Genomic DNA, 71,433 nt, shown 5'->3' on the forward strand with positions numbered 1-71,433 from the left:
CCTAGAATCAGATGGGGGAGTCAAGATGAGGCATCTAGAGGGCATAGAGAGGACCTGAGGATGCCTCGTAGCCTCGGGCAGATCTCTTACCTGCCCACAGACCCAGAGGTCTGGCTTGGCCCTGTCTGGTTCTTTCCTAGGCACCAAGGGGGGGTTACTTGCCCTCTGTCCTCCTTTCTGTCTGACCCTGTCTAGTCTCTGCCTGTCTACAAGCTTCCAGAAGCTTCAGCACCTGTGAGTGTATTGGGAAGGCTGGCCTGAGAGCCAGGCCCAGGAGCAGCAGTCAATAGGACTATCAAAACCTTCTGAGAAAGCCACCATGACCCTCAGGAAGACGTCCACACAGACCCGGATCTGGGAGTCCCCGGTAGAGTCCCAGGGCAAGCAGTCCCCACCAGAACTGCCTCTAAGAGAGTCCCTGCCCAAGGACTCTGGCCTCCAGGCAGTTCCTAGCACACATACTCTTTATGTGGGCCACCTGAACCCCCAGTTCTCTGTGCCAGTGCTTGCCTGCTTGCTGCGAGACACCCTAGAGCGGCTGGAGCTGCCAGTGCCCCGTGAGCACATTGAGGTAGTGAGGAGGCCGCGGAATGCTTACGCACTGGTACAGGTGGCTGCCCCCAAGGAGTCCCTGGCCTCCCTCCCCTGGCGCCTGCAGATGGCCTTGGAGGAGCAGCTAATCCTCAAAGAGCTCACAGCCCGTGGCAAGGAGCTGGTGTTGAGTGAGGGCTTGGAGTCCCTAAACCATAGGGAGGTAAGTGGTTTGCCCAAGTGTGCCCTGAAGGCATGCTGAGGAGTGTGAATGGCATGAAGAACTGCACACCAGGGGATGTGTGACTCAAAGGACTGACTTGTCCTCTGCTGAGAGGAAGACTCTTAGGGACCCTTTAGCATTCCAGTCAGGTTTGGGAGGCCCGGAACATAACATGTCCTGATTTTCTCCACGGTCCACCTCATTTGTCCCATTGACAGACCAATACCTGTATTGTACCAGAGCAAGGCTGAGGCAGGCAACTTACGTCCTGTCCTTGTCAAGCCCTCCAAGAGCAGAATCAGCTCTGCCAGTCCCAAGGTTGATGTGGCCGTGTGAGAACAGGCAAGCCCTCATTGCCCGCTGGGGACAAATTTACAGGGGACGGGAAACCCAAGCTTGGGACTTATCGATCATGGAATGCATTCAGAGAAAAGATGTTCAGGTGACACAGGCTGATATCTGTGGGGCTGAGGCTGTGAAGGCTACACAGGCAGCTGAATAAGGAAGCTGGGCCAGAGGGTGGGCCCAGGTCACTACAGCTCTTGGCAAAGCAGGATCCAGGCCAGTTTGTTGGAGTTATACGACCAATGTCCTTGGTCTTCTGTTCACAGGGCAAACCCATAGGGCTTGAACCGTGGAACTAAGCAGCTCTGTTAATAACTTTTGATACATGTGCCTGTTACATTTCTGAAGCTAACTTCATCAGGGAGCTGCTGGACTACTGGGCCCTGTTCTTTATCTCCACACACTAGCCTAGCTGTCTGTCCAGCCCTGTAGAGGTTGAAGGCACCAGGGAGCTGGGATTGGCCATTGCACTGGCATTTAGACCTGCTAAGAGGATAGGAAGATGAGGCTGATGGGCTGTGGGGAGCCAACAGAAGTGACAGTGTAGAAACAAACTGCCCAGAGCTCTAGAAACAAAGCAAAAGCCACACAGGGACTCAGAAAGGGCATAAGAAAGCTAAGATTCAAGAAGACTTTTCATTAGCCAGGAAGTAGCTGCCAGACATTCCAGAGACAACAAAGAGGGTAGGGTCAGGTCCCTCAGTTCATGGGCCTGCATCTCTGCCCAGAGGCCTACAGGGTTACTAAAATGCCTCCTAGGAACATTTGGGCCTGGGGCCTATTACACACTCCAAGTGGGGGGAGACGTCCTTGGATGTGCTGGCTCCCAACTCCAAAGGGGCTATCTCCTTACCCACCTAGGCATCCTACAGCAGGCGCCAAGGAAGAGCCCAACCCGAGAGCTGACTTGAGCCCTTGAGCCAGCACTGACTTATGCACACATGCAGAATTGGACCCTCAGCCTGGGAGAGGATCACTAGTGTGTGATGGGAGTCTACCAGTCTCTTTAAGTTAGGGGCCCCTGCCTTCTGCCTTTGCCTATATGCCCACTCTTGACCCCATCCCAGCAGGACAGCGGACCAAGCCCAAACCCCAGCCCTGGCCCCAGCCCTGGCCCCAGCCCAGGATTCAGGCGACAGCAGCTACCCCAACTGGCAGACACTTCCCCTAACTGGTGCTGGGCTGGACGTCGGCAGATCTCTCAGAACCGACCGAGTGGTGTGCGCTCTGACAGTGCCATTGTACACCAGGAGATCCTGGGCCAGGAGCAGCTGTTCCAGGGTGCCTTCCTTGGCAGTGAGACACGGAACGTGGAGTTCAAGAGAGGCAGTGGTGAGTACTTGAGCCTGGCTTTCAAGCACCACGTGCGGCGCTACGTGTGTGCCTTTCTCAACAGTGAGGGTGGCAGCCTGTTGGTAGGCGTCGAGGACAGTGGCCTGGTGCAGGGCATCCACTGTAGCCACCGTGATGAGGACCGCACGCGCCTGCTGGTGGACTCCATCCTGCAGGGCTTCAAACCCCAGGTCTTTCCGGATGCCTACACCCTCACCTTCATCCCTGTCATAAGCACAGCCACAGCCAGCATGCCTCTCAAGGTGAGCTACCTGCATGACACTGCCCTGTGACATTGCTGAGCAGCACAGGGATAAGGAGCAGCAACAGGAGCTTAAGGGAGGACCCCGCCAGGTGGCCTCCAAGAGCTAAAGTGGGGGGCTACCCAAGTGGAACTGGGGCCGCCACCATCAGATGTGGCACCCTCTGAGCTTCCATTGCCTCTGCTAAGGTTCTCCGCCTGACCGTGCACACCCCCAAGGCCCAGGGTGAACCACAGCTGTATGAGACAGACCAGGGGGAGGTATTTCTAAGGCGTGACGGGAGCATCCAGGGCCCACTGTCAGTTGGCGCTATCCAGGACTGGTGCAGGCAGGTGAGGAGGATCTGGCCAAGGATGGGTGGGGTTAGATGAAAGGAACTCTGCCTCCTCCTCACTGTTCAGTGACCAGAAGTAAAGTCCCAGCAATCACTTTTAAATCTATACCCCATTTCACAGCACACAGCCCCATCCACCCTGCATTAGCACTTCAGTCATGTTGGAAGGGCCAGGGAATCAGGGAGATCAGACTACTGAGGCGCTATAAGGAAACTATGGGGGAGGGGGAGGTGCCTGGTGAGTGGCAGAGGAGTGTTGGAATGAGTCCCAAGGTGGTCACCAGATGGTAGAAAAGCAGAGGCCAAGGGAGATGACACTGGAGACATCATCAGGTCCCTTGCCAGCCCTTGGGATGCTACGAAGGGGGCCCCACTCCAGTGCCTGGTATATAAGCAACTTCAAGAGACAGCAGTGAGACCAGAGCCCCCAGGCTGTGGTCCATCCCAGGAGGACGGCCTGAGACAATAGCAGCCTGATTATTTACTGCCACTCTGTCCTCTCAGAAATGGACAATGGAGCTGGGCAAGTTGGAAGAGAAGGTGAAGGTGCTAACGGCGGAAAAGGAGCAACTTCAGCAACAGCTGAGGCAGCGCCGGTCCCTGTCCTGCAGCTGTTGTGTCCTGTGAGACTGAGGAAGATGTGGAATAAGGCCTGGAATAAAACATGCCTCGGACACCTCCTCTCCCTCAGCAGTGCATGGACAGGAGCCATATGGCTTCGCCTCAGAGCAGGCACAGTAACATAGCAAATAAGCAGCTCTTGGCACATCCCCGAGGGGCCTTGCTTTCAGAAAATACGGCTAGTCATTCTAAGAGTTGAGCTCTAAGGGACTGTAACTCTTAATTGCAATTAAATGCACCTTTTGCCCAAGCCAATTCAGTGGGCCAGGAAATTTGTCAGCCTGAAGAGGCCACTTGCAGCCAGAAAAACCTACTTGGTAACTAGTTATAGGGCGTGGGCTACCCTGCAGCAACCACCCAACTTAATAGAACTTGCGTGTCATTATTCCTTATACATTGGAATGCCTGGTTATTTCTAAGACACTTATTCAGCCAGCCGAAGGCTACTGTGTCACAAGTCTCTTGGCCAGCCACATCTGCTTAGGAGCCACAGCCTGGCAGCCACTGCAGCTCTGCCCTAAGACCTCTGCCTCAGTCTTGTCACCTGGGAAACAGTGACAGTGGGCAAATGGCATTTTGTCAACATGATATAGTACCTGGTATATGCTAGCTGTGGCAGGAAGGGGCCTAGCCAGATAAGATTAATGCCTAACTGGCACAAAAGCCAGGGCTGGATTCTAACTCACCTGCCCTGCCCACACACATTTCATCACAGGAAAGCCACCTGTACTAGCTCCTCTTGCTGCCCCTTACACCAGCCATGCATGCCACAGCAACCACCCCATCCCACCTCTGCATTGGGTGCCCCTCTGCCTAAAGCCCTCTTTCTTCAGAGCTGCAGGACTTAGCTTCCCCTCCAGGCTGGCCTTGAACTTGTGGCACTCCTAGTTTCAACAACCCCCTTCCCCTTGTACCACCAAGGTCCTGGGATTACTGGCAGGAGCAACTATGCCTGCCAGTTTATCCCATTAAAACACACACTGCAGTCAGGCATGGTTTGTGTTCAGAGCACATGCAGGCATGTGGTAGGTGCCTAATAATTCCCTAATGAGACAAGAATACTCCTCCTATATTTGGGCTCTGAGTTACCAGGTAATCAAGAGTATTGACAAAAAGCATTTTACAAAACAAGGGTCCCCATGAAAGTATTCAGCTATCAGCCTTGAGGTTGGCTACATTCAGAGTGAACAACAAAGAAAAAAGGATATTAAGTACTGGCAGGCGTTGGATCCTTTGACGTATGTGCACACACAAGCTAGTTTTGAAAATTCAGTTCCTATACCGCACTCACCAGATACTGCACACCCTCTGGACCACTCACTATTCAAGACCTGATTTTCTCATGGATCATGTTGGTTGCTGCCAGCACTCCTAACTTTCAGGAACCAAACATGATCATAAATGCTCATGACAGATCACCAAATTCCTTTACTCACACACTGGTGTCCCCAGGGCTACAAAAAGTATGCCCTCCTAAGGATGAGTTGTGGCTCAACGACAGAGCACTCCACTCACTAAAGTAGGGGTAGCCCCAAGGTAAAATAAGTGAATGAAAAAATAAAGTCATTAATTATAATGGGTATAAACATGTTTTTGTTTTTTATCCCATATATGGGATGTGAAACTGCTCAAGGGAGGGCATGTGATGTTTGTCTGCCAGAACGGGAACTGCTGCATGCAGGGGCATGGGCTTTGCCAGTTGAAAAACATCCTGTACGGACTATAGAAGCATATAAAAATAGATCCAAAACAAAGAGCTTGCTTTTGCATCACTTCGCATCTCTTGGCTGCTTCATCTCTTGACTTCTTAGCTTTGCACTGCTTTACTTCAAGGCACTCCTAGGGAAACACTCCAGAGAACACTTGGAGGCTCCTGCTGGGTAGCTGTTGAGCAGGTCTGCTGGAACCCTGACAATGGAGAGTGGAGTCGCTCACGGAACTGAGTCTGAGAAGGTCTACCTCTCCTGTCCCTATCCATCTTTCTCTCCTGCATAGGGTCAGTGGGTTGGAAGGGAGGTTGTATGCATTAAAGAACCCCTAATAAAGTAGGTTTTAAAAAGACCAAAGCCAACAATTACTCAAGAAACAAGAGGAGAATGTGCAAAGCGCCATGCTAGATTCTGGCCCAGGTAGCACCTTCCTCAGATGTTTCTTCTCTAGAAGCTGGTGTTTGTAAAAGCAGGTGGTCACCAGGGAGCATGGCTGCCCTTGTCCCCTAAGTCTGAGGTGAGAACCCTCTGAGCACTGGCAGTCACTGGACCACTGCCTTCCAGCACTGTCAAGCATCAGTCCTGGCAGCACACTTAGCATAGCAAACTCTGGAGAGCCATGTAGGATTCCCTTTTGCTAACAGATAGCTGGCATGTGGAAACTGGCGGAATAGTGAGGCCACCTTCATCAGGAGAAAACACCACGCCACACCCAGCCAGCCCTCACTATTGTGGCAACAGTGGTACATCCCTCTAGAACACTGCCTCAGTGTGGGAAATGATGGGACCATTGAGTAGAAAGAAAGAAGTAGAATCATCCACAAGCCAGCCATGAACTCACAGAACTCGAAGACATGCTTTTGATAAGGAATTAGAAGGGTGGAGCTCTGGGCCTCGAGGCGACTATGGCATTGGACCAGGGAGTAAGAGAGGAGTCTAAGGTAGGAGTTAGGCAAACTGGTGAAATATCTTTTCCTCCCTACGCTTCCATGTCTTAATTTGTAGCAAGTGAAGGATGCTATGATCTATACATAGCCAGGCCTATAGTCCAAGTAAGAAAATGGCAAAGTCACCAACACCCCACAACCGATTACGGAAAGAACCCTGCCCTATGACCTTGAACTTCTGAGCCTGAACTTTCGAGGTCAGCTGCCTGGTTCCATGTATGAAGTGTCTTGTGTGCAGTGGGCAAAGGACCCTGTCCAGCCAGCCATGGTTCCTTCTCTTTTCTCCTCCTGCTAAGTCACACACAGCACCAACTAGCTTTTAATCCCTTGGCACACAATATGTCATGACAACCAGACAAGCCTGGCAGAGGAACCCTACGTGCTACTAAGGCTCGCAACTTAGGTTGAAACTCAGACTGCTCACTAAGGTTGGCCCAAGAGAAGCCCTGGCATTGAAGCTCAGTGCCCATGAGAAGGCACCCAAGCCAGTGAAAAGAGAAGCACACCAATGGTTCCACATTATTTATTAAGTTAGGAGTATACATCGTGCCAGCCACCATATCATAGGCACATGGCCATGCCCATTGCTATGTCACATTAAGAAAATAACTTCGAATTGCATTTCAACTGCAATAATACCATTCTAGAAGGAAAAGCTACCCTCAAATCAATGCTACATAAACAAGAGAAGGCTTCAGAACCAATTACCCTAAGATTCCTTGTTGACCCCTTGATGCAAGGAGTGTACTCAGCCCCAGCAACAGAAAGTGCAGCCAGAGACCCAGGGTTTGTATGTGACACTTTATAGCCAGAGCTTGTCTGATGTACCAAAGAACCAAATGTCCCTCTAGATGGTGAAGGCCAACCACAGCTGGTACCAAGTCCCCTTACAACCCAGCAGCACTAAGATTCCAACAGCATCCACAGTCAGCAGCCCAGCACTGGAAGCCCTGGCACCCCAGGGAAATAAAAGCAACTCACTCAAATGACAATGACTCAAGTGGTTGGTGGCCTTTAACCAGCCACTGGCCACCATCAGGTCCCATACAGAGTCCTGCTTTCCATCTCAGAAAACACGCAAACTGCAAAGGAATTGTTGCACAAATACATATGTTGCAGGATCCAATATAAATGATGAGACGTGCAAGTGACAAAGTTTTCCAAATACCTTTCCCTCATAATAAAATAATCTTAATACAAACATAATTTAAAAGAAGTGTCAAAAGCAGAGTGTAAAATCATAGTCGTAAACTATCAAAAGTTGAAGGCTTTCTTGAAGAATCATCCTGTTTTTAAAAAAAAAAAAAGCTAGAATTACATGTTTTTTAGAGAAGTGTCAGAACTTAGCTGCCAGGCCACATAGGGAACAGGGCCTATTCCTGTGGGAGAACGACAGAAGCCTATTGTTTGCAATTCTACAGAACCACACACCTTCAAGGCCTTGCCGCAACCTCTGTGCCTCAGCCAGATACAAGCACTCAGTCCACAGCACTTGCCTAGTTCAAGATTGCTGATGGCAGGCCACCCGGAGGAGTATGGATGTATGCACCTGTGTGTGTGCTCTCTTGTGGAGGGCAGAGGTTGGCAGGCATCTATCCTCACATCTATTTCCAGCTTACTTCACCCCCCGCCCCCGAGACAGGGTCTCTCTGTGTAGCCTTGGCTGTCCTGGACTCACTTTGTAGACCAGGCCAGCCTCAAACTCAGGTTTACTCACAGCGATCCACCTGCCTCTGCCTCTCAAGTGCTGGAATTACAGGTGTGCACCACGACACCTGGCTCCAACTTACTTTTTAAGACAACTTCTCAAAGAAGCTGCAGCTCACTAGTTCAACTAGGTTGGCTGGCCTGTGAGCTCTAGGAAATCTGTTAACACGTTTTTTCTTTTTCTAAACCTTAAAAACGTCACTGACCTCATCAGTCCTGACTTATTGATGGAAACTTCAGTTCGGTGATTTCAGAGTCGGGGGAACTGCTCCCACTTCTGTCACTGTAAGTGTCCCTGTGGATTCAGAAGGTTTACTCACGCCCCATCCTTCACTCACTTTGCTTCCTCTTCCACACATGGCCACTATCTCTATCACATGCATTAGGCTGGGGGAGAATTTCCTTCCTCTAGTTCCAAGAGATACACCCCCTCCCCAGTATTTCAGCACTGACATGCTAACCAACCACTTAGAAAAACCAGTTTCAGATAGAATTAATAGGGCATAAGCCCACCTGGTTGTGACCTCCTTGCCATGAACAGGATCTGCTCAGCAGCAATAACAGAACCCAGAAACTACAAAGATGAGGCCTGGCCAGTAAAACAGGGGCAGCCTAACAAAATTCCAGGGGAAAAACGGCAACCTTCACAGTATGCTGAGCAGTGTATGGTCGCCTACACAAGGATGGGGCCCTGCCACCTATAGCTTTTTCTCATTGCCTCACTGTGATGAGTTAGTGTCCCCACCTGGGTGAGAGCCGGCAACCTTTCTGAAGGTAATGTGGGAGCCTCCCCACAGAGGCCAGAAGGAGGCCAAAGTAGGGTGGGGAGGGCTTGATAGGCCTGGACAGGAACTCAGGGTGATATTGCACCCCAACGAAGAACGGATGATCTGCAACACAAATTCAGGAGGAAAAATTAGTATTCTGTGCACCAAGTTAAAAGATGAGACGGATGGAAAAAAGAAAGAAAAGGAAAAAGTAAATATGAAAAAAACCCAGTGTCTAAAAATAACTCTTAACACCCAAATGTAGGTAAAGGGAACCCCAAAGCAACAGTGAGCCGACAGCATTCCTCAGCGCTGTGTGCCTCACAGCTCAGGCACCTGCTCTCTAGAGTCCCGTCTGATTATCCTGTGACTGGCATAGCTGAGCCACACTGTTCACACAAAACCTGGGGAAGGGTTCAAGGCTCCCGTGGAAGCCATGCCTTGGGATGTGCCTCCCTGTTCTGGAACCTTCTCAGAAGCTGCTGCCTTCAATACCAAGTCAGGTGCAAAATCAGCACACTTTTCTTTTTCTTGAGACAGGCATGGCTCTGAGGCCCTGGCTAACCTGGAACTCATGATCCTCCTCCCTCAGTTCCAAGTGCTGGGACTTGGTGTATGACATCACCACACAGGGAGATACATTTTTCTATTTTCCCACACACCAAGGAAACCTTGCTGCACTTTCTCCACTGAGTTATCACTACCTTCCAACTCCACAATCTCCATCCTCTCGCCTTCAACGTCTTGGCCAACGAACTTCAAGCCTTGCTCTTCCAAGCACGTTTTCAAGTCTGGATTCACCTGGTGGGTAGAAAAACTCATTGTTCTGGCCTCTCCAACACTTTCTTTACAGAGTAACAGAAGGAGCAGACTCCCATCTTCACCTCAAATCGGTGGCGGTGCCTCTCTTCCAAGTAGTCTGTGTCTCCATAGAGTTTCCCTGCAGAAAGCCAAGCAATTTGTATGACTTCTACCTGCACAAAGAGTCTGTGAAACTACTCACTATTCCCAATCCACTGTACCATGTAGGTGAACCATGCCACCAAAATTCTGCTGGCCACATTCACCTGCTCTTGATATAATTCAGAAAATAATTCCTAGGGCTTTGGGCTCCTCTGCCCAAACCAAGAACCATAGTAAGAACAAACTTGCACCACCTCCCTTGAACACACCACTGGTAAATGCAAAGCATTGTGCTGTCGGAAACCACCACAGGGACGACAGGCCCTCCCAGAAAGCCAGGTCCCTGAGAACAGTGTGGCGAAGGGAAATAAAAAGTTGGTTGGTGCCTAAGGACTATGGATGAACAGGCACAGTGTGTGAAAATGGGGTGCTTACTGACTCATCCTCAAACCCACAGAAGACCACAGCTGGAAGAACTTGAAAGTGGTACTCATGAATTAACTCAGTCAAAATAGTCTGGCTGGAACCCCCAGACAGACATAGGGCCCTTCTACCAATGGTTAAAAGAGCAGTGTTTCTATTAGGCAAGGCAATGTCTAGTAGGGTCATTTTCTTAAGATGCTTTTCCTCCTCCAACTCCCCTAAGTTTTTAACTGCAATCATTCTTTTCTTTTGGAATAAAATGTATTTAGATTAAACTATATGAAATTGTTTCCACAGTTCTATTTACTAGTATAAGAAAGTAACCACAGATTGCAATGGATTTACTCTAATGGCCTGCTTGTTGAGATAGCCACACCCAAGGTCCCAGGTACATTACCAGAGAACATCTGGCTTACACGGTACATCCGAAGTAAGCATGCAATAAGAAGGAAAGGAACAAAGCCAAGAAAAGGCTGGCCTGGCCCTTTGGATCTATCTATAGCGCCACCTAGCCCACATGTCCTGCACAGACCAGGACAAAAGCCAGACTCCTGTGAAACAACTTACTCATGACTGAGTTCTTGGTCTGGAACAGGGTTCTCCTCTTGCCCAGCCTCATGGTTCCACCCATCTGCCCAGGGTTATGTTCTGGCATGTCTATGACCTAGAGATGTTCAGAAAACAAGTCTGACCACCAAACTCCGCTTCTGTTAAAACCAGAGCTCCTTCCCCAAGTGGAGCCCTCCAGTACAGAAGCTCAGTGCTTCAGCCTGCCTAATGATGCTGTCCCCTGCTCCAATACTTGGGATGCCAAAGACTCTGTGTTATGTCATAGCAACATGGACACAAGACTAATGGGTCATGACACAGCTGTTCTTTGGGCCTGAGAAAAGGGTGCAAGACCAGCAGCCACTAGCAAGTCTGTGAACAGATAGACTGTGGCACCCAGAGGAGTCTGATACAGCTTACCCATTGGCCCACCATGCCTGGGCACCTTGGAATCCCCCTCCAGGCGTCCCTGGGCTCCACTCCCTCATCCCATCATTGTTCTTACATTAACAAAACTTCAACTTCAGAACAAATAGGCAGATGCTAAGTCACTGAGATCAAAGCCCTTGTCCACCTTGTCACAGTGTCCTCAGTGACTAACAGTCCCTCCTTCAAACACAACCAATGCTCATCAGCTACTGAACACTGAAAAGAGCAAACACCTAAGCATGACTGTCACTCATGGGCTAGGGATTCAAAAACAAAGACACTGTCCCTCCTCAGTGAGCCTTATCACTACCACAGGCTGACTAGGCCACATGCCCCTAGGTGATCCACAACAGAATTGCAGCCTGGAAAAGCTTTGCTTACCACTAAAGAAATCACTAGCCCTTAGCTCATGGACCCTAAGCCTGTCTACCTCCCAGGACTGGCCCTAGGAAGACCATAAACTGTTAAATGTGGAGCTCTGACCAGAGTGGCTACCATGTGCGCTCCACATATGCATGATTCCTCCCAGGAGCTGAGAGGATGGAAGAACTATTTTACTCGGGAACATCCTCTTGCTAGCAGGAATCACATCTGTCTTTTAAAGGCTTCCTATGGAAACTTGGAAAGGCTGGCGAGGAACTAGGTGAAAACTCACAAAGTCCTTGTCATGAGGTCTGAGGGGTCTTTAGGACACAATGGCCTCGCTGCCTGTCTGTCATCCCCTGCTTCACAGACATCCTTCCACCCTTATAAGCCCCAGAGAGGTTCAAATGCTTGACTCACCACAGGATGGCTAGTCTTAGGGTCAAACTCTGTAGAATTGGCATCTGAAAAGTTAAAATAATTGCGTTATGAAAATAGCTATAAAGGCCTTTAATCCCCGCACTAAGGAGGCAGAGGCAGGCAGATCTCTTGTGAGTCTGAGGCCAGCCTGGTCCACAGGGCGAGTTCCACAACAGCCAAGGCTATACAGAGAAACCCTGTCTTGAAAAACAAAAAACAGAAAGAAAAGAAAATAACTATAAACAAAACCTGTTAATGACTGGTTTCAGCTAAGCATCAAATTATGAGCTCTCTCAGGTTAAAGTAGATGATTATGGGCTGAGGAAAACAGCCAGGTAGTGAGAGCACTCACTGCTCTTACAGATGACCCAGGTTTGGTTCCAGGCAACCACATGGTGGTCACTGTATTCAAAGTGAGGATCTTGAACCAAGACAGGTCGGGGCAGTAGCCAAAGACCTGCGTGCTCAGGAGCTCCCTCAGACATGTAGCAATTCATGCACCACTATGAACAAAGTGCCCACTTCACTGAGCACTGAGAGGCACTGAGAAAGCAGGCATTATGCTCATAATGGCTGTCAGGGCCTCCAGGAATCAGTTACTAAAGTTACACATACCTTTCCATCCCAGCACATTCCTTGAAAACTCCACCACTGCTAGCTGCATTCCTAAGCACACACCTTCCAAGAGAAGGAAAAAGCATCAGTCTCCAATGAGAGGGCAACTCCCACATTTCCTCAGCCTGTCAGGTCTTTATGTCCTAAGTGGAAATCATACAAAGTCAGAAACACCCAAAAGCGTTTACCTGTAATGAATTAAAACTGGTACCTATGTACATATGAAGATTCAGGGGTTCTGCAAAGGTAGTCAGTTAAAGAAACAATATTTTACTAGGAACCTTAAAACCCAAGTTCCTTATCCTCTCTCATTAAGTTCTCATTTACCAACTGATCAAGTTGAAAACTGCGTAAATCTAAAAAAAGCATCCAAAATCACTTGCCCCAGTTACTGGCTGGTTTGCCAAGTGAGGAGGACACAGGCCCAGCCGTACATGCGCTGCTGCAAACAGTCTTTCCTGGCAGTCCACCTTATCAAACAGTCTTTCCTGACCATCCACCTTATAAAACAGTCTTTCCTGGCAGCCCACCTTATCAAACAGTCTTTCCTGGCAGCCCACCTTATCAAACAATCTTTCCTGGCAGCCTACCTATCAAACAGTCTTTCCTGACAGTCCGCCTTATCAAAACTCTCTGTCATCTATGTGCTTCTCATATACTTTGCGTATTACAAATCTAAAGGCCAACAAGATGGCTCAGCAGGTAAAGGTGCTTGCTAGCAAGCCTGACAGCCTAAGTTCAATTCCTGGGATATACACGGTAGGAGAGAACAGACCCTGGCAAATCATCCTCTGACCTCTATATGCATGCTGTGGCATGTGCCTGAACACATAGACATGAGTAAATGTAATTGAATTTCCCCCTAGAAAATTCCTTTCCTCTCTAAAAAAAAAAAAAAAAAAAAGTGTGCATGTCTTGAGTCACTGTCATTTTCTTCATTCTTTGTTCAAAGTAAAGAGGGCGCAGCAGAACTCCTTACCCAAAAAAGGCTTCTTCTGTTTCCGAGCCCAGGCAATTGCTTGAATTTTTCCTTCTGTTCCCCGAACACCAAATCCTCCTGGAACCAGCACTCCACTGGAGAAAGACCACAAAACAGCTTCCCTTTTCCACTAATCCAGCTCTCAGTCCATACCAAAAAAGTCACGGCCATGACACTGAGGCCATGAGCTTGCTGCCCCTCCAGCTCAGCCCCCAGAGACTGGGACTAAAGCTGAAAAACTGTTGAGTGTGTACTTTTTGTGCTTGTGAGCACAATGAACTTAATGCAAAGACACGGCCCATCTCAGGAACAGACAGCAGTCTACATGACGAAGCGGGCAGCCCTTGCCCCAAGGTCTATATTCACACTTCTCCTTGGAGGTGGGTCTTTCAGGATGGCCCAGGCTGGCTTCAAACTCACAATCCTCCTGCCTGAGCCTCCTAAGTACAAGACTCTGGATGTGTTCCATGTGTGATCAGTTCACTTTTCCTCCTGATTCCAACACTCTTCTCAGGCACACATGTAGAGGTCAGAGGGCTTTTACTCCTCAGCGGTGTGCCACACTGACCAAGCATCTCTGCAGGTGCTTGTTAAGTTTTTACTATTTTAAGAAAAACCAGTCTGGAGAGATGGCTCAGAGGTTAAGAGCTGGCTATTCTTCCAAAGGTCCTGTGTTCAATTTCTAACAACCACATGGTGGCTCACAGCCATCTCTAATGAGATCTGGTGCCCTCTTCTGGCGTGCTGGCACACATGCAGGCAGAACACTATATATGATAAATCTTGAAAAAAGAAAAAAAGAAAAACCTAGCTGGGGCAGCACTTGGGAGGCAGAGGGAGGTGGATCTCTGAGTTTAAGGCCAGCCTAGAATTATAGGACAGCCAGGGCTAAGCAGAGAAACCATGTCTCAAAAAAAAAAAAAAAAGAAAAAAAGGGGGGGGGGAAGACCTGAGGATATGGTTTAGCAGTAAAGCACATGGCTAGCACAGCCCTGAATTTGATCCTCGGCATCTTTAAATAGTAGCTGCTGCCAGAAACATTTGATGGCTGTTCATCAAATGATCTGGATGAAAAAAATCCTGAAGCCTCATGATGAGATGTATATAACAAGAATCAGTGAAATGAGAATGTGATTTCTTCAGAGCCAAACTATAATGGGGAGCTTTACTTTTAAATTTTTTTAAATACCATTTACTGTGCAATCTAACTATCAAGATACTTTCACAGGCAAATGACTTCCCTCAGTACTGAAAGCACAGGTCCACATTCACTGGCAAAAGCTCCATGGCAAAGGCTACTTACTGAGCACTGCAGAGCTTTTGCCATGCCTCATGGTAGCGCACGGGATCCTCCTGCATGGTGCTGGGCTCCAAGTCTGTGGAATCGATGTACTGGTGCACCAAGGCAGGCAGAGAAACAACAGCTTATGAATCCAACCACACTCAACTTTCAAATATTATCAATGTTCCATCTCTCTTAATTTCAGTTTTAAAGTGACAACATAATTAAAATCGATTTAATATTTAATAAAATTAAATATTTTAACTAAGGGTCCCCTTTACAATTATCTAAACCTCAAGTCCAGTTCTACCCACTCCACTCAGAGATCTTCTTACAAGGAAGCCACTGGAAAAGACTCTACTCTGTTCAAATGACACTCTCTACCTCTACGTAAGTTTTGGTTGGTTTGTTAGCTGGTCCCCGCCCCCATCTGAATCAAAGCAGGACTTAGAAACAATAAGACGCAAACATTTTAGGAGTATCTGTCCAATGTACCTTACACTGGCTAGTTTTATGTCAACTTGGCACAAGCTAGAGTCATCAGAGAGGAAGAAGCCTCAGTTGAGAAAATGCCTCAAAATCAGGCTGTAGGCAAGCCTATGGGCACTTCCATGATTATCAATGGATGGGGAAAGCCCAGCCCGATGTGGGCAGGGCCACCGTGGGCTAGCAGTCCTGAGTTCTATATAAAAAAGCAGATGAACAAGCCAGTACACAATACCCTTCCATGGCCTCCACCTCAATTCTTGCCTCCAGGTTCCTGCCCAGTTTGAGTTCCTGTTTTGACCTTCTTTGATAATAAACTGTGATGTGGTAGTGTGAGCTGGATAAACCCTCTCCAATCCCCGAGCTGCTTTCGTCATGGTGTCATCACAGCAATAGTGACCCTGACTAAGACATACCCCATGAAGTCAGAATGCACCCCAAAGCTAGAAGGCACCTCATGGAGATGTGTACCACCCAAAGACACAGTGCCCAGTGTCCAAAAAAAAAAAAAAAAAAAACCAACAACCCACGGTGGGGACAGCTGCTTCCTGCTTCTCAATTCTACACAACACAGGGCTGATTCTGCCACCACAGACTAGCCTTGCCTCCTCTAGAACTCCATGTAAATGAGCCACACATCTGTAGAGAGCCTAGTTTCTTTTGCTCAGGCTGTCTGACATCCATCTATGCTGCTGCTCTAAGAGACGTTTATTTCTTTGTATCACTGAATCAATTCCACTGCATAAATATATCACACTCTACCCACTGACATACATACATTTGGGTAGTTTCCAAACGAAGTGGTATACCTGTACCTATTTGCATAAAATCTTTTTGCGTGTGTGTGGTTTTTTGTTGTTGTTGTTGTTTTGTTTTTCATGGTTTTTCGAGACAGGGTTTCTCTATGTTATCTTGGCTGTCCTGGACTTGCTTTGTAGACCAGGCTGGCCTGGAATTCACAATGATCCACCTGCCTCTGCCTCCGAGTGCTGGGATTAAAGGCGTGCACCACCACGCCTGGCTGTTTGTTTTGTTTTTTTAAACAGGTCTCATATAGCCCAGGCTAGCCTCCACCTGTCTTATGTAGCTGAGAATAACCTTGAATTTCTGATCCTCCTATCTCTATGTCCCAAGTGCTGAGATTACAGGTATGCAGAGCCATGCCCAGTTTTGTGTGGAGCTTGGAACTGAACTCAGGGATCCACTGAATGCTTAGGTAAGCATTCTTACCAACTGAGCTACCTCCTCAGCCCAAATTCATTTCCATTTCTCTTGAGTAAATACTTCAGTGTGAAAGCATGAGGCCACGACACTCTACTTTGATATGAAACTATCAAAGTGCTTGTTAAAGCAGTGCACCTTTAACGTGCCTTCCTGGCAGCAAAGCACAAGGCCCCCTGTCCTCTCAGCCACCTTATGGGTATGTGCTGCCAGCCCACTGGGATTCGTTTGCAATTATTCCTGTGAAAACCAAATGCTGAGCATCCTGTCACAAGTATTTCACTTTACAAATTTCCTTCCTTCCTGGCCCCCTTCCTTTTTTGAGACAGGTCTCATATTCTAGGCTGGATTCAAATTCAAATCAAAGTATGACTTATAAACAAGATATGAACATTTCAGTAGTGTTAGATTCTAATGCAATGGACTTTAAAACTGCTCAAATTATACCTGGTTTACTCCTTGTAGAATCCTCTCTTCAAATCTTGGGCCTATTTTTAAAGTAAGGTTCTTCTGCTGCTGCTGCTAATCGTCCCTGTTTAATACCTTACAGTTACTTCCCCAAACTTCAAGGTAAAATCTATGATGACCCAGTTCATGGAAAAAACTAGCAACCTCCTCAGGGCCTTCCTTGAGAAGTCTACCCCTTAACCATGACACCTGAGAGGAGTGAGTGCTGACACACACCGGGAAAAGGGTCTCCAGGCAGTGCCGTCAGCTGTGCCTGTATCTATGTCTACCAGATCCTCACATTCCACAGGGATGGATACTGAGATCCCGGCACTGAGGCCCTTTCACTCTTTCTGGAAAATATTCTATTGTCTTCTTGAAGCAAAGAACCAATATAAATCTTCCTTATCCCTAAAAATGAATGCAGATATCCAAAAGCCATAAAGCAGGTAAGCATGGAGCAACTACAAGATCACAAGGCTTGAGCCTTTGAGATAATTCAGTGCGTAAAGGCATTTGTCAAGCCTGACAACTTAGTTTAATCTCTAGAACCCACACTGTGGAAGAAAAAACTAACTTCTACAAATTGCCTTCTCTACATGTGTGCCATAGCAACACACATGGACCCACATATACCTATACCCAATAAAAAATTTTAAGGTTTGAACCACATACACAAACTGTCTCCATTTACTCCCTGGTTGTACCTACAACCACCCTTCCTTACCTTGATCTCCAACTTGTGATTAATAGCCAATGCAGAATGCTCGAGAGCTTTAATGACAGAGGCATATGAGTCTGAAAATTTGGTGTATTTGCCCACAAGAGCGATAGAACAGGTCTCCAGCAAGCGATCATATCTAGCAAATAAGGGTCAAGACAGTTACTTTAATGTCCACATCATGAGATGAAAATCACTTCTGCAGGAGGAGGAAACATGCCTGGGAAGATGATAATCAGAATATCACCTCAACACTAAGCACAGAAAATAAACAGGACCCTCAGCTCAACAGCGCAGGCTTTGCAGAGAGGGTAGGACTGGGGTTAATGATGCTCAGTGGGTAAAACCACTTGCTGCACAGCCTGATGATCTGAGCTCTAGCCCCAGAACCCACAGGAGAAAGGAAAAACAGACCCCCACAATCCCACAAATTGTCCTCTGACTTCCACACACCCACTGTAGCATGTACACACTCAAGCACACAAACAGAACCAAAATAAATAAATGTCTTTAAAAACAAACAAACAAAAAAAATCAGGCCAAGCACGGTGGCACACGCCTTTAATACCAGCACTTGTGAGGCAGAGGCAGGTGGATCACTGTGAGTTCGAGGCCAGCCTGGTCTACAAAGTGAGTCCAGGACAGGCAAGGCTACACAGAAAAAACAAAAACAAAAAACAAAAAACAAAAAACAAACAAACAAAAAAACAAATCATAAAGGGCAAAAAAAACTAAACAAACAATTCATAAGAGCTAATGTGATAACTCAGATAAATTATGGTATAGTCACAGAGGAAATGTCTGTACTTGGTAAGATTTTCGTTTTTAAAAAAATTAATAACAGACTGACAATGTTTCGTGTTTTATAAAAACAACCATTAAAAACTACAGGCATGTTTATAGCTACATGCAAATGGACACAAAAGATATGCGCATAAATGGCCAAAAACCAAAAAGGAAAGTGTCAGAGTAAAAGCAGTTATCAAAGACAACAGAAGGCGTGCTCTGCTCCCTGTGTGTACTTACACTGCCACCACATGACTTTCAACTACAGCTGGGTCACCCTGCTCTACACCATGAGTAAGTATCTTAGAAATGAGACAACCTCAGAGCGTCAGGACCAGGTGGCAGCAGTCCACCCCTGATCAGCTCTTTCTAGCTGAGTGAATGAGATGTTCCCAAACACATCCCAGGTAGCAGTGACTCGACAGGAGCGCTGCAGCCACGGCCGGCCAGCATTGTGTGGGCTCTGGGCCACTGATGCTGTTAAACTAATAAGGTAGCATAGCAAGATGCTGTGATCTGAGCTCCCTGCCTGGAGGCCTGGGGAGGATGCTCAGCTTGGCCAGGCCTCCTCCTCTGTGCTGTGGCCGCTGCTGGCTATAAGCCCTGTTAGCCTTCTCAATGTCTCCTCCTGTAAGCACCTTTTCTACCAGTAGCACTAACAAATTATCACAACAAAAGACTAAGACATGCATGCACAGCTACTTATGAGGAGGCAAACCTGTCTGCCATCTCCTTCCATTTCATCAGCATCTTTCGTGACTGTCTCTCGACAGGAAGGTCAAGTCTCCGAAGGAAGTAGTCTACAACCCCTTGCTCTTCTAACAGCAAGGGTACACGGTAGATGGATGAAACATCATGAACACAGATCACCTGTTTAAAAAACGTGATTTAATAGGCGATGTAGCAAAAATAAATAACTGAGGTTACAGCTGTATGACCCTGAGGGTAAGCACTTAATTTGGAACAACAAATGCTTGTCTAGAAAAAGATAAACTCCCGTAACTGATTCAAGAATAGAAAATCAGTGGCTAGGCCACTATGAACATGGATGCAAAATTCATTAAAAAGAGCCAGATGTGGTGTGGCAGTACATGCCTGTAATTTCTGCACTCAGGAAGATAAGACAGAAAGCAGAAGTTGGAGGACAGCTTAAGCTATCACATAACACTTATCTCAAAACAACAACAAACATATGCCCACGAAGGACCTGTTCCTGAACCTACAAACAGTTATCAGTGGTTCTCAAACTCAGCTATACAGGACAATCTCTGAGGGAATTTAGTAATTCCTAAGTCTACGCTGTACCCACAAGCACTCAGGTCCGAGTCTCTGGAGGTGGATGTGCAGCCAAATTTGAAATCCACTTCACTGAGCCATTTTTTATGTACAATTTGGCAACTCTCCTATGAGGAATCTAGATTTAAAAACATATATAGCACATGGAAGTAGGAGGGGGTTCACACAGCAGGGAAAGGCTGAAGGCCAACAGGAAGTGAGAAACAAGGAAAGTTATGAAGAAGAGGAGAAGGAGGAGGAGGAGGAGGAGGAGGAGGAGGAAAGAAATAAATTCAATCCAGGTAGGTAGTGATGGCAGCACATGTCTTTAATCCCCACACTTGGGAGGCAGACCCAGGAGGATCTCTGTGAGTTCAAGACCAGCCTGATCTATAAAGTGAGTTCCAGGTCAGCCTGCACTACACAGTGAAACCTTGTCTCAAAAAACATTAATTATTTCAAAGTTCATGACATACACTTATGGAATGTTACTTAGAAAAAGAAACCTCTATCCTTCTGCACATTGAGTACGTGCAGATAAGAGTAACAATAGAAAACAGATGTGGTGCCACATGTCTGTAATCGTAGCACTAGGAGGGGCCGAGGCAGGCAGCTCTCTGAGGCCAGCCTGGTCTACAAAGCAAGTCCAGGACAGCCCAGGCTACACAGAGAAACCTTCTCTTGGAGAGAGGGTTAGTAACAGTGGAATATGAGCACATTAAAAAGAAAAATAAGATCATCTCTGTAGATACCAATGATAAAAATTCAGAACCTGTTCTTAATAAAAATTCTAGGTAAATTAAGATTAGGGAAACTCTGAAAATATAAACCACCTACAGCCTGATACTTAATATTCCTGCTTACTGTTAAAAGTTTAGGCAACTAAAAAAGAACAAGAAGATAGGCCCTGTCACTATTCAGGTGCTAGAGATGTCACCCATTACAGTCAGACAAAGAACACAGTAAGATTTGAAAAACGAAAAACAACTGGTAATAAATACAGGCATGCATCACTACTGCCTGTGTATGTCCATAAAAGACAAGAGAATTACAGATAACTGCACCTAACAGAATTTTAGTAGGATGCTAGAAATCACCAGGGTGCCTCACATTTGGACCATTTCTAACCATAACACAAAATTTAAAACTATCATTCACTACAGTAACAAAAATTATGAGGTCATACATAAATCTACATTTTAAGATAAATCTTATATGCAATGGAAAGAAAAATGATTGCCACAAGATAGCTCTTCCACCAAACAGGGCTACACACCGGGTACACACACAAAGGCTATTTTCATACCTTATCTGCCACTGTACACAAACACAATTCAAAGATGGGTCTGGTATGATTTAAAACTTTGAAGGAATCCGAATAAACTTTTCATGATAGTGATCAAGCAGAATTCTTAAATAGCCAGAAAGCAGCATAACCCACAAAAGAAAACACTTTATATTTAAAAGTTTTTGTGCTACTTAAGAGCATAAAAAGTGAGCTAGGCGTGGTGGTGCTCACCTTTGATCCCAGCATTTGGGAGGCAGAGGTGAGTTTGAGGCCAGCCTGGTCTACAAAGTGAGTCTAAGAGTACCAAGATAAAACAGAAAAACCCTGTCTCAAAGAACTAAAAGCATAAAAGGAAGCCAGGGGCTGAGAAAGCATCAAAAATGACATATCTGACAAGAAGACTACATTCAGACTAACCTCTTAGAACTTGAGAAACAATCCAATGTTTAGAACAAGCAGAAGATCTGAAACTCAAATCTGTTCTAAATGTGGGAATATTCCTCACATTAACAGTGAAGAGTTTTCACAGCTTTGGCGATTTATTTTCCACATTCTGTTTTTTTTGTTTTTGTTTTGTTTTAGCTGTTCTGGAACTAGCTATACATAGGCATGTGTAAATTTCCCTGCCAGTGACGTGATTAACAATCAAATTTAGACAGTTTTGATTCAAGGAAACTCCCTACATATACTGGGCTGACCTCAAACTTAAGAGATCCAATAGATTCTGCCTCCCAAATGCTGGGATTAAAGGTATGTGCCATCACATCCAGAGAATAATTGTTTTGTTTTTCAAAGCAGGGTTTCTCTGTGCGATTCTGGTTGTCCTGGAACTCACTCTGTAGACCAGGCTAACCTCAAATTCAGAGATCCACATGCCTCTGCCTCCTGAGTGCTAGGATTAAAGGTGTGGCCCCACTGCCCGGCTCGGGAATCACCCTAATGAAAGTCAATTCTGCTAAAGAAAGGACTCTCCCCATCTTCACTTGTGAAGACAGAAATATGTGGAATAAAATACATGATAGAGAGTCACTGTGAAAATAAAATTCATTCTGTGTTCCATGGGTTGAGCATGGAAGCAGAACCCACGAAGGAGCGCCCCTGGCTTAGGAGTCACACAAGGAACCTGACCCCAGCCTTTACCCCAAGGCCAGAGTCCTCATGGAGAAGTCTTCTGTAAAGGTCAAGGACATTTCCTCTGGCTCTATGCATGTCCGTGCCAGGCCAATGATCTGAACTGCCCTCTTTAACAAAGTCTCCTCCATGTTTCATTAACTGGACTACTCTCAATTTAAGGGCCCTGTCTTGCTGTTCCCACCAGGTTAGCTGGGCTCTCCTGCTTGGTCTCCTGACACTCAGTCATAGAGTAATAAAACAAACTCTATAATTCTCTCATCTGGAAACTCCTTGCCTGAACCTTTCTTCTGATCTCCTTTAGGCAATTCCTAGTGCTGTAGTTTCTACATAGTCTGGAGCCCCTCAAGCACCCATGTGGCTGGAGGGTTGGGCCTAAGCTAGCATAATTGAAGGTTCTAGGGAACTCTTAAGATCAGGCCTAGAAGGTCCTTAAGACATTTCGAATGCTACCTGTGGAAGGAATTAAGGCACTCTTCCTATAACTCTTGAGTTCCCACAAGGAACCACATGGCTCCATCTCTCAGCAGCCAAGCTGGAAATTTTATCTTTCCAACCCCCACATGCTACCAGCTGCCACCATGGGACCTTCCCAGAATCTGTGCTATGCTACTTAGACTTTCAGTCTCCAAACCATAATAAACATTCTTTCTTTATTAAATTAGTTGCCTCAGGTATTTTGCTGTAAGATAAAAAGCTGGGGCTAAAGAGATGGTTGAGCTTTTAAGAATGCTGGCTGCTCTTCCAGAGGACCTAGTTCAAGTCCCAGCACCCACAAGGTAGTTAACAGCTGTCTGCAACTCTAGTTCCAGCTTCAAAGCCATCTGGTTTCTGCAGGTACCAGGCATGCACACTGTGTACAGACATGTGCACAGACATACATGCAAACCAAATACTCATACACATAAATGTTTAAAAAAGAAACTCTAATACACTGACCAATGCCATAAGCTCTATTTATGTCCACTAGTGTTTCCATAAATAAGCCCCATACTTAGATATCACAGGATCTATTAAGACAGTAACAGACTAAAATGCTTGCAGGAGCCACAGCATCCTGGACCCTAAGTTTCAGAAACATAAAATGGATTATACATGCATGTGTACAATCAAGGAGCACAAGAGAGGCTCACAACCAGCACATCTGAGACATACAAGCAACCTAGAGAGGGAAGTAATTGGCCCTGAGGGATTAGGAGGATGTGGTAAAAGCTTTGCATAAGTCCTGAGGTAGGCAAGCATTCTTGGGACCCACATTTGGTTTGGGTTTATTTACAATCCCCCACGCCCAGAGCATGCTCCTTTAATGATGTACTTAGCAACCTTGCTCCTTCATTTGCACATATACATCTTCAAACAATGCACCTAGCAACCTCAGATTTCCTCAACCTCCAACCTGCACCAAGTCACTGTACTACCGCCTGAGCAATAGTGTAAATTTCCCTGCCAATGAAGTGAAAGCAGTTTGGATTCAAGGAAACTCCTAACATATCTATATATGAAAAATAGAAGGGTTAACCTGTCCTGAACTGGTTTGGGATGTACATGTGTATGTAAGGTAAAACTGTATTCTCTAGCAATCTTTTGGGGGAGAATCTCCTAATTTACCATCTTATGACTGTGTAATTGGATTTGAGTATGATTAAAATCAGATGCCTTGTGGGTAGAGACATGCACACTAGGGGAAAAAATATGATCTAATCTATCAATCCTTTAGTATCTAACTCCTCATCTTGAACACTAACCAGCCCTTGAGTATTCTCACTCATGTGACTCACAGTCAATCTTTCACCACTTTGCTCTGACGTTTGCTTGGTTCATTTACAAATCTGTGTGAACCCTTATTTTTAACTCTGTGAATAAGAGGCCAGAAACCTGAAAACACCTAGCCCAGACCCTGACCACTGGTAGTAACCCTGTGTCCTAGATAAACCCTTAATAATAAAAAACAGAAGATTTTGGGACAACAGAAACAGGGCATTATGGCTCCTGAACAGGAAGTACCAAGCACAAAAGCAAAGGAATAGCTAGGCTGGGGGCACACACCTGCAAGCCCAGCACTTGAAAGACTGAAGCAAGACAAACATAAAGTCAAAGCCAGAATGAATTACAAAGTAAGATTTCGCTTCCAAAAACAAAGAACAAAACACAAACAACAACAACAACAAAAATGGTCTTCTGCCTCTTAACTATGACATAGCAAGACTTGAGAAGTAAGCTGCGGTCCAGGCTTCAGACAATTAGAAGTAAAAGGCCATTTCCAGAGCTGAAATTTTACTTACTTGTTCAGGTTCCACATGGCAGAACATTGATATTTTCTCTTTCACAGATGTGTCAAGGGGATGTGAACACCTGCACACCACCTAACAATTAAGAAAACAAGGGACTTTGAACAGAAGGAAGGGTCAAAGCAGGGCTTTTCCACAGCTGGAATTAAAATAGAGATGGAAACGTCAGTTCTAACACAGTGCACATGACCCACAAACACACCACTATCTGTTCTTTCACCAAGACTCCTACATCCCAAGGAGAGCATATGAGACTATAGGAGCTAGCTGGTTTTCCTCCTCCTTAATATTCTTGTAAGGAATTTAGGATTGCAAGCAAGACACACGAAGTACAAGGCTCCACATGTACCAGCAGGAAAACCACAGCCTCCAGCCCCACTCAGAGCACTGCTTGCTGCTCATCAAACACATGCTGACAAACGTCCATCCTGCCATAGAGGCCAGACTTTAATCAGAGGTGGAAGATAACACCAAAGCAGGTACTAGGAAATCTTACCAAGTCTGGAGAAAGCCCCAGTCCTCTAAGCTCCCGAACACTGTTCTGGGTGGGTTTTGTCTTCTGTTCCCCTGTCGCACTTGGCTATTTTACCAAAGGGAAAAAAGAAGTGATTCATTTCTCTGTGAAAAATTCCAAGCCTGACTTTTCTATAACTCTCTGAATGGAGAATCTGGTTGTGCCATTCCGCCTTGATTTTTACTCAAGTTACACATGCACATATTTAAGAGTCTACTGGTTCTACGGGGTTTGGCCTAACAGTGTTCCATAGCCCTGTCCTCCCATTCACCAAACCTTACAAACAATGGCTTTCGTTATAGCTGTATTTTGGGGCACAACAGAAGCAGGGCTCAGCCCACACTAAGGACAAGAGTTGCCACTGAGCTGAGCCCAGTCTATGTGAAAAGTCTGCTGCTTTTCTCACTGCCACTTCTCAGCACTCATCTAAGACAAGCTCTGTTGAGCTCTCTCTCCTATGCCATGACACCATCCTACTCAGCAGTGCACACTTTTGAGGATTTAAAGACTTGTTCAGGTAAGCCATGTGCCATACTTTTGTCTAAGTAGTGTTCATTATTCTCCTCCCAAACTTAAGACAGATCTGCTCAGTTTAGAGTTCTCAGTTAGAAAGAGCCTTCCTTTAGAGCAGCAGTTCTCAACCTATGGGTTGCAACTTATTCGTAAGGATCACCTAAGACCATCAGAAGGGCTGGAGAGATGGCTCAGTGGTTAAGAGCGCCACTTGCTCTTCCAGAGGTCCTGAGTTCAATTCCCAGCAACCACATGGTGGCTCACAACCACCTATACTGTAATCTGATGCCCTCTTCTGCAGATAAAGCACTCATATGCAATAAATAATAAATAAATCTTTTTTTAAAAGACCATCAGAAAACACAGATATTCACATTATGATTCATAACAGTAACAAAATTAGTTATGAAATGGCAGTGAAAATAATGTTATGGTTGAGGGTCACCACAACAGGAGGAACCATATTAAAGGGCACAGTGTTAGGAAGGTAGAGAGCCACTGTGTCAGAATGTTTAATGCCGTGGCTTCACTTTCCTCTGACTCCTAGTTTTGCCATACTGACTTGATTTTTTTCCTGAGGTCTTCTGCGCCATTATTCTGCACTATCATAGCTATGAGCCTTCGTACTGGCCACTTTACATCGAATACAGTAAGCACTAAATGGGTTCTTTAATCTAGAAACTGTGTCTTGAAGTTTCCTTGTTTAGATCAGAGGCCAGAAATCAGCCTGGCGTCATGTCTCATGCATATTATCTGAAGAACACTTAGGAGGCTGAGGCAGAAGACTGCCAGAAGTTCAAGGCCAACAGCCTAGACTATCCAGTGAATCCAGGTAACTCTGAGCTACATTATGACACATTTCCTATCTCAAAACCCATTGCTATCGTTACTTCTGTTCTTATTTTAAACTTTGTGGACCATATGGTTTGCCCACATTATCTACTCAACTTTGCTGTTTCGGTGTAAAAGCAGCCACAGATGACATATTAACCAAGGAGTATAGCTCTGTTTCCATAAGACAAGCCTATTTTTAAAAATAGTCAATCAGCAACCCTTGGTCCCAGCCACAACCTGACAATCTGTGCTTCAGGCTACATGTTCCTCTTCATTTCTCTGTTCTGATTTTCAGGATATTCTGCTATATATAATACATCTGGACCAATTCTCTAACTTTTTACCTCTTCTTTCCTATTTTCTGTCTCTGCCCTACTTCCTGAGTATTTCTTCAGCTTCTCTCCTTATTTTCAACTGTTCATCCAATTCTTAATTTCAATTCTTGCCTGTCTTACATTATCCAGTTCCTGCTGAGCACATGAAGTTACTAGCTGCTGACTCCTATCTAAAAGCAAACTACAAGTTCCCTATGAGGGACAGGACTGGGGAGCCTCAGGGGCGGAGTCTTTTCCTAGGCTAGTCACACATAACAGAAGCCTTGGACTTCCCATGTGGAGGGGCCAAGCCTGGCTCTGAAAACTCTGGGCACCAATAGGTAGAAAACAACAACGTATCCCACCAACACAGCGTGTTTATGGTCTCAGTTAGAAAGACTCCATAGTATCTGCTTATCAAGAAACCCTCCCCAGGGCTATCTTATAACAAGAAAGAGATACAAATGCCTGACTGGGCACATGAGAAAACAGGCAAAGACTTCACCTCTCCTAAAGCAGCAGTTACAGTGAGCAGAAAAGCCTGAGAGCCTCCCACTGCACCCCCTGGGGCTCTGGAGAGTCCACAGGACAGAAAGCATGGCCTCTCAGCTTCTCCTGCTGTGGGAGCCCAGAACACCCACAGCTGCTCCTTCAGCTTCTACATGTCAATGTGCTTTGTGAGTTTGTTTTTATTACTACCAACTCTTCTCCATGCTACTTATCTTTTTTTAATTTGTCTTAGAAAATTGTTTCACTCTGATTTTGACAAATAGCAAAGACACGCATACATGTTCAACCTACCAGCTTCAATTACAACTGTCCTGATTCCTCTTGTAACTGTTTCCCATCTAATCTTTCATATCATGGACTGGCAAGGAGGCTTAGCAGGTATGGATATGTATGCTCTTCACACCCCTGGCACACACACCAAATAAATAAGTGTAAAGCATGTGATTGTAATGAACTCAGAGAAGTTCTTTATTTCCTATTTCCTGCACCTCTAGTGATGAAAGCTATTAGAACCAAACTGCATGCCTTACCTGAGGAACCAGACTGACGTGGATATTACAAAAGTTCTCCCTCTTGACCTTGAACTGGAACTGGCGGAAGGCCTCAATGAAGGGCATGCTTTCAATGTCTCCCACTGTACCACCAAGCTGAAATGACACACCACCTCAGAGGTTAACACTCAATCTCTAACCATATGCTATCCCTCAATTCAGTGCCCAGTTGGTGTGACTGCAAATTCCTAGCACCATAGAAGGTCAGTCTTCGGACACTACTTTGTACTCGAAAGTTGATGCTGTTAATAGTCTCCTGATGGCCCCAGGAATATTGCAGATATTTCCACAGCATTTTAGAAAAATGTTTGGGTTTAAAAGGTACAGGAGCCGGGCATGGTGGCTCACACCCTTAATCCCAGCACTCAGGAGGCAGAGGCAGGCAGATCTCTGTGAGTTCAAGGCCAGCCTGGTCTACAGAGCTAGTTTTAGAGTAACCAAGGATACACACAGAAACACTGTCTCAAAAAAAACCCACAAAAGAAAGGTACCAGGAACTAGACTATAATTCTTAGGTATCTTTAATTCACTTTAGAGCCACGATGGATGGATGGATGGATGGATGGATGGATGGATGGATGAATAGATGGATGGATAGATAAGACAGAGAGTGAAGCCTAGATGTGTCTCCTTAGTTAAGTATAACTAACTTCGCCTGATGTGATAGCATACACCTTTAAACCAAAAATAAATTAAAACATGGATAACTAACTTTTCCAGTAAAAAACTTTCAGTCATAACAAAAACTGCTGGGGCTTCTGAGCTCCACCCCTGGAATGAACACACTGTAGAATAGAAACAAAGCAAAGGACACTCGCAGAGTGAACTCTGCCAGAGGTAAGCAAAGGGCTGTCAACATTGAGAGAGGGAGAGAAATGTGTCCTGCCACTCTGAGTCAGTGTTAGATGGTCCAGCACACACTGAAGAAAGCATAACTGGGGAAAGTATTGCTTCCCTTGACAGGAATGGAAGGTGGGCATGGTCCTATTGGTGGCTAAGGAAAGAAATGACTGAACTAGTTCACACAGGGAAGAATCATACAAACCTCAATAACACACACTTGGGGTTCTAAGCCATCTTCATCTACAGGTATTAACGCCTGTCTCATCACCCACTCCTGGATTGCATCTGTGATGTGAGGGACAACTGAGAAAGAGAAAAGAAACCTGTAACTTACACTTGTCATTCGACACTTATGAAATACTTTTTTGTCTAGATAAATATACAACAGGGTATCCTTTGCCTAAACAAGTAACAGTATCATAAAAATACTTTTGAAGGAAGTGCCTTTAAGTGACTCAATAAATCTTTGGGCTCACACTTCCCTAGGCCTCCTTTCCAGATTTCTAGGTTGTTGATGGAAGCCAGTGAAAAGAATGAAGCCAAGAGTGGCTCCCTACGCACCTCAGAACACCTCCCTGTACAGTCTACTCTTCTAGCCACACATGGGCACAAGGCCATGCGAACACCCTACTATTCCCAGCTGAGGCTGGAGTGGGCACATCACACCTGAGTGCTTTTCTAGGAGCAAACTGACGACCAGAATCCTGTGCCATTTGTTTCTACTTTACCAAAGTATAGACAATCCACCACAAGAAACACTAACAACACAGCAGAGTGGTGAAAGGCACAGCAGCATCTGGGATCAAGTCTCAGTTCACCACTCACTCACTAGCTATGGCTCACTGATTTAATATAAAATATAAAAATTAAAACTTACCTCCTTATTGTTAAGCTTGGTGTCTCCATCTATCAAGTAGAAGCTACTCTACTTGTAAGGGTGTCTTATAAAATAGCTGTGCAAAGCTTGGTGGTGGTGGTGCATGCCTATAATCCCAGCACTTGGGAGGCAGAGACAGGTGAGTTTGAGGCCAGCCTAGACTACAGAGGGAGTTCCAGGACAGCCAGAGCTGTCTCGAAAAACCAAAGTATATAAATAAATAAAAAATAAAAATAGCTGTGCACCCAGGACTCAGTAATAACCAGCTACTGTGGGACACTTTAGAATAGGAGTTGTTGGACTCAAGACTGCAAGTCCCTAAAGTGCAAAGGTGACTGTTTGAAATAATCTGGGATTAAACAGCAGTGCTCTTGCTCTGATATCCATCATCTATGCCACACGGAGCAGCCACGTGATCTTCAAACACTAATTAGAACTCACTACTCATGTTTAGACTATTTAGTGCTCAGTGAAAGCCTCACACAAGATCCACTGGGTGACCACTCAGCTGCCCAGACTGTAGTGTGTCAGCCACAGCAGCCAACCCTCTAGACCCTGCCCACAGATCCCTGTGGCCTGAGGCCTGAGTACCTGTGCCCCCTCCTTCCTTTTTCTTGACTGGCTCCTAAGCTCAAGCTGTCTCCTGGAGCCCCAGCCACCTGTCTGGAGTGGCTTTCCGAGTCATGCTTTCTGGCCTTGCTCTTTATTTACTATAAGACATCTCATTTAATTTGTTTTCTGTCTGTCTATCCCATAGCCAACTTATATGAGAGCAGTGACCTCAATGATCTCTTCATCGCATACGCTGCACACCAGTGAGGGTATGACCACAGTTCAATAAACATTTCATGATGATGAACAGAGGAACAAGTGCACCAGAACAAACTGCACAAGCAACAGAACCCTAACTCACAACAGACGCCTCTGGGTCAGAAAGGTGGAGAAGAACCATACTGATGCAGACCTTTAACTCCTAACAGCTCAAGAAGCAGAAGCCTTTACCACCTCCACTTTATAGAAAAAGTGCTCACAGGGCTAGTAAGTAACAGAGCTAAGCCCCAAATTATGAAATGAATTAAGCCAAAATCTGGCCAGGGGAGGCCCATGCCAGAGCCAGTATCAGGCTGAACCTTAGGTCTCAGTGCAGCAAACGCAAAGGCAAGTACAAATCTCCTCTTGTAACTAAGAGAAAAGCAATAGCCCAAACCGGCATACTGTCACTCCACTAGACCAATGGTATCCCAGTGCCACCTTTTCAAAGCAGAACACTTTTCCCAGATGACTACTTACAGAAAATACCAAACAGTCAACAGATGTCAGCTGAGCTGGTGAAAGCTCAAGAGGGCCCAGGAGCCCACTTCCCAGACTCCCCCAGGCCACGTGGCACAGGCTAAAGGCCTAAACACCAACACATGCGACGTACGCTCATTTCCCCATCACTTACACAGCACCTGGCATAGTGCCCCAACCAAGCTGCCTTCACTGCTCAGCACGTAAAAGCAACAGCTCACTGGCCTCCAACCATGTCGCCGTGCTAGACTGACAACCCCAATGCTGTTACTAGAGCAACAGTAGCTTTCCCAAATTATTTTTTGAGTGAACAACCATATAATTCTGAATATACAAATGAAAGGATATTTTGATATTAATACCATGGCAAAATACTGAAATCACATAAAAATAGTTTTATACTGAAAAGAAATTGGTAAAGCCAGTCTTACCCTGGACAGTTTTCCCCAAGTAATCTCCTTTGCGCTCCTTGGTAATGACATATTGGTATATCTTCCCCGTGGTCAGATTATTGTCCTTGGTGAGACGGATATCAAGGAACCGCTCATAATTTCCCAAATCAAGGTCAACCTCTCCACCATCATCCAGCACAAAGACTTCTCCTGCAATGAAAAGAGAACACAAGAATGTTGAAGGAAATGAAAACGCATTTGCCACAGTGCAGTTTCAACCTTGAAACATAAACGTGCAGATGGAATGAAGTCTGCATTGCCTGATTATAAAACAAGAACATCATTTCTAGAAAATTAAATGTCACAAAAAGAAAAATTGCCTGAGTCCAGCCTGAACTCACTCTTTATCGGGAACAGTTAAATAGCATGGGATGGAGGGAAAGGCCAGCCATGAAGGCTGCGGGTGAAGAGACTTTAGAGTATCAGCATCTTGAGCAAAAGCAGAAAATTTTTTCAACCACAGAAGCAGGGTGTTTGGAAATCCCTATGACATACACGTAGCAAGGTGGAACTGAGTTTAAAAGGCAGCCTCTGAGCTACACTTTAATTCTGAGTAGTCATTCAACAGCCCAGGTTGCTCCATTCCTTTGTTTCACACTTACTCTTTGCAAAACACTTGTCATGACAGGACCAAAAGCTGCTCCCTTACAGCTTCAACTTACCCAGGCAACTCCTAAAAACTGGAGCCACAAAAGAGCATATTCCATCTTCTCAAGTAGTTTCCATTTTTCAAATGAAATAAATTTTCATTCAGCTGCCATCACCCTTACCTTACCCCCATTATTTCACATCTATTATAGAAACTCTTGGATTCTAAACAATAAGCTACTTATTAAGATAAGATAGCTGCCGCCTCTTAATCCAAGAGAAAAAGCATCATTCTGTTGCATTATGGATCATTCTAGAAGGCAGGAAATGGAAGTTATGTTAAGATGTATACCTAATCCCCAAAAGCTAACAAGTTCTCCCAGTTATAATTCCTTTTTAAACGAGAGAGGAAAAAAATGTAGTTTTCTTACCATGTTCATAAGGAGAGAATGTTCCTGCATCAATGTTAATATAGGGGTCAATTTTAATTGATGTCACATGTAAGCCACATGACTTGAGTATTGTGCCTACACTGCTGGCAATGACGCCTTTTCCGATTCCTGATATAACACCACCAGTAACTAGAATGTACTTCATTTTCCTTTTTAACCTAAAAGGGAAATTTACATATAAGTACACACACTTATATACATATATCTTACAAATAAAGCTCATTCATAGCTCATTCAAGACTGTGATTTTTTTTTCTCCCACATAGGGGAAATACTGAGATACCTGCCTGGTATCTGGGGGGGGAATCACAACCTTAAATGAGCAATCATTCCAAATTCCCTTGAGAGGAAGAATGGTTTGGGCTGAACTAAAGGGTACACTCAGAGAGAACAGGAAGGAACTGTTAAGCATTTTTAAAGTCATACAAAACCTCCAGTTCCTTCAATTACACGTAGTTCTCATCTGCACTTTAATAAGATGCGTCTTGGCAGCAGTCTCTTCCCAGGTATGCTCTAAAGAGATGACACAGACTGAAGAAAACAGGACTTGTGAAAATAACCCAGTCTGAAGCACACACTGAACAGGAGTCTCACAGAGATCACATTAAACCCACAGAGCACTAACTCTAGTGGAAAGGAATAAAAGAAACACTTGAAACAAGTAGGGTGGATTTGGACCAGCAGAGTCAAGAAAACAGCATCAGTAAGCAATGAGATAGTGACACAAAGAATGTCACCAGTCCTTGCCAAGTTTGACCAAAAAGAGAAAATGGAGTCACCAAGCAGCAGGAAATGCTTGCTTTAGTATAAAGAAAACACACTCCTCCTCTGTGTGAAACCAAATTAAAACAAAATAAGCTATGGAACAAGGAAAGAGTCCTGCTGGAAGCATTTCCCAGCCCCTCTCCTCCCAGGAACAAGAATGAACACACTTGGCAAGGAAATCATAATGCTTGAAATACCTTTCCCCTTAAACAGCAAGGAATGCTATCCTGCTTTTTCTACCCTCTGCTGCAGTTGTTTCAAAACTATTTCTCCAAAATGCAACTGAGTTTTTCAGAATGGGTTTGACTGGGTGTGGTGCCCCATGCCTGTAAAGGGGCACTTGGAATGAGGGAGGAGGGCTGGCCCATGTCCAAAGACAGACCTCCAGGAGTGTTCAGTATATTAATGCAGATTGTGAAACCCAAAAGGGTAGACAGTATGCAATGTCTTCACTCACACTAAGTGCCTATTACTTGGGAGAAATATTCCTCACCTCATAACTGAATTATTAACCCATGTATATCAAACTTGGCTGTATCTTAGGTATGTCCTAACCTGGCACACCTAATTAAGACTACAGCCTAGTCTGAGTCAATTTCTGATGTTCCTACAGATTCCTCAGCCACTCTGAATGAGTTCATAACGGGCTGTTACTGCAAGAATCACCTCATCTTGCCCCAGCTTTACTCAAAGGAGGAGGATCTCTCCCCCTCTCTCTAAAAAAGAGCCTGGCAGTCTCCCAGTGACTGGCAAAAAATATTCCAACAGCCACAAAGACCCAGTTGGAGAGGACCCACTCCCTAAAACATTTACAGACTACCTACCACGAGAGAGCTACTCATGTGCTGGGGGCACCACAAAAATAAGGCAGATTTGGGCCCATACTAGCAATCCAGTTAGAACATTTAAAAATCAACTGAGTAGCAGGGTTTGATGGAAGTAGAGAAAACATACCAAAGCTGTAATAGGGAAATAAGAAAGCCTACCTTTCAGTGCCAAGGTGGGCTCAGAGGACAGAGAGGGATGACCTAGAGTAAGGGAGGATCCAGGCCCTCTTGTTTTTCTTTTTTTTTGGGGGGGGGGTGTTTTGTTTTGTTTTTCTCTCTGTGTAGCCTTGGCTGTCCTGGCCTCACTTTGTAGACCAGGCTGGCCTCGAACTCACCAAGATCCGCCTGCCTCTGCCTCCCAAGTGCTGGGCTTAAAGGCGTGCGCCACCACGCTCTTTCTTGTTTTGAACACCTGTCTTGCAATGGGCCTGACTGACTGACTAAAATGATCTAAAGAAGCCAGGCGTGCTGGCGCACACCTTTAGTCCCAGCACTCGGGCTGTGAGTTCGAGGCCAGCCTGATCTACAAAGCGAGTCCAGGACAGCCAAGCCTAACATAGAGAGACCCTGTCTCGGTTTAAAAAAAAAAAAAAAAAAAGTAACAAAAAGGAAAAGAAAAGAAATGAGCTAAAGAACGACAAAGCATGAGCAAGCAGGTAAGCCCAGAGGATGCACCCAGAAAAGAGGATGGGGGCAGAGATGGCAAAGGAGCTAATTCATGGGCAAGGGTGGATGTCCACGGAGAACATTTTCCTGAAGACAAGATACAGGAGCAATATAGACCAAGACGCACCAGAGGAATCCAGGGATGAAAAACTTGAAAGCTTTGGGGGAAAAAAAAAATCGAAGTTGTGAAACCAAGCTGAAGAACCCACAGCCGATGCAACCCCACAGCAGATACGGCTGAGACCGAAATCCAGCCCCCGAGGCGGCTGACGCCCAGGTTCGCACTGTCGTTTAAAAAAAAAAAGAAAAAAGAAAAAAGAAAAAAAAGTGGGCCGAGAACCAAGCAGCCCCCGCGTCACCGGGCCGCTGAGGATTTAAATAATGAGTGCGGACGTAAGGGAGCCACGCTGACGTAGCCAACTCAACAACGCCAGCATCTTCCACCCCAGGGCTGGAGAAAGCTACAGCGGCTAGGGGCAGCCGTGAGGCCCAGCGAACCTCCAAGCCCCTTCCTCCCGCGGGGAAGGGCCCGGAGGATGCCTAGGCCGCCGGCCCGACCCCACCGCGGGCCGGGGCTCAGGAGGTCCCCTCCACGGCGGCCCTCGGCGCTCTCCCCCACACCGAGCCCGGCTGCCCGCGCCGCCCGCGTCGGCCCCTTCTCCTCAGCCCGGCCACGCGGCCCGAGCGCGGGAGCCGGCGTCTCGCGTTCCGGGGCTGCCCGCCCCCGCTCCCGTTAGAGATACAGCCCATTGGGCAGGACGCGAGGCCAACTCTGCCCTGATTGGTGAGAAGAGGCGCTTCTCACCCCGGCGGCGTGGCCCGTCCGCGCCGGGCTCTGTCGGAGCCACAGGCTCCTGCACCTGGGAGCCGTTCCTCCGGGATCCCCGAAGTCAGCCTACCTGAGGCCGGCTTCAGAGTCTCGCGTTCAGGCACGACAGGGCCGCCGCGCGCGCTGGGTGAGCCCCGGGCAAGCCAGTGCTCGGGCGGGCCGCACGCGCCTGCCGTCTTTCTGAGAGGCGGGCTCTTAGGCGGTGCGCACGCAGAGGGCGGGGAGGGGCGGGCCCGAGGGGGCGGGGATAGGGCGCGCGTGCGCGGGACGCTCCTCTCCTCTCCCACGCCCCGCCCACCCTACTCCCTCCCTTCCCCGACCCACCCCCACTCCTCCCCCGCAACTCGGCTATCTTTGTGGCCGCCGCGGATGGGACCCTGGGAGCGGTAGGTTCTACGGGACTTCTCGCCCGAGGTGTGGAGGGCGCTGCGTAACTCGCGTCTACCCGGAACACTGTAGGGCCTTCGCTTTCTCCCGCAATAGCCGGTGGGCGCTCTCGCCGCCCGCCTTCCCTCTGGCTACGGGCCAAACCGCCCCGAGCGCCCTCCCCTCCCCCCACCCCCCTGGCTTCCTCGTCTCCCATCTCAGGCGGAGCTGTTGGGCTTTTCAGCTCCTAGCCAGCCTGCTTTTCTTCACAGCGTACCCTGAAGGTGGCTGCTTTAGAACAGAGACCAGTTCCACCTGGCGCTAAGTGTAGAGAGACAACTTGGCCGGCTCATGACAATCGGAGTTTTCACCTATCTTGGGACTGGGATTGGGGCAGAAAGAGGGCTGAAGCAGAGAAGGACCGAGAAGGGAGGTGGGAATAGAAAATGAGGCCTGTGCCTGGCATAGTGGCGCACGCCTTTTATCCCAGCAGAGGCAAGAGGATCTCTGTGAGTTCGAGGCCAGCATGGTCTACAAAGTGAGTCCAGGACAGCCAAGAATACACAGAGAAACGCTGTCTAAAAAAATAGAAAGGAAAATGAGGCCTGGGTGCACACCCCGGGTGAGGCTCGGAAGAGCCTAACAGAGTGGACAGGGCAGGTGTTGGAGAGCTTGGAAGGACAGCCCCATGCAGAGCATTGTAGGCTAAAGGTTTTCCTTCCCCTGAGGCAAGTGGAAAGCCCTAGAAGCTTCTAAGGTGAGGGCTTTGTCTTTTGAATAGTGCATGAATCCATGTGAGTGACTTTTTTTGGGTTTTGGTTTTTTTGTGTGTTTGGTTTGGTTTTGGTTTTTTGAGACAGGGTCTCTCTGTGTAGCCTTGCCTGTCTTAGACTCACTTTGTAGACCAGGCTGGCCTGGAACTCACAGCGATCCACCTGCCTCTGCCTCCCAAGTGCTGGGATTAAAGGCGTGTGCTACCACGCCCGGTGTGAGTGAGTTTTTAATACCCTCCACCTACATGGGTTTCCATGAAAAGTCAGCCTTGTAGCCTGAACTCCACTAGGTCTGTTTTCCTCCTTAAAAGCAATTGCCCCCCCCCTTTTTTTCTGTCTTCCTTCAAAGAGTTAAAGAAAAGGTATTACCTCTCCCCCCCCCCCCCCCATGACCATACTGGTTTTTCAGGAAAATGACTCAAACAGATGAAATTCCAAGAAACCAGTTAGAGGACTTCTACAGGGGCTGGTCTCGGGATGTTTCTGGATTCTTCCAAATCTGAACCAACACTCTGCTCTGAATCTGCCAGCATACCCAAATTGCTCGGCTCCAAGAAACCTCTACAAGAGATATAAAAAGTGAACCCCTCACCCAGGCACTCTTCTGGGGGACCTCTCCCCGCCCCTCAAGTCTCTTTCCCATATGCTGCCCATTGAGGGTCTTGCTTCCCATCTCACCGAGAAAATGCAAGCCAACAAAAGAATGTCTAAACCTGCTTTCATGTGTGCAGCACTGTCTTTCCTCCTGGTATTTAGGACAAGAGGCTGCAATGGAGAGACCGGCCTGCCCCACTGCCTCAGGTGCCATATAAGCTTGTGAACTCACCAGTGTTTGCAATGTCTCCCCTCCCCCATCACCAGTTTTCTCTTTCCACTACCCCAGTGCAGAAATGTTAACCCAGGGGCCCTATTTGGGGGGGTCTGCATCCTTCTCTGGTTCACCTCCCATTTCTGTCACCTTTCAGGGAAACTCAGGGAAAAAATGTTAGCACTGGCTATCTCTGGGTTTTGTTTTTTTTCTTTGTAGGAGTTCTTGTCATCCACTGTTCGTGTTCTGTGGTTGTGAGCCATAGCCGTTAAAGCCAGAACTATCTCCAGCCCAGGTCCTGTTCTGAAATTACACCAAAAATGTTTTGGTCAAAAATCCAAGTTTATGAGCCGGATGTGGTGGTGCACACCTTTAATCTCAGCATTCAGGAGGCAGAGGCAGGCAGATAGCTGTGAGTTCGAGGCCAGCCTGGTCTACAAAACGAGTCCAGGACAGCCAAAACTAACACAGAGAGAGACCCTGTCTTGAAAAAAAAAAAATCAAGTTCATGTGCCAGGCCACGTGGTGGTGCACACCTTTAATCCCAGCACTCGGGAGGATCTGAGGATCTCTGAGTTCGAGGCCAGCCTGGTCTACAAAGTGAGTCCAGAACAGAGAGGGCTACACAGAGAGACCTTGTCAATCAGTCAAATCCCAAATCCTTTCTCTGAACATGAATGCAGATTCTAATCTCATATCTTCTTAGGCCCCAAAGGAAGACTGTGTACACAGTGTGTATGCACGCATGTGTGCATACATGCTGGAACTGCCTGTCTTCATAACCTTAGAGTTGGTCTTCCTGCAAGCTTCTGTGTGCAGCCATAGTGTGTCCCCAAACCCAGTCCCCTAAAGTCATATCTGTAGCATCTTATGCCTAGCTATTCATCCCCTGTCTGGTTTCCAGGACACAACATTGGTCATTTTTTTCTAATTGTGTAGGCCTCCCTTCAGGAGCTCTCTAGATTGTCTTCCTGCCCTGTAAATACTGTTCTGCCACAGCGCTCATTCTAGGAGTCTCCAGCTAAAATCATCTTCTAAATAATCATGTTCAAAATGACAATACTGGGGTTTATATTCCCAGCCTGGATTTGTTCCAAACTTTGTGAGTCATTCCCCTCCCAGTACAGTTTTGAGTCAGCTAGGTATCTTGCGCTCCGACTACACCTATCTCTCTGTGGTGCCTTTTGTGATTGGCAGCTCCTCAGAGAATGAGGTCAGCCGGGTGGCGGTGGTGCACGCCTTTAATCCCAGCACTCGGGAGGCAGAGGCAGGTGGATCGCTATGAGTTCAAGGCCAGCCTGGTCTACAAAGTGAGTCCAGGACAGCCAAGGCTAAACAGAAAAACCCTGGGGGTGGGGGGTGGGGCGGGGTAGGAGACAAAAACCAAACAAACGAAAAACTTTCCTTTACAGAAGTACAGAATTGGCATGAAGGCCAAAGTGTGCCAGTCCCTAAATGAAACATGCATATATCCTAGCTTCTTCCTTGCCCGGTGTTGGTCCCCTCACTCCTTCATGTGCTTTAGCCTAGAGCAGGAAGCATTTTCCACATATAACCCCCTTTTCACCCAAGAAGTAACCCTGGATATATAGGTATATGAATCAAATATTTGCTGATAATAAATCATAAATTTAAGATAATTCTTTGTTTTATATATATGTGTGTCTATATATGCACATATAACATTAAGGATGAAATTAATTTGCATACCGCTGAAATAGATGAACTTGTTTATTTTTACATAAAGAGTTAAGTCTCTGGGAGGATGGTTCAGTGAGCAGAGCACTACAAGCGTGCAGACCAACCTGAGTTTGAATCCCCAGCACTCACATGAAAAGATGGGCAAGGCAGCACACACCAGTAACCTCAGCACTGGGGCGCAGAATCAGGCAGCTCTCAAGGGCTTATTGGCCAAGCCAGCAAGTCTAACCAAAAACTCCAGACTCACTGAGAGACGCTGTCTCAAAAACTAAGCTGGAGAAACATTTGAGGAAGACATTCTAACATCAACCTCTGACCTCTTAGCCTCCACATGTGCCCAACAATACACGCATACGCGCGCGCGCGCGCGCGCGCACACACACACACACACACACACACACACACACACACACACACACTGCCCTGAATCTTGGATGAATACATAATACCACAGGACATAGGGTACCTTCAGGGTTTTCTAGAGTTGATGGATTTTATTCTATAATCATCAGTGATGAGAATTCCAAATGCATGTGTACTGCAAAATATCAGAACTATGCTTATAACTACTTCAAAAGTTGCTGGAAATTCTGTCCTAAACCCAAACCAAAATTCATCTAATGATTCTTTAAAAATTAAAATCAAGTCAAACGGCAATTCTTTTTTTTTTTTTTTAAGTATTTTTATTTAATTTTTAAATTTATGCGCATTGGTGTGAGGGTGTCAGATCTTGGAGTTACAGACAGTTGTGAGCTGCCATGTGGGTGCTAGGAATTGAACCCGGGACCTTTGGAAGAGCAGACGTTGCTCTTAACCACCGAGCCAACTCGCTCAAACGGCAATTCTTTAATCAAACATTATTCTCCTTTTTTTTTTAATACAAGGACATCCTTGAATTTCTGATCCTTCTACCTCCACTTCCAAAGTGTAAGAATTACACACCTGGACCACTAAGCTATTGGGGGGGGCTGGGGGGCTGGTATTGTGCACTGAACCCAGGGCTTCCACTATAACAGACAGGTACTATAACTCAGATGGGCTCTAACACAGTACAATCCAAACATACACAACTGTGACACTTACATGATATGGAATGATGGCAGGAAAATATTAAAAGTCTTTGTTCCCTGTCACTCAGCTACTACGCTTCTATAAGCACAGAAAACTCAAATGTATTTTCTGCATGAAGCAGCTTTAGAAGTCTCTCTTTTTAAGATTTATTTATTATTTGTACAGTGTTCTGCTCATATGTGTGCCTGCATGCCATAAGAGGGCACCAGATCTCATTGTAGATGGTTGTGGGTCACCATGTAGTTGCTAGGAATTGAACTCAGGACCTTTGGAAGAACAGACAGTACTTAAACTCTGAGCCATCTCTCCAGTCCCCTAACAGCAACAGCTTTAAATCTGAACAGATAGCCTGGAGCACTGGTGCATGCCTTCAATCCCAGCATTCTGGAGGGCAGAGGCAGACAGGTGTCTGTGAGTTTGAGGCCAACCTGGTCTACAAACTGAGTCCAGGACAGCCAAGGCTACCCAGAGAAACTCTGTCTCAAAAAAACAAACAAAAACCAAAACAAGGCCAAGCGTGGTGGCACACACCTTTAATCCCAGCACTTGGGAGGCAGAAGCAGGTGGATCACTGTGAGTTCGAGGCCAACCTGGTCTACAAAGCAAGTACAGGACAGCCAAGGCTAACACAGACGTTGTTTCGAAAAACCAAACCAAACCAAAGAAAACAGCCTGAACAGTGGTGTTTCAGGCAACAGGCGCTGGCTTTGCATGTATTATACAAAGTGAGTACACACATATGTCTAAAACCAAGGCTGTGGTAAAAATCACATGGTACAACGCAGGTGAGCACTGCCACAAGACATCTTAGATTCATCACACATTTGATTTTGAATTCTTTTTTTGTAAAGATTTATTTAGTATTTATACAATGTTCTACAATGTTCTGCCTGCTTGTACACCTGCACACCAGAAGTGGACACCAGATCTCACTATAGATGGTTATGAGCCACCATGTAGTTGCTCGGAATTGAACTCAGGACTTTTGGAAGAGCAGATGGTGCTCTTAACCTCTGAGTCACCTCTCCAGCCCTGATTTTGAATTCTTTTGGGTGATTGTGAATTCAAAACCTTTTGTTTTGTTTTTTTGTGTTTTGTTTTCTTTTTCTGAGACTGGGTTTCTCTGTGTAGCCTTGGCTGTCCTGGACTCACTTTGTAGACCACGCTGACCTCGTACTCACAGCAATCCATCTGCCTCTGCCTCCCGAGTGCTGGGATTAAAGGCGTGCGCCACCACTCCTGACCTCAGAAACTTTTTATACTGCGCTCACATTCAATTACATAACTCCATCTGAGGTTTTGAGTCATGGTTTAAAGAGCTGAGCCCTCCAGCTCTCTTCAGCATCCACTGACACACGAGCCCCACCTCAAGCCATGTTCCCAGGGGACTCCCAAAACAGCACCCCTCCCACACATCCTCAGCTTACTGGATGCTGCCTGAGGTGTTTTTTACAGGGTGCTAGCATTGCTTATTTACTTGTCTGTCTCTTCTACCCAAGATTGGAATCTCTTTGAGGTTACCTAACCTTTCTCTGCCTCCATTTCTTTATCAGGTATGATCCTGTTCACCTTTTAATAAACAGGATTAGCATCTTTCTCACTAGTACCGCCTAATGGAAACACCCCCACTCTCGCTATCTTATAGATCAGAAGTTCTCAACCCTTTGGATCAAACGACACTTTCACATAGGTCACCTAAACCCGTCAGAAATCACAGATGTTTACATTATGATTCACAGAGGTAGCAAAATTACAGTTATGGAGTAGAACGTAAACAGTTCTGTGGTTGGGGTCACCACAACATGAACAACCGTAGGAGAGGGTCACAGTGCTAGGAAGGTTGAGAACCAGCGCTAGAGATAAAGAAGAGCAGACTGCTGCGAACGCACATGGCCTCCCAAGGCAAGGATGGCGTTCCACTGAGCCATCCTCTGTGCTGCCTCCCTCATTCTGCCCAGCACAGAGCCTTTTCCTTGACTTTCACATCACCATGCTGTCACTCTGTCTGACAATCTCATATTACTTCCCTGAGAGATAGAGCAGGAGAGAGAGCCAGCAACTATTAAGTGTATTGTCAGTTTTCATAGATGGAGAATATTCTAAAATTATAGTTTAGGGTTTTTTTGGTTTGGGTTTTTGGGTTTTTTGGTTTTTCGAGACAGGGTTTCTTTGTGTAGCCTTGGTTGTCCTAGACTCCCTCTGTAGTCTAGGCTGGCCTCGAACTCAGTAATTCACCTGCCTCTGCCTCCTGAGTGAGTGCTGGGATTAAAGGCGGGTGCCACCACACCTGGCTTTATAATTTAGTTTGTTTTAATGCATATACATGACACAAAATTTAGGAGACAAAAAGGAAGGTGTATAAAAGGCACACCTGTGCCCTGGTTCTCAGTTTCTGCTCAAAGACCACTATTCCCAGTTCCTTGTTTGTCCATTAGAGGAATACCCTGTGCATGCAATACAGCCTTTCTTATTGGTTGCATGTTGTCATGGCTGTCAAATTAGGTCTCCTCACTTGAGTTCACTTTGTAATTAGATTCTATAGTGAATTCATGATTTATAATTTCTTTGATCACAAAGAGTTTAAAGTTCTCTCTCTCTCTCTCTTTCTCTCTCTCTCTCTCTCTCTCTCTCTCTCTCTCTCTCTCTCTCTGTGTGTGTGTGTGTGTGTGTGTGTGTCTTTGTATGTAAAATGTGAGAGAAAAATTAAGCAGAAGAGGTCCTACAAAGCCAAACAGTGAAATGTGTGACTTCACTAAGGATCAAACCATAGAACTCAAGGAGGCTTTGCAGTAGGCCATGACAAGATCCTGTACACCTAGTGTGGGGACCTGACCAGGGCTCTGGGACAGACCTCCACCAATGCCAACATGCTCAAGGTCCTAATGACCCCCAAGAGCAATGAGATGAGTAAGGACATTCTCGACTTGAGCACCTACTGCCCATGCTGCAGACTGTGACCAAGAGTAAGGGCTGGGAAACTATGAGGATTATGTTGTAACAGGCTTCCAGGTATTCGACAAGAACCCTGTCATCAATCCTGGATTCTATCACATCCTTGGCACACTCTGTATAAGATGAAAGGAGTCAATGGAGATTTTGGTGTCAAGAGTATAAGAACCAAAATGGATGTGTCCATATGACAAGCCTATCTGGATGGTGCTGAGCGGCTGGCTGATGTTGACAGTATTCAGCCTTGCTTAGTAGGAGAATACAATGTAGGCCAGAAATTTTCCAGGCTTCCTTGTCACAACACCTTTTCCATCTGGTCTCTTGGATGGAATTTGCCATCAACATTCACCAGGAAATCCCCCCAAAAGGTGATAAGAACACTTTGTGTGTCTGTGTGTGTGTGTGTGAGAGAGAGAGAGAGGGAGAGAGAGAGACAGACAGACAGACAGACAGATAGGCAGGCAGACGGACAGACAGAGACAGAGAGCACTCTGTCCTGGAACTTGCTGCATAGACCATCTTGGCCTCAAAATCACAGAGATCCACCTGTCTCTGCTTTTTCTTTCTTTCTTTTTTTTTTTTTTTTTTTTATAATTTATTAAACTTTTATATGCATCGGTGTCAGATCCCTTAGAACTGGAATTACAGATGGTTGTGAGCTGCCATGTGGGAGCTGGGAATTGAGCCCAGGTCTTTTGGAAGAGCAGATAGTGCTCTTAACCACTAAGCCATCTCTCCAGCCCCTGCCTTTACTTTTAAATGTCATTGCCTTCAGGATAAAATTAAACACACACACACACACACACACACACACACACAGACACACACACACACACACACACACATGGCTGAGGAGAAGATAGTTCAATTGGTAAAAATGCTTACCTTGCAAACATGAGGACCCAAGTTCAGTCCCCAGAACCCATGTAAAAAAAAATGCCCAATATGGTGGTGGTGTGCCTGTGGAACCCCAGCACTGTAGAGACAGAGACAAAAAGACCCTGAGCTCACTGGCCAGCCATTCTATGCTGATAGATGAAGTCTAAGCCAAAGAGAGACTGTGCTTTGAAGGACGTAAGCAGCATTTCTGAGGAAGACACCTGCTGTCCTCTGACCTCAGCATGTGCATGTACATGCACAAACATGTATGCACATACACATATACAATGGCTAAAAATCATGTACTAACTATGAGCATAACGTCTGCCTGAATTTCCTTGATGCTGAGGGAGAAGCTGAGAAGAACTAACAGAGCACAGGGGCCATTCCTGGAAACTGCACTAAGGAGCCTCGGCCCAGCTGAGTGTTAGCAGTGTTTACGGTCAGTGATACTTGGGCTGTCCAGATGTCCTGAGCACAGCCTGTGACCATCATCCTTTAACAATTAGCTTCTTTACCCACATCTCCCCTTGTTCGTTGGCGCTATGCTTATTTTATTTCTTTTGCTTTCTCAATGTCTCCCTGATCCCAGCACACAGTAAGCTTTTAGTAAATAGTTGTTCCACAAATGAAATTAGACCACAGACTTTTTCAGGGGTGAGTTACAAGCTTCTTAACTTTTCAGCTTTTTAAACTTTCTAGAAGCCAGAGTAAATAGAACCAGTGTGAATGTGTAGAAAACATAGAGTAATTGCTTAGGAGAAACATCACACCCTCAACCCTCATTGGCTCCCAGTCTCCCTTTCTTGCATCCTTAAGTCCTTCCAAGTAACAGTTATCAAAACTGTAATACCTGATGAAGTAATTGGTGAGTTGTGTGTTCGCTACTGCATTTGTGAATCTCTCCACAGCACCTCACAGTGTCTGTATGCAATACATGTAGATGTTTATTGAATAAGCAAAAGGCCATTACTCCTGCCACTGACCGCAGAAATTCATTTCCCCCTCTAGTCTTCATGGAAAGGACACACAGGAAAGAGTCACCAACCTAGTCCTCATAGTGACTAGGGATAAAAACTGATGGTGGGGCTGGAGAGATGGCTCAGTGGTTAAGAGCACTGCCTGCTTTTCCAAAGGTCCTGAGTTCAATTCCCAGCAACCACATGGTGGCTAGTTACCATCTGTAATGTGATATGGCGCCCTCTTCTGGTTTGCAGGAGTACATGCAAGCAGAGCACTGTATACATAATAATAAATAAATAAATCTTAAAAAAAAAAAAAACTGATGGCGATGTCACCAAGTGAAGATCTGACAGCCTCACAGAAAGCCTGTGATGCAGGCTTGCTTGGGATGGGCACAGGAATGTCTACATAAAACTATAAATGACAGACCTGGACAAGAACCTTCTACCACCCTCCCCAGCCTAACAGTGGTCCCCAACCAAATGGTACACCCTTTCCAACATGGCAGATCCTAGAAACAGCGTTCTTTTTGTTTTGTTTTGGGGTATTTTGTTTGTTTTAATGCTTTTTAGATTTATCTAATTTTATGTTGTGTGTTTTGCCTGCATGTATGTATGTATGTATGTGCACCACATGTGTACCTGGTGCCCAGAAGGAATGGTGGATTCCCTGGACTAGAGTTTCAGATGGCTGTGAGCCACCATGTGGGTGCTGGGAACTGAACCTGCATCCTCTGCAAGAGAGTACTCTTAACTGCTCAGCCATCTCTTCAACCCCATTGGTTTGGTTGGTTTTTGTTTGTTTGAGCTAGGGTTTCTTGTAGCCCAGGCTTGCTTCTAACTTCCTATGTAGCTAAAAAACGACCTTGAACTTCTGATCCTCCTGCCTCTATCTCCAAGTACTGAGATTATAAGAGTGAGGTGAAGCTCGCGAAGCCCAGGGTTTCCTGCGTGCTAGGCAAGTACTCTACCAACTGAGCTACCGTTCTGTCTACTATTCCCTGCGCAGAGCTGGGCACATACCAGCCCCTCAGTTACGGACTAAATTAAATTACCTCGTGACTGTAAACTTCTTCATGGTCTGGCTTTTATCCACCTATCTGAACAAGACAAGTAAGCAGGCTTGAAAGCAAACCAATTATTGTATTTCAGTTGGCTGTAAAACACCACAAAGCCCATCTTTACATCAGATCCAATCAATAATTTGAGGGTCTTGAGCTTTGCCAGGCAATGTTTCCCAAAGGTGGTTTGTGGCCTGGGGATTGTCACGGGTCAGTATGTGGATATGCTCTGGATACCCATTACACACCCTGCATTCTCCCAGCTGCCACTGTGCCTGGTGACCTTGCCTAATGACGTCAAGTGGAGAGACAATCAAGAGTCTGCATCTACCAAGCACTCACTGGAGCCATTATGTGTGTAAAACTCAATAGTTGTAATTTCAAATCCTGGGCTGGGCTCCAGACATCTGTATCCAAGATCTATCTAAGAGATGTATTCCGTCTCCATGGGCAACAGCTCACAGTCCTGTCATTAGCACAATGAAAGGCGTATTTGAAACCTGGTGGGGGAAAAAAAAATACAACCTTCCAACACCCCTCAAGTTTACATAATAAGCACTTGAATTCCTAGTGCATGTGAGAGTTTTAAATGATTCAACCTTTTAAAATAACTGCGTTCAACATGTATTTAACTGATCTGAGCTCAAAGAGACAGAGAAAAACTCCCATCTGTTTGTGAGTTTGAATTACTTTGAAGACTAAAGGCAAGCTGGAGGAAGAAGTTTAAAGCTGAGAGCTTTTTATAAATTCAATGTTATGAAGTTTAATATATCATATTTGTTGAAGCCAGCCTGGTCTACAAAGTAAGTCCAGGACAGCCAAGGCTACGCAGAGAAACCCTGTCTCAAAAAACCAGAAGAAAGTGCCAGTTGTGGTGGCTCACACCTTTAATCCCAGCACTCGGGAGTCAGAGGCAGGCAGATCACTGTGAGTTCAAGGCCAGCCTGGTCTACAAAGGGAGTCCAGGATAGCCAAGGCAAAACGGAGAAACCCTGTCTTAAAAAACAAAAACAAAACAAAACAAAAAAAATTAGAAAAAAACAAAAGAAAAAAAAAGCTTATTAAATTTGGAGGGCTGGTGAGATGGCTCAGCATGTAAAAGACATGTGTACCATGGCATATATACCATGGCCCACACACATGACCAGTAAATAAATATATGTTAAAAGATTAAAATTTATTATATGCTAAAGTATTACAGTTTTTTGTTTGGGGGGTGTTTTTTGTTGTTCTTTTGTTTTGTTTTTCTTTTTAGGTTTTTCAAGACAGAGTTTCTCTGTGTAGCCTTGGACTGGACTTTGTAGACCAGGCTAGCCTTGAACTCACATCAATCCTCCTGCCTCTGCTTCCAGAGTGCTGGGGTTAAAGGTGTGCACCACCACGCCTGGCCATCTGTAGTACAGTTTTTAAAACATTTGTTTTGAAGTTTGCTTGTTTGGTTGGTTGGTTTCTCGAGACAGGGTTTCTCTGTGTAGCCTTGGCCATCCTGGACTCACTTTGTAGACCAGGCTGGCCTCGAACTCACAGCGATCACCTGCCTCTGCCTCCCGAGTGCTGGGATTAAAGGCGTGCGCCACCACGCCCGGCTTGTTTTGAAGTTTTTAAGAAAGTATAAAAGTTGTAAGTACACAACTTGATAAATTCTCCAGATTTGTCCTACCTGTGTAACTATAACACTAGACCACAAAACAACACTAATAGAAGCCTAGAAGCTCCCTCGGTCCCCTTGAATTGTCTCCATTAGCATAACCACATCCTTGACCTCTAAAACCGCTGGTTTCTCAGTGTTCTCTTTTGTGTATTGGTGGGCAGGGTGTGAGCATGGGTGGTGGGTGGTTCCTGGCGGTTCAGGTGCACATTGTGAACGGTGCCCCTTGGGCTGCTCTTTTAAAGCTGAACTTAGAATAATGTTGTTACCAAAGATCTGAGGATGGTTTTCCAAGCATAGTAATATTCATATTTTATGATACCTGTTCCCTCACTTTCAGGCCCCCTTGCTCTTGCTGGCTCCCTCTCTTTCACTTACTATTCATTTGGTTAGGTTTTTGTTTTCTTCAGGCCAGCCTCTAACTTGCCTCAAGGGCCTGATTCTCCTGCCTCCGCCTCCCAAGTACTACTGAGATTATAAGAATGCACACCAGAGCCTGGCGGTGGTGGTGGCACATGCCTTTAATCCTAGCACTGGGGAGCTGTGCAGAGGCGGGTGGATCCCTGTGAGTTCGAGGCCAACCTGGCCTATAATGCGAGTCCAGGACAGCCAAGGCTAAGACAGAGAAACCCTGTCTCGAAAAAAAAAAAAAAAGAATGCACACTAGCGCAGCTTTCTCTTCCTCTTTTGGAAAACAAGTCATCTTTGATGGTCACTGCTCAAACAGTTCAAAGGAGTCAGTAGAATAGGTGTCTGTGAAACTTTTATTTTCCTGATGTAATTAACGTCTCAGAGGCTTACTGGCTTATCCTGGAAGCTTCTAGCCTCCATACAATCTAATCTAGGTTTAGAATGCTTTCAGCCTCTGAAACTTACTGCTGAATAAACTCACCCGTTCTAGTTCTTTCTGAACTCTGGCTGGCTGGGTGAAATCAACTGTTCTGGCTCAAACGCCTCTTCAAGCTGACCAATTCAGACTGGCTTCTCAGTTTCTCACTGAATTGCTCTGCTTGACCTCAAACTAACCCTAGCAATCTGTTATAATCTTCTGGCTCCTTCTCATTCTCTGGCTCGTTCTGTCTTCACCTGTGTTTAGCTTGTTCTCTGTTTTGTTTTTTGGAGACAAGGTTTCTCTGTGTAGCCCTGGCTGTCCTGGATTCACTTTGTAGACCAGGCTGGCCTCGAACTCACAGAGACCTGTCTTCCTCGGCCTCCCAAGTGCTGGGATTAAAGGCGTGTGGGCAGGTGCCACCACCACCCAGTGCTGTCTCTGTAAAACTTTCCCAGAAAAACTGCCTCCTCTTTTTTCCCCTCTCTGTGCTGTTCTCCGGCTTCAGCCGCCTCTGCTGACCTGCACTGAACTCACAATCGGACCCTTGTGGCTTCCTTCTACCAACTAACTTTACCTTCATTGTTTGGGATTAAAGGTGTGTGCTAAGGGCTTGTTTGTATTCCAGCCAGAGAGGTTAAAGGTGAGTGCTAAGGGTGTGTCTGTATTCCAGGCAGAGTTGCCTTGTTGCTGGATTAAAATCCCTCTATAGGTGTCTGTTTTATTCATCAACCTCGAATTTATTGCTGTCTTCCATATGCCTGGCACTTCCTAAGTCACCACACTTACAAGGACAGTTTGGAATCCAGAGGTCAGGGCACTGGTGGGAGAAGTGGAGAGATGCCTTGGAGTCCACATCACCTACCCACAGGGTCAAATACCTTCCCAGAGCAGAGTCTCTTAAGAGTGGGCAGAGGTCATCCCAGGCACTGAGTCCGGTGAGACCAGTGCAGCGGGGAGTCAAGAGTGTGATGGGAGGTGGCTGTGTGCCCTGGCTGAGAGGCAGGAAGCCCAGGGCATTTAGGGAACAGAACACTTGTTCCACATGAGCGAGGACAGTGTAGAGATTGCTGAGTCCACACAGGCAGGGAGAACAGGAGAGTCTGTAAGAGAAAAATTCAAGAAGCTACAAATCAGATGAAAACTGATTAACACAAAACCAAAAAAAGAAAAAGAAAAAGAAAAGCCAAGGGACTAATGAGAAAAGTGAACGAGATCTGTTTGTACAGGGTGATGTAGGAATTATGGCCCCCACAATGAAGGGAGAGCTGGGGAGGTGAAGAGAGGGCTGGCTGGCCACAGTCCTCCTGAGGAGCTGCCCAGAAGACAGGGGACCTGGTGGGGACCCTGACAGCTGAAGAGAGCCAGCCTCAGGGAAAGGCACTGGTGGGGAGGGCTGTGTGGCTGCAGCCTGTGTGAGGGCGGGCCTGGTTGGGACCTCTGCAGAGCCAGAACATAGGAAGAGGACTTCCTTGTGTGACAGAGAAAGGACAAGTTGCCGCCACCACACACCAGCAGCAACTCCCTCTCCGTCTTCACAGGCCTCTTCTTCCAGCCAGACATACCAGGCCCTCACTGCTCTTGCCTGAACAAGGGGTCAGAGAGAAAGACATACTACTTGGATTAAGCTACTGCACACCTTTAATCCCAATACTGGGCACGCAACTAGGTGCTCGCTCCTTTGGCTGATTGCAGACCCCTATTCCAGCTCAGCTTCAGGGACGACTAGGAAATGTAGTTCCTGGCTGGGCAGTCGAGCCCCAGAGAAACTGTTTCTACAGCTTGCAGAAGCTCACAGCAGCCTGGCTACCATTTCAGGCCTAGAAGTGAGTATTCCTCACTGTGTGCCCTTTCCACCTCACTTCCTTCCACACCTCAGGCTCCCGTAGGAACCGCCCAGAGGTTTTTCACTAATGACGTGAGAAAATAACATTAGCAAGTGTGGCAAATGCTGAGTTTCCAGTCCAGGCCCTTAGCACTCCAGGGCATATGACTCTGCCCACATCAGTATCTGAAACACTCATTGGTTTTTTTGTTTGTTTTGTTTTGTGGTGTGCACACACTGTGTGTGTGTGTGCGTGCACGTTGTTTAGAACAGTGTGCTCTGCCCAAGAGACCACAGGGCCAGAGACTAAGATTCCATTCCTTTCAGTTCCTCTCCACTGACACCATTGCTGCACGCCCCTTTCCCCCTCCCCTCCCACTCCCCTCCCCCTTCCTCCCCCCTCCCCGTGCAGACACTGCGCTAGACCATGAGGGAAAGCCTGAGCTCTGACTCTTCAGTTCACACTTTAGTTGAATTCCTCCTTTGGTTCTCACAGATGCCTTTTAGGTTGTTGGCTCCCTTCTCCCCATTTCACAGATGTGGAAACTGAGCTTTAGAAAGGAAAAGCAACTTGCCAGATCCGCAGCTTTAATCGACAGAGATGGGGGCCCAAGAGTGCTGTTCTTTTAGGAAGCTTTGAGAACTGGACAACTGAGGAAATAAGTACTGCTGCATGCTGGGTGTGATAGTGACCACTACCCAGAAGGCATTAGTTCTTCTGCCTCCCTGCTGGCAAGAAGCAGCTAAATCCAGGACCAGCTGTCAACAGAGAGGGGAGCACAAATCTGTACTTTAAGCCATCATTATTTTGACTTTTTTTTTTTTTTTTTTTTTTTTTTTTTTACAGAAGGACAAGTATTTTAAGTGGGTAACCCTCAGTGTTTCTCAGGGCAAGGGTGGGACTTGTGGAATGCGGAAGTATTTTATGACACATTAAAGAAACTCTGAAGTTGTCCAAGTCTGTAAAGGACTTTCCTGGTCACATTTTCTTTATAGTGCACATAAAAAGAAATAAAACACAAAGTATTTCTGAAGGCAGTAAATATGTAATTATGACACAATGTTCAAGTAATATATTTTCAGAGGTTTTTTTGATTTGTTTTGTTTTTAATGAGGAATCAGCTTTCTTCCCCAAATATGTTTTCTACATTAGATTTTATGGTTGAGATGGCCACAAAAAATCCTTGGGTATGCTTTTCTAATTATCCTTCCTTCAAATTCCTGGTCATCATGAGCATTGACAATAAACTGTGCATGTGGAGCTGCGCCATCCATCACGTCCTGCCATCGTTGGGCCCAGCTTTCTTGTTCCTAACAGAATGAGGGTCCTTCGGAGCAGAATGAGGGTCCTTCGGAGCGCTCCTTCCTGGTGCAATTGTTCTCTGATTTAACAGCTCTGTTTCTTCTCTCGTGACTGCATGCCATGCTGAATTGCCCGAAACAATACAAAAGGAGTCAGGACACAGTGGCTCTTAGCTCATTGTCCTCAAGTCATGCTGAAATTTTCTTCATATGCAGATGCAGCTCTCTGTAGCTGCAATAATTTTTCTTTAGGTTTCAGATAATTTCCTCTGATTCACAGATAAACATTTGTAATTTGATTTTTTGGGGGAGGGGACTGGGTTTCTCTGTAGCCTTGGCTGTCCTGGACTCGCTTTATAGACCAGCCTGGCCTTGAACTCACAGTGATCCACCTGCCTCTGCCTCCCAAGTGCTGGATTAAAGGCATGCACTACCATGCCTGGCTCTGTAATTTGATTCTTATAGAAACATCTTTTCTTTGAATCTGTAGCTGTTGCTAACACACATTAATATATTGTGTGTGTGTTGGGGGCTGAGTCCCAAGACATCTCTGGACCCAATGGTTGGCTGAGTCCCAAGATATCTCTGGACCCAATGGTTGGCTGAGTGGCACAGAATTCAGAGGAGCTCTGATACCTGAGGGTACAGTTATTTTAGAGAATGGACACAGGTTGAAGTCAGAAAAGGAGAAATGCCTGGATAAGTCTAGAGCAATGGTTCTCACCCTGGGGCTTATGGCCCCTTAAGGGTAGTCACAAATCAGACCCTGCCTATCAGATATTTACACTATGACTCCTAACAGTAGAAAAGTACAGTTATGAGGTAGCAATGAAAATAATGCTATGGTTGGGAGTCACCACACCATGAAGAGCTGGATTAAAGAGTCAAATTTCCATTGTTCTCCAATGGAACCACTGAGTCCTCCCAACAGGGACTTGAAACATGGGTGAAGTATTGCAAACCAGGGGAGCACCCCTTACTCGCTGCCAGGGAGTAGAATCAAGGGTTGTCACATGGAAATTTGAGTCATCGCCCAACTCAGCTCTCTACTCACAGTGACACAGAGCTGTCTAGAGCCTCAGAAGAGCCCACAGGCACAGCACTGTGTTCCAGTTTGTTTGGTCAAGGACTAGGCCATCTGGAAGAGGCAAAAATCCAAGCAGGACTCCTGACCCCAGTTCCCCTCTCACTCAGCACATGGGCTCACACAGTCCTTGGAGGGTTTGATCAGCAATTCAGATATGTCCTGAGTCAGATTTTGAAGCTTCAAAAACTGTGAAGTGAGAGTGATTCCTAATTTTCAACTTTCATTTTTTTTTTAAGCTTATAAAAATGTGACAAAACTGTTCTTTGAATAGTCGATGCAGTGAAGGGACCGACCCTCTGCTCGGTCTCTTCACTCTGCTGGTGCACAGGTAGGGACTTATTTAGTTTTGTTAAAGCAAAGCCTTTCTAACTTTTCAATATTTCAGCAAGGTACTTAGCAAAAGGCAGACAGGAGTACTAGTACAGACTACAAAGCAACAAACGCGATTTCTGCAATTAATTAAATTCTATGGCATTTCTAGAATAACCACAAAAATCAAATCAAGAAGAATGTTTTGTTTTGTTTTGTTTTTTTAAATCTGAAGGATTAAAGCCACTGCTAATACCTCTAAGAGCTAAACGTTTTATTGCTGTTGTTAGTTCTCTTGGTAGCCCTGGCTGACCTGGAACACCCTGCCTGAGCCACCATGCCCGGCTTGAAATGCCAGTGTCTTACACTGACTTACAGGCTGTTGCAGGTGACCAGATGACCAGCCAACCACCTGGAGTGTCTTCTGTACGACAGAAATGTAACCGTGTACTCATGATATGACAAAGGCTTTCCAGCAGCAGGCTTTGAGGAAAACCAAAACACTAAAATAATTCTTATCGGACTTCGGGGAGTTTCAAGAGGGAGCCATCCCATCTAAATACATTCTCAGCTGTGGCAGATCTCCAGTAGATGAGCAGGCCAGTGGGCCTCTAGGTCATCACTCACGGCCCACTCAGTGGAGAGCTGTGCCCTAATTAATGGAAATAGAAATTAGGGATTCCAGAACAAAGCATGCACTGTAGTCAAGCAACTGAGGAAACCATGCTAAGTCAAACTGCAGGTCCCATTCTGCAGGAGTGTCCTGTAAGAGAGGCGATGCCTGCTTTGTTTTAACCTCCACACATCAACAGGCAGAACCCAGAAACACACAGTTGACACAAAATGATACCCAACAAGCATTCAAAAGCTCAGGGAGCCAGGGTTAGAGACGAACACGTGTAACTCTAGGACTCTGGAGGCTGAAACAGGGGAGTCACAGGTTTGAAGCCAGCCCGGGCTGCATACTGGGTTCAAATTTAGCATCATATCTTTAATGTGTTTTGTTTTTGTTTTTGTTTTGTTTTTTTCCAAGTGAATAGAATGAATGCCCAACATGCACCCCCAAACCCAAAGCTCTGGGCTTGACCCCCAGCATCATATAAACCTGGCATGATGATGCATACTTCCCAAAATTGGAGAGAGAAGAGACAGGATGATTGGAAGTTTGAAGTTATCCTTGGTGCTACACAGTGAGTGTGAGGCCCTATACAAGATCCTGTTACAATAAAATAGGAATAAAATGAGATGCTCAGTGACAGTCATAACTAAATAACTGCACAAGAAAGCAAGATAGGCCCTTGTCACACAGAGGGTTGTCAAACTCGAGGCAGCCTTATAACATCCAGTGAGCAGGTCCTCATCTCAGGTGGCAGGCCTGTAGACCAACAGACACTCTTTGGAGGAAGCATACCCTATGCTCAATAACTTCATCAAACAGGAAGTTATTACTTTTATCCACAAAAGAAGTGGAGCTAAGTGTCCCAGGCTGGTGCTGCCACAGAAGCCTCAGGCCTTCTGTCTCTCTGCTTTGGCAGGCTTAACACATAGCTTCTATTTACACATTCACGTCCCCTGTCCCCTCCCCGCGCCCCCCCCCACCCCACCCCCCAGCTCCGTTACAAAATGGCTGCATTCCAGGCAAGAATGGAACAGCAAGGAGGAAGGTGCAATGCCTCTGTCAGACAAACGCGCGCTTTCTCAGAGGCCTCCAGCAGGCATGCCCTAAGCAGCCTGTAGGCAGCCTCTTTGGGCCCTGAGCTGTCTCAGAGACCTCTGACCTTCCCTCCTGTGGCGAGTCTCCCTTTGATTCCTCTGCAGATGTGTTAGCCAGGAGCCACCTCCCTTTCCCTCGATCTGGTCTGTGTGTCCCAGCTTCCTGTGCTTTTTCTGCCTACACCCAGTGTTGATGGCGCTTGTGGGAGCCATCATTCTCGTTAGCTGCAGCCCTGGAACCTACTCTGCCCACACACCCTGCCCAAAGGCTTTGAGTGCCTGGGGTGGCCCCTCACTAGAGGCAGATGTGTGTCTCCTAACCCTGCCGCGGGGCGGGACAAACCCAACCGGAACTTAAATTCCCAAGCTGCCCTGCAGGATCCCGCAGCGGGATTTTGCCTCAAGTCACACAACAATTTGCTTGCCTTCGCCAAAGCTCCCACTGCTGGTCCCTGGAGAGGCACTCTCTTTAGATTCCTCACAGATCTGGGAGATCTGGGCCCAGGTGTCCAGCGCAAACTATGGCACCAGCCAAGGACAATCCGTGCAGTAAACTTTAAACCCCTACCCAGACCTAGCCAGTTGAGTGGAGAGTGGGGTTTGACTTTCACATGAACTCTGGTGCCCCATTTTTGACCACGTCTCCTGCATGGAGAGGCCTGGAGGCACTCAGAGGAAGGATAGCAGGCTACCAAGAAGAGACTTGATACCCTATGAGCATATAGAGGGGGAGGAAGTCCCCCTCAGTCACAGCCATAGGGGAGGGGAGTAAGGGGAAAATGGGAGGGAGGGAGGAATGGGAGGATACAAGGGATGGGATAACAGTCGAGATGTAATATAAATAAATTATTGAGATATATTTCTTTTAAAAAAGAACTCTCACTTCGGTACTGGCCCCTCCATTCCCTTAGCCTTCCTGCTGCTCCTGAGTAGGTGAAGCTTGCGCGGGATCTTTGCGTTGGTTTCCCCAGATGCACATCTGAGTTCCATCTTTGTTCAAGTCTTCACACAACCATCACTTGACCAGCGAGGAGTCCCTTAACAGCACTGCCTGGGACAGGCTTCTATTGCCCGCCTGCACTTACCACAGCTCACCAGAATTTAATGTACTCTGTTTAATACCTCCTTGTCCACCAGAGCCTCAAACAGGTATATCTGTGCCGTGGGAGGCAGCAAACAGGACTGTCCCCAGCCAGCAAACAGCTAGTGATATTGACAGATGCACTTTGTCTCAGAAGCAGTGGAAAGCCACAGGTAGGGCCTAAGCTAAGGGAAGGACCAATGGAGCGTGGCCAAGGCTGGCTGGTAACGTAGGTGAGGTCAAGAGGGGAAAGTAGTGGAGTGAGAGGTCACTCCTCCACCTTACTAGTGCCAAGTGCTGAGCTGAGCTCTTGGCACCAGAGGGCGCTATCGCCTAGGACACGGGCATCTATCTCCTGGGCACTCAGACTTGCTGGTCACAAACACCAGAAACTTTTAGGGCTCCTTTATTACACCTCCCAGAATCTCTGAAGAAGCCAGGCAGGTTTTGGGGGCTCTCTCAGCTCTAAAAGGGAGCAAAGAGTCCTCCTGGAAACTCCGAAGGGGCCAGGAGAGGGAAAGGTAAGCACTGTACAGATTTGCACTGGAGCAGCTGAGTGCTTCCTTCCTTCCTTCCTCCCCGGCTCCTTCCAAACAGGGTTTTTCTGTGTAACTGCTCTGGCTGTCCTGGAACTCACTCTGTAGTCCAGGCTGGCCTCGAACTCACAGAGATCGGCCTGCCTCTGCCTCCCAAGTGCTGGGATTAAAGGTATGTACCACCACCACCTGGCCTGCCTGCTCTCTCCCTCTCTCTCTCTCTCTCTCTCTCTCTCTCTCTCTCTCTCTCTCTCTCTCTCTCTCTCTCTCTCTTCCAAGGCAGGGTTTCTCCATGTAGCTTTGGCTGTCCTGGACTTGCTTTGTAGACCAGGCTGACCTCAAACTCACAGAAATCCTCCTACCTCTGCCTCACAAGTGTTGGGATTATAGGCATGAGCCACCATGCCTGGAGAGTTTCTTTTCCTGTGTAACAATCACTGAGGCATGGAGTTCTTGGGGCCGGGGAGGTGGGTGCAATGGGAGACACAGGAAGCTGAAGGCTGCCAGTGGTTTTCACAGTGTGTTTCTGGAGCCAGCAGCATCAGGAATTCTTACGCATATGTGAGAACTGCACTCAGTGAGAAGTGCAGACCTAGTATCACCTACTGATCTGGGGAGGGGGGCTTAGGGTGATGCACATGCAGGAAAGATTGTGACTCTCTGGCCCCCCCCCCAAAAAATCACAGCACCACGTAGCAAGTGCGGCAACAGAGCCTTATAAGGCCTGTGGAGCAGAACAATGACCAGGAGAAGCTTCCTAGTGCCCTAGGAGCCAACAGAGAGGTAAGAGGTGGGCCGTCCATGCTTAGACGACTTTGTTCCAAGATGCAGAGAGAGAGAGAGATAGGATCCTGGCAAACACCAGCTCCAGGGACCCTAAAGGAAGTCTTAGCCCTCCTCCTGCCAGCTCCCGCTTTGAAAGCTGCCATCCAAACAAGCTCTCTATCCTTAATAATTCATTGACTTCCACTATTTATTAATCAATGCCTCGGAGCTCCAATCAGAGTTTTTGATTAGCATGGGCTATCCAGACTTCCTATTCTGAATTAATAATGATAGCAACTGCCAGCTGTTTCAGCCTGCCAGGCTAGCCTCCAAGCGTTCCGTGTGGACAAGCTGTTCTAGTGACCACCATAAATGGGGTGCTCTTATGGCCCTCACTTTACTGAAGAAACCTTCACCAAAAGAGGCTAAGTCCGTTTCCCAAAAAGCGCATCTCTAGACGATGTCTACCCCCAAGCTAGTCCTCCCTGCCAGCAAACTTGAGCCACATGCTTCCCTGTGTCCCACGTGTGATGGAATTCTGGCCCCAAAGACACCCAGCCTACCATCCCCAGAGCAAATGCATTCTAGAAATGCATTTTGAAATACTGAAATAGCTCCCGGTACAGAGTTCTATCTCGGGAGTTCCCTAGGGTTCTGGGAGTCCAGGTCAAGACCACTGAACTGGTGCAACCTTCCCTCTGTACCCTTCCCCCACCTGCTGTACACACAGCAGTGTGGAAACCCAAGGAAAGGTAGTATAGCAGAAACAGCCCCCCCAAAGTGCTCTGACACCATCATCACCATCTCCTCCCTTTCCTCTCCCTCCTCTGCCTTCTTGCTCAAGTATTCGCTGAGCCCCTGCTCTGTGCTGTGGACAGAAGAATGCGTGAGTTCCTCACACTGTGATTTCTGTCTCTTGTTATCTCCACCATTAAGCAAATCCCAGCAGGTGTCAGCAGAACGCTAACCAGGCTGGAATATGGGAACACGGAGTCTCATATTCCTTCCCACTTTCCTCTTAATCCTCTCTTCCTAAATGGGAAGACTCTGGCCCCTTGACACCTCTCTCCTTCAAGGAAATCATCCAACAAGGGGACTGGAGGGATGGCTTAGCGGTTAAGAACACTGGTTGTTCTTCCAGAGGACTGCGGTTCAGGTCCCACCACTCACACGGCCTCTCGCAGCTATCTATAATTCCAGTCTTGGGGGATCCAATGTCCTCCAATGTCTCCACAGGCACCAGGCACACACGTGGTACACAGATGACACACATACAAACCAAACACCCATACCTAAAAGCTGGGAGGTGAGCCAGGCTTGGTGGCACATGCCTTTAATCCCAGAACTCAGGAGGCAGAGGCCAGCCTGGTCTACAAAGAGAGTTCCAGGATAGCCAAGGCTACACAGAGAAACCCTGTCTTGGAAACAAACAAACAAACAAACAAGCTTGGAGGTGGTGGTGCACTAATTCCAGCACTTGGGAGGCATGGGCAGGAGGATCTCTGAGTTCCAGGCCAGTTAGGGCTGCACAGAGACGCCTACCTCAATAAATAAATAAAAAACAAATGCCCACAAACCATACACACAGGATAGATTAATTTAAAGAGAAAAGAGACCGTCTGGTAAACTAATGTGCCGAATCTGCCTTTTCTCCTCTTGCCTGCCTTCCACTAATTATCATTAGCCAGCTGTCTGTCTGTCTGTCTTCCTCAAAACAATTTCATAGCCAGGCCTCTCTATCAGCCTGGTGGCCAAGCTCAGTCTATGTTAGTGTTCATATTCTAGTTTTACAAGAGGCTCTGTGTGTGTGTGTGTGTGTGTGTGTGTGTGTGTGTGAGACCAAGTAGATATATATGTGTGTTTATGAATAAATATATGGAGAGTAAAAAGATAGTTTTCAACATACAAGTTTAAATATGATGAAATATTAAAATATAAACTGCGCTTCAAGTTATTACATGCTATCTTTAGCTATCTTTATTATAATACGCACATATTGCATGTTACTCAACTTGCTTGCTTTTCAATTTGGGACACTGAGTCATGGATTTTTCTCCGCACTGCATGTGTGTGGACAAACAGATGTCCGTTGTTCTTTCTGCCACTCCTATCACATGTACACACTGGAGTACAAACTGTTCAGTCTTTCTCAGACTCCCATGAGCCTTCAGTCTTTCCTTATTATCAACAAAGCTTCAGAGAATTCATCTGCATTTATCTTTGCTAACTTTTGCTAGAATTTTCATAAAAGAAACCTCCAGAGACGGCACTGATTTGATAAAGGGGACCTGTAAGCATTAACAATTCTTTCTCCAAAAATAATGCATCACTTTACACCCATGCTAAGACATCAGGCATTCCGATATTTGGTAGCTTTTCTTTTTAAATTTGATACTTGAAAAATATTTGCTGACTCTGTGTACACATGTGCAATCCCGGTGAAGTAGCTAGCCTGAGCAATTTAGTGAGATCCTCTCTCAAAATAAAAGGTAAGACGAGAGGGGCTGGAGAGATGGACCAGTGGCTGAGTATGTAGTGCTGTTACAGAGGACCTGGGTTCAGTTCCCAGCACCTATACCAGGAGACACACAACAATCTGTAACTCCAGCTACAGGGCATTTGGCATCCACTTCCGGTTTCTGCAGGAACCTGCACACATGTGGTACACATAACTTCATGCACACACACAAACACACATGGATAAAAAACAATTTGTTTTGAGATAGGGTCTCATTGAATAGTCCTGACTGTCCTGGAACTTGCCCTGTAGACCAGGCTGGCCTTGAACTCACAAAGATCCACCTGCCTCTGCCTCCCAAGAGCTGGAATTAAAGGTGTGCGCCACCATGCCTGACTGAACTAAATTTAAATGTAAACGATGGATGTGGATATAGTTCAGTAGTGGAGTGCTTGCTTAACAAGCTTGTATCCCTAGATTCAACCCCCAGTACTGAAGAAAAGAAGGAAGAAAAGGAACAGGAATAGGAGGAGAAAGGCAAAGGAGGGAGGGAGGGAGGGAGGGGAAAGGAAAGAATAAAGGAAGGGAAAAAAAAAGGAAAAACAGAGGAAGTGTTAATGTTATTTTTACAAAACTGTTGGTTTTTCAGTTTCTCTCGTAACCCAGCTATCACACAAATAATTAAGACTGTATTATATTTGTTTAATAATAAGCTTCACTGGCTGGAGAGATGGCTCAGAGGTTAAGAGCAGTGGCTGCTCTTCCAAAGGTCCTGAGCTCAATTCCCTGCAACCACATACATGGTGGCTCACAACCATCTATAATGTGATCTGGTGCCCTCTTCTGGAGTACATGCAGGCAGAATACTGTATAAGTAATAAATAAACAAATCTTAAAAACAAAACAAAACTTCACAGCACAAGAACTGAGCAGTTATAGTTCTAATCTTAACCCTCTAAGCTAATTTGACTTCCTCCTAGCACACTCCCAGCGATACTTATATTTTGTAGCTTTCCTGCTCCAGCTCCTCTCTCCTGAAGTTTCCTGGACTTTTCAGTGCCTAAATCCCCCACTTCCTCCTCCCCTGGCTGGCAGGAAGTACAGCCCTATTCTCTCCTCTGCTCAGCAATTGGCGGTAATGTAAGCTGCTTTATTGGACATCAGGAAACAATTGAGGAGCAGAGTTTATACAACATTGATAGAGAAAATTCTCAGAACAAGGCTTGCAACCAGTTATGGGGAGCACAGAAATCAGCATTTGAATTACACCATAACCTTACACAAACAAACAAGGAAGGAAGGAAGGAAGACTACATTCGATCTTTTTCATGCAGTTACTGCCATATGGGTGAAATGTATTTTCAGCTTCTGTAAAGTTTCCCATAAGTATTAGTTACCTTTTTCCTTGTTTTGACAAAATATATGTCAGAGATAACTTGAGGGAAGGTTTATTTTGCCTCATGGTGTGAGGGAGTTTAGTCTATCATGGCAAGAACGGCACAGCGGTGGGAACAGGAGGTGGCTGGTCACATGTCTACAGTCGGGAAGAGGAGAGAGGTAAATGCTGGTGGTCAGCTCCCTTCCTCTGTTTCTCCCTTTTATCTGCTTTTCCAAACCTTTCTTACTGGACTGTCTGGTGAGCAGCATAGCCTTCCCTGGGCTTTGCGAATGCCTTTGTGTCTCATCGTGCGTTGCAGGCATTTGAACCTGTGTGTGTTGTGTGCAGAGGCCCGAGGATGGCATAGCTCTCTCACTGCCTTATTCCTTGAGGCAGGGTCTCTCACTCAACCTGGAGCTAGACTGCCGCCCTGCCGGCCTCAGCGATCCTCTTGCCTGTGCCCCACCCCCACCCGCCAGTGCTAGGGTTCAGGAGCACACAGCCATCCTGTGCTTTTATTTTCCTCACGTGAGGACTGGGATCCTAACTCAAGGACCTCGTACTTGCACAGCGATTCCTGTCACCTGCTGGGCCATCACTCCAGCCCCCTGTGAACACCTTTAGAATGAGGTCAGAATGCCCCCTCAAGGTGAACTGCTCTCCTGGAATCCATGTTCAGACCCAGGAGGTTTTGGATTCCTCTGAGCTATGGCTTGGCTGAATCCAGGAGTAATAGAGCCAAAAGAAGATGAACTTAAAAACAAACAAACAAAACAACCTCTACTTCATCTCCAGTGGTGTTGGAGAGGCCCTTGTCTGATTCATCCTGTTCTCGCCAGATTAGAGAAATTCAAAGTAGAAAGAACGTCAGGAAGCAGAAAACCCAAGAAGGCTAACATCTAGAAATTCTCTGAACGCCAGCAGCCTGTGGCCAAACTTCTTCCGGTTCCATTCCACGCGCGCAGACTCAACAGGTAGGTGTGACGCCAGGAGTATCCCTTGCCCTCTCACTTGACCCTTAAAAGGTTCTCGCCAGGTTGTGTCATTCCTAGTGATTTATACGCAGTAGCCAAGATGCCGAGAGGAAACTGGTGGCCGAAGCCACTCTTTTAGAAGGGGCGGAGCTGGGGTTACGCCCAAGTCCCGGGACCCCCGTAGACCACCAGAGACCAGCTGGATGCAATTCACACAGGGTCTTTTATTGAGCAAGCCCCTGAGCGAGAACCGTCAATTCTCCAGAAACTGGAGGAAGGTGGTGGCTCTGTCTCCTTGGGGTCCAGGGTTTATAAAGGCAAACACCGCAAGCGGGACTTTCCAAGCCTTGAAATTAACATGATTGGGTAAGGGGGTTATAGGGAAGTTGGCCCTAAAGCTGCTTGAGGTAGGGGACTTGGGCTAAGCCGCAAGGGTAATCTTATCTAACTTTTAAATCTACTGTAACATTGTGGGTTTTTCACCTTATGAGTTGGCCCCCGGGTTCAAGAGAGATGTCACCAGGAGTACTTTTGTGGGCTTTCCGAGAACTTGGGAAAATGGGGGAAGGGTGGGAGTTCACTCTGGGGCAAGACAGAGGCTTGGTGCCAGATGGCATTTGTTTAGCTCTCACACTGGCATGCAGTAAGGCTCTTCAATCCGTCAGTCCTCCTGCTTCGCTTCAGGTGTTTGGGTGGGGGCTGCAGCCCTGCCGTGGCTGAGGGGGCCTTGCTGCATTCTGGGCACCTCTGAGCCACTATGAAGGCACACTAAGATGGTGGGTGTATTCTCTGCACAAGGAACACGCAGGTCGGCCTCTCAGAAGGAACAGAGACAACCCGACCCACATACGCAGTAGGTGTGGCTACGTCGGTAAGGTGGTATAGTACAGCAAACAAAGGGCTGAGTACGAAGCAACTGAAAAATATTTTTTCTACGGTACTATCCACCTTAGATGGGGAGGGTGTTCGGTTGGCATCTCCGGTTGCCCTCCCCTCCCCACGTGGTCCAGTAAATCCCACCCCTGCCTCCAATGCCTGGCATTCCTGAGGACTGCCCCAACCTCCTCACCTGGAGCCACCAGCTCTCCACACCCAGCAGGTGGCAGACACATCCTTTTGCTAGGTCATCTTCTTTCTCCTGTAATCCTTAAAAACCCTTCCCGCCATAGCTGAGGTGTAACTTCTTCTGGCTGCATTCCCCCTGAGGCTGCTGAACTTGCCCGGGAGCCTCAGTTCCCAAATAAACCTGTGCCCTTTTAAATCTGGCTTCAATTGGCTTGTTTTGTCAGCAGAGATAACCCAGCAGAGAGCTTTTTCTTTTCTTTTTTTTCTAGACAGGGTTTCTCTGTGTAGCCTTGGCCGTCCTACATACACTCTTGTAGACCAGGCTGGCCTGGAACTCACAAAGATCTGCATCCTCAGCACTGGGATTAAAGGCATGTGCCACAATGCCCGGCATTAACTTTCTTTCTTTTGACAGGTTTTATGTCGCCTTTGGTGGCCTCAAACTAGTGATTTAGCCAAAGATGACAATGAGCGCCCTAATCTTCCTGCTTCCAACTCCCAAGTTACAAGAGTGTAACATCACACCTAGCAGCCTTGGCTGTCCTGGACTCACTTTGTAGACCAGACTGGCCTCAAACTCACAGTGATCCACCAGCCTCTGCCTCCCAAGTGCTGGGATTAAAGGCGTGTGCCACCGTACCCAGCAAAACTAGGTAGGATTTCTCTATGTAGCCCTGGCTGTCTTGGAGCTAGCTCTGTAGACTAGGCTGGCCTCAAACTCAGAGATCCAACTGCCTCTGCCTCTTGAGTGCTGGGATTAAATGTGTGTGACACCACTGCCTGGCCAAAGAAAAAACTTCTTCTTTTTCTTTTCTTTTTGAGACAGAATTTTTCTTTGTAGCCTTGGCTGTCTGGGCCAGGCTGGCCTCAAACTCACAGACTTTGTTGTTGTTGTTGCTATATGGCTTTTAAAGTTTTTTCAGGTCCTGGAGAGATGGCTCAGAGGTTAAGAGCACTCTCTGCTCTTCCAAAGGTCCTGAGTTCAATTCCCAGCAACCACATGGTAGCTCATAACCATCTATAAGATGTGGTGCCCTCTTCTGGCCTGCAGGCAGAACATTGTAAACAAAATAAATAAATACTTCTTTTAAACAAAAGGTTTTTTCAAGGCCAGGCATGGTGGCACACACTTTTAATCCCAGCACTCCAGAGGCAGAAGCAGACAGATCTCTGCAAGTTCAAGGCCGGGACAGCCAGAGCTACACAAAGAAACCTGTCTCAAAAAAACAAAAGAAAGGAAGGAAGGAGGAGAGGGAAGAGAATATCACCAAGAGGAGCAACAACAACACTTGTGGAAAGCTTGTAAACAACACCTCAGTGGGAAACAGGCCCTGTGCTGGATGTACAAGCATGTGATCCCAGCACTACAGAAATGTTGCTGTCTAGGGATCTTGAGTCACATTCATTTTCTCTGAAGATTAAATGGTTAAAAGGCATAGGCTGGAGGGATGGCTTAGGTGTTGACACTTGCTGCTCTTACAAAGGTCCTGGGTTTGGTTCCCAGCACCTACATGGTGGCTCACAACCATCTGTAACTCCAATTCTAGGAGATCCAATGCCCTCTGCAGGCACCAGGCGCATACAGGATGCACAGGCATACAACCTGAATTAGAGCTAGACACATATATTTGGTGCTTTAAGCCACTAAAATAGTGAAGTTGTTGGTCCTGATACAAAAGAATGAAACAGAGCCGGGCGTGGTGGCGCACGCCTTTAATCCCAGCACTCGGGAGGCAGAGGCCAGCCTGGTCTACAAAGTGAGTCCAGGATGGCCAAGGCTACACAGAGAAACCCTGTCTCGAAAAACCAAAAAAAAAAAAAAAAAAAAAAAAAAAGAATGAAACATATCTTTAATGCAAACTGAATAGGCTGTGATGAGCTTACATGCTCAGCACAACAGACATTACTCAGATGTCCCAGTGCCTCAGATAAGTAGAAGGGGACACCAGGTGTGGTGGCATGGAGTCCAGGAGTCTTTGTTACACAGAGAAATCCTCTCTCAAAAATAAACAAAGAAAACCAAACAAAAAACCAGGAGGGGACTTGTTGGTAAAAACAAGGTGTTGAGTGGGAGTGAGAGGGGTTCAGAAAGATATTGGGGTTGAAAATTACCAACACATTATATACACATGTACATTTGTCAAAGAATCAAAAGGACATGACTTTACCTAGCCAATCTAGAAGTGACTGTGGAAGCAGGTCCCAAAAGATTGTATGCAGCAGGTTCTAGGGTACCCTTTTATGAAGCTCAAAATTATCAACTTTGGTCATACACATGACTTAATAAAGTATGACGTAAAGAGGAAATGGAGAACAATGAACGTAAGATCCAGAACAGCGGCCTCTATGTGAAGGACCGGGAGGCCTGGCACATGCACAGGACACAGGAGGCACCATGCTGGGGCCTCCATTCATCCAGGGCCCCACAAACCTTTATAAAATTTTAGATTAAAGGAAATGTTTTGATCTCTAAATACATAGTTTGTATACTACTGATTAAATACTGTGATATATGTAAGCAACTGCAAATATTTGCGTATAAATATTTAGCAGAAAAGGTCTACAAAGGTGAAAGTGTCTAGTATTCATAAAATTAAAATAGCTGGGCATGGTGGTGCACGCCTTTAATCCCAGCACTCGGGAGGCAGAGGCAGATTGATGTGAGTTCGAGGCCAGCCTGGTGTACAAAGGGAATCCAGGACAGCCAAGGCTACACAGAGAAACCCTATCTTGAAAAAAACCAAAAAGAAACAAAAAATAAATAAATAAAATATAGGGTTCAGATGTTAAAGAGTACTTAGTTGCTGCTCTTCCAGAGGACTACCGGTCTATTTCCAGCACCGACATGGTGGATCACAACTGTTTGTAATGCCAGTACCAGAGGACCTGATGCCACCTTCTGGCCTCTATAGGTACTACATGCACATGGTGCACAGATAAACTTGCAGGCAAATACTCATACACAGAAAGAAAGGAGGGACAGAGGGAGGGAGGGAGGGAGGGAGGGAGAGAGAGAAAGAGAGAAGAGAAGAGGAGGGGGAGGGGAGAGAGGGAGACACACAGAGACACAGAGAGAGGGCAAGGGAGGGAGGGAATTAAATAAAAAATGTGGTACTGGGGATCAGGGCACAGGATGTAGGGATGCGTAGTCATTGCTTATATGGTGGTGTTATGTTCAAGTTCTAGCTTTGGTTTTAAATGGTATATTACCATAAATAACTACAAGTGTGAACTACAAGGACCAATATGGAGAATGTGCCATAAAACATGTGTTATGATGGCATAATTGAGTGTGCCTTTAGCTGGCTCCTGTGACCATGCACTCTTAGGTCAGATTTTGTATCTGAAATGGTTGCACAAAAGTCACCACATTTACTTTAAAAAGTAATTTATCCTACAAAGGACTATCATCACTTTTTTGCAACCATTTAAGCAATTAGGACAATTGAATCTTTTCTCAAAGGCTCCAACAGCACTTCCTTCTCTGCCATAAATGAATGAAATTGCTTGAACCAGTGTAAGTGAACATTAATTTCAATAGAACTTTGTTTATTAAGTATTTCAAAATACTAATAAATTACACATTTGAGAAAAGTCCCCATTGTTAGAGAAGTCACCATCCTTTAGCTGCCTTGGAGACCATCCATTAAAAGAACAGAGCTGCCAGGCGAAGACCCAAGTTGTGTGGAAACCTAGGGTTTACATAATTCTGAGGATTGAGGGGTGCCTTGAGAAAAAGAGTGCAGGATGGGAGTGCGGGTCTGTGCCTATAATCTCAGCACCCAGGAGCCTCTGTCAGAAGGATTGTGAGTTAAAGGCCAGCCTGTCTTCATAGCAAGACCTTGTTCCAGAAACACAATAAAAGGAAAGAAGAAAAGAAGGGAGGGAGGGAAAGAGGGATGGAATTTTATGTTTCTGGAGAGAGAAACTATATCTTCCTGACAGCACAGTTTATTCAAATATTTTTTTCTGGGTAACTTTTCAAAAGGTTCTTCTAGCTTTACAACACGCTGTGGGTCATGTGTTGTGTAAAGGAAAGAAACGGAGGAGGGGGAGAAGAAGGGTAGGAAGAAAGGGGAGAGGAAGAGAGGGGGCTTCAAAATAACAAGGGCCTCCCCCTCCTCCTCCCCCCTTCTTCTCCCTCCTCCTCTCCCTGCTTCCCTCCTTCCTCTCCTCCTCCCCCTCCTCCCCCTCCTTTCCCCCCTCCTCCCCTTCCTCCTCCCCCTCCTTTTCCCCCTCCTCCCCTTCCTCCTTCCCCTCCTCCCCCTCCTTTCCCCCCTCCTCCCCTCCCCTTCCCTCTCCCCCCTCCTCCCCCTCCTCCTCCCCCTCCTTCCCCTCCTCCTCCCCCTCCTCCTCCCCTCTCCTTCTCCCCTTCCCCCTCCTCCTCCTCCCCTCCCCCCCTCCCTCTCCCCTTCCTCCTCCCCCTCCTCCTCCTCCAAGGTCTTCACTCTCCTGTGTCTCCTTGCTGTGGATCTGGCACCTCAGTTCAGTTCCACCTTCTTGACTCTGGGTTGGGCCGTTGACTTATTCTGGGCAATGAAATTGGGCCGAAGGGAAAGCGTGTGTCTAGGTCTTACCCTCTACATGCTGAGCACACTGGTTCCTGCAGGACACTGCCAAGCACCTGGAGAAGATCCATCCAGCGTCCTGGCCCAGATAACCTGACTCCTAGCTACTGTAGCCTTCAGGGGTGGATCTGCCACAGTATGCAAATCCAGCCCTGTGGTTAGGGGTTAGGAGCCTCTGCACCCTGGGGCCAGGTGTTACAGAGAGGAGCTGCAAAGTGTGTTGGACCTGCAGATCTATGCAAATACCTCACTGTGGTTAGGGATTAGGAGGCCCTGCACCCTAGGGCGGTGTGTTACACAGCAGTATTGTGCAAGGGTTGACAAATCCAGGGATAAATGTGAAGACCTATCAGCAATGAAGGAATAAATCACAGTGAGATGAAGCACAATTTTAACAGCTGGCCAATAGCTTGGCAATCAGTGACGGACCTTAGAAATTCATTATACTCCTGTTAATTGCTGGTCTTGATCCGCCTTGCTGATTTCTTACATTTTTGACTGCATGGTCATGGATTGCCTCTTCATCTATGACGGCTTTGTAATTTTTTTTTTTTTTTTTTTACTTCTGAAGACAGAAGAGATGGCTCTTGAAAATTCCCAGAGGTTTCTCCTAGCTCCATCACACACTCTGGTCATGCTGTGGCATGCTTAGGGTTGCTGTTGATCTTGGGGAAACCTCTAAGTTTCCTTCAGGATATCTTTGGTGTCCTTGCCCAATGGCTAAGCCTGGATCCTCTTTTAATTGAACGAATTATCCAGCTTGTCATCAGTGCCCTTCTGAGAAGTGGTGCATTGTAAGTTTTTGCTTTCTTAGCAGTTTGGTAATTTGTGCAAACCAGCAAAAATATTAAAATTTTGTTTTACCAATGACTATCTGTTCCTTTTATTAAGGGACCCAGAGGCTTCTCATGCCTCTTTTCAAATGTGCCATTTTTTCAATGTGTATGTGTATACATGTGTGTTTATATGTATACAGTGTGTGTACACATGTGTGCAGATGCATTTGGCAGCCAAAGAACAGCCTCGACATCACCCTCAAGAATACCAGAGAAGCAGGGCCTCTCTGTGGCCAGGAACTCACCATGGTGGCTAGACTGGGTGGTCAGCAAGCTCCAGGATCTTCCAGTCTCTGCCTCCCCAGAGCTGGGATTATCAGCACAAGCTACCATGTGTGGTATTTTATACATGGGGGCTGGGGATTTAATTTACAAGGACCTCCCCCTTTGAGTCCTCAGAAACTCTTGGTTTTGGTTTTGTTTGGGGAGGGGGGAGGTTGAGACAGGGTTTCTCTGTGTAGCTTTGGCCGTCTTTGACTTGCTCTGTAGACCAGGCTGGCCTCGAACTCACAGAGATCCGCCTGCCTCTGCCTCTGCCTCCTTGAGTGCTGGGATTAAAGATTTGCGCCACCACGACCGGCTCCTCAGAAACTCTCAGTGAGTTTCTGGCTCTAGGCTGCATGGAGATGTCTTCAGTGCCATTTTCTTTATTTTTGTTTGATTCCTTTTGGTTTCATTGTTCATCTTTATGGCTTTTATTTCATATTCTATTACCTTAAATATTCCCATGTCAAGTATTTAACATATAAATACAAAAATAAAACGGTAAAGGCAGTGAGATGGCTCAACAGGTAAAAGCTATTGCTATTTCAGATGATCTGAGGCCAGCCTGGTCTACAGAGTGAGTCCAGGACAGCCAAAGCTACACAGAGAAACCCTGTCTTGAAGGAGAAAAAAAAAATGATCTGAGTATGTTCTCCAGAACCCAAAGTGGAAGGAAAGAACTGAGGCACACACACACAGGCACATACATTTTTGAAATAAATTTTAAAACATGGAAGGCAACCCCACATACATTCCCAAATCAGAAATCTGTGAGGCAAGCATGGTGCCACACTCTTGTAATCCCAACATATGGGAAATGTGGGCAAGGAGACCAGGAGTTCAAAGTCGTCTTTAGTTACATAGCAAGTTTGAGGCTACACCTGTCTCAAAAAGAAAAAGAGAGGATATATATATTATTGTTTTATTGAAAATTGAGCCAGGCGTGGTGGCACATGCCTGTAATCCCAGCACTCAGGAGGCAGAGGCAGGCAGATTGTTGTGAGTTCGAGGCCAGCTTGTTCTACAAAGAGAGTCCAGAACAGCCAAAGTTACACAGTGTCTCCAAAAACCAAAAATGAAAAATAAGAAATAAAAAAAGAAAATCAAGTTTTCTTTGGGCTGGGGAGACGGCTCAGTCAGTAAAGTGCTTGCTGTACAATCTCCAGCACCTGTGCAAAAGGCTGGGTATGGGAACACACCTTGCAAACCAGCCCTGGGGAGGCAGAGACAGGATGACCCATGGGGCTCCCTGGACAGCCTAGCCTAGCTCATGAATTCCAGATCGGTGGGAAATCCTATCTGAGAAAGAAGATGGAGAGCTGGGGAGCTGGCTCAGGGGATAATGTGCTTGCTGTGCCAACATGCGATTCACCTGGATTGAGATCCCAGAAGCCACGTAAAGCCAGGAATGGCAGCCCATCTGTAATGCAGTGCTCCTGTGGTGAGAAGGGAGGCGGAGCCAGGAGAATTCCCGGAAATTCACAGACCAGCTCATCTCAGCAAACAAGAAGAAACATCTCAACCACGCTAGAAGGCACTCAAGGACATGGGGTTGTCCTCTGAGAAGTGCACTGGTACACAGGAACACACACACACTCCTCAAATATGTGTACATATATATTTGAAACATATAAATGCCTGAGAAATGATGCCTGAGGTTGACCTCTGAGTTTTACATGAATATCATGCTACCTCATGAGTATGCACACACACGCACGTGTGCACAAACACATGTGCACACACACACACATACATACACATACATACACACACACACCTACACAGGAGTCGTCACTCTTTCAGAGGACCACTCAAAACAGTCTCCTTCTCACTGTGCAATTCAGACTCTTTCATCAGTTCCTAAATTGATCTGTTGTCAAATTATACACTGATACATTTGCCGGGTATGTATGTCTTGGATTCAGATCATTATTATGTCCTCAAGGACAGTGACCAGGAAATGCTTATTTTTGCACGGATGGATGAATCTCCTGAGAGACATCACAGGAGATGTCTGGACTGTGACATCTGTCAACTGTTACACCACCTGCCAGAACCCATGAAAGGCAGTGCAGAAATCCACTTCGGCCTTTATCTCCTTTGTACTAAAACCATCTTGAATCTTTTATTCATTTAAAAAAAAAAAAAAAAAAAGGACTAACCACCTGCCCCCCCCCCCACGCGCATCCCTATTTGATGTAACTCAGGTGATGTGTTCCCCTTCCCCCAACCCAAAGTCTCTGTTCAACCTATAATTACCTCTCCTACTTTGACATCCTTAATATAGTATCATCTGACTCTGTGTGTTATTTTTACTTCCCTTAAGTGATTAACCCCATCTGCAACCTCGGGCTCAGTGTGCCCCAAACAGAAGACGGCTCACCCGCTGTCCCACCGTGTGGAGCAGCTGCTTCTTGCCAGGCGTCCTGGGTGGCTCTGACTGTGGTACGTGTGCTGAGTGCACCCCCATCATTGCTCCGTTTTCATGTCTGCACACTCCAGTAGCCGCTCGGTTCCGGTCATCTCCCACACCTCCACGTCACTTCTCCTTCCCCGCGGTGGAGTGCAGACTCTAGTCCTCACCACGCCCCTCTCCATCGGCTCTCCCGCAAATCACCTCCGGGTCCTGCTCTCGACCCCCACTTCTCATTTTCAGCGCGCGGAGCACGTATCTGTATGGAAATGGCTTCACAGCCCCCTTGACCAGGCCACAGTTGCTCATCTCCCACCTTGAACTAAACACGGCATCCTCTGAGCATCCTTCTTAGAAGCCCTGGCTAAGTCTGGCTCTTCTGCTTTATGCTCCCATGATGCCCTGTAGTGAGACAAGTTCTCCTAACGTAGCGCAGGCTGACCTTGAGCTCCTAGTCCTCTTGCCTCGACTTCTGGAGGTCTCAGACAGGCTTGTGTCACCACATATAACTCCACCTCTCCCCTTAACACTTATTGGAAACATAATGAACTAATTACTTGTACACTTGCCAACTCAATGGCCATCTTCCATCTTCTACAACC

General features: G+C 46.4%; 2 protein-coding genes across 3 annotated transcripts; one reads left to right on the forward strand and one right to left on the reverse strand.

Annotated features, from left to right (window-relative positions):
- Positions 1 to 265: 265 nt before the first annotated feature.
- On the forward strand, positions 266 to 3,655 carry Slfnl1 (schlafen like 1). Its single transcript, XM_051171858.1, is given in 5 exon segments — positions 266 to 758; positions 1,593 to 1,606; positions 2,167 to 2,694; positions 2,883 to 3,026; positions 3,533 to 3,655. Coding segments are annotated over 5 exon segments (1,248 nt in total). The 5' UTR covers positions 266 to 319.
- Positions 3,656 to 6,792: 3,137 nt separating this feature from the next.
- Ctps1 (CTP synthase 1) lies at positions 6,793 to 35,419 on the reverse strand. 2 transcript variants are annotated; one of them, XM_051171845.1, is made up of 19 exons: positions 35,281 to 35,419; positions 32,103 to 32,281; positions 31,063 to 31,233; positions 28,667 to 28,767; positions 27,601 to 27,717; positions 24,882 to 24,965; positions 24,380 to 24,460; positions 19,122 to 19,273; positions 17,624 to 17,756; positions 14,764 to 14,852; positions 13,461 to 13,555; positions 12,482 to 12,544; positions 11,867 to 11,910; positions 10,673 to 10,769; positions 9,664 to 9,719; positions 9,484 to 9,580; positions 8,758 to 8,902; positions 8,219 to 8,307; positions 6,793 to 7,591 (listed from the first exon to the last, which is right to left on the reverse strand). In XM_051171845.1, exons 2-18 carry the CDS (start codon positions 32,266 to 32,268, stop codon positions 8,223 to 8,225), a joined length of 1,776 nt encoding a protein of 591 aa, XP_051027802.1. In that variant the 5' UTR covers positions 32,269 to 32,281; positions 35,281 to 35,419; the 3' UTR covers positions 6,793 to 7,591; positions 8,219 to 8,222. The 2 variants fall into 2 exon arrangements, with proteins under 2 accessions (XP_051027802.1, XP_051027804.1); XM_051171847.1 differs by lacking the exon at positions 35,281 to 35,419 and adding an exon at positions 35,187 to 35,209.
- Positions 35,420 to 71,433: the final 36,014 nt, after the last annotated feature.

This window comes from Acomys russatus, chromosome 29 (genome assembly GCF_903995435.1).
Source record: "Acomys russatus chromosome 29, mAcoRus1.1, whole genome shotgun sequence".
Lineage (NCBI taxonomy): Eukaryota > Metazoa > Chordata > Mammalia > Rodentia > Muridae > Acomys > Acomys russatus.

Bases quoted from the DNA above. Each gene is read 5' to 3' on its own strand.
- Ctps1 (XM_051171845.1), bottom strand. From the start codon at position 32,268: ATGAAGTACATTCTAGTTACTGGTGGTGTTATATCAGGAATCGGAAAA. The intron at 28,768-31,062 runs GTAAGACTGGCT...TCTCTTTCTCAG, and splicing joins CTTGGGGAAAACTGTCCAGG to TTGTCCCTCACATCACAGAT. The intron at 11,911-12,481 runs GTATGTGTAACT...TTAACTTTTCAG, and splicing joins GAATGTGCTGGGATGGAAAG to ATGCCAATTCTACAGAGTTT.